This window comes from Lactuca serriola, chromosome 9 (assembly GCF_051521515.1).
Source record: "Lactuca serriola cultivar US96UC23 chromosome 9, Lser_US96UC23_V15, whole genome shotgun sequence".
NCBI classification, from domain to species: Eukaryota; Viridiplantae; Streptophyta; class Magnoliopsida; order Asterales; family Asteraceae; genus Lactuca; species Lactuca serriola.
The window spans coordinates 195,270,092-195,342,180 of NC_136416.1; the positions used below are offsets into that span (position 1 = coordinate 195,270,092).

Below are 72,089 nucleotides of genomic sequence, written 5' to 3' on the forward strand. Positions count from 1 at the left end.
CATTCTAACACTCCTATGGTGTACATGCAACCCTATAAACCTTGGATCTATGTTTTCTCTATTATACATGCAAATAAGAACTTTCCAAGGCTTTAATCCTAACTAGCATATTATGAAGTTCTTATACTACAAATTTCTAGTTAGATGACATACCTTTTGATGTAGCTTGATGTCTTCAAGCTTTAAGAGCTTAGCCCCAATAGTGTGGAAGCCTCAAGTGGAATCACAAATCACCAAGACACCTTGGAAGACTTTAGAGAATATGAATACTTGGTTCTATCTAGTGAAATCGGCTATCCCTTCATAGTGTACTACACTAGTGCCAATTTCACCAACTAATGACATCTTTATATAGTATGGAGACTAGGGTTAAACCCATGACATTTCATTTCATATGATCCATGGGTTAAACACTCCATGGACTATCCATGAAAGCTTAGCCCAACCTAAATGAACTTGGCCCATTCCATATATATATAAGAGTCCATATTTAATTAGTTCATTTTGATCACTTAATTAATTATAAATTAATTCTTGATCAATACTAATTAAATAATATGATTCCGTATTAATATATTAGAACTTATAATATATTAATATTAATCATAAATATACTATTCTCAAAAGACTATCCATATTAATTGTGTCGGTGAAGTGCAACCCAAATGGACCATGCCGGGTCGGGTCAAGTACATACCAAATATAGTTATGGACTTAGACATTAATCCAACAGTCTCCCACTTGATAAGACTAAAACTATTATTGAGTATGACTTCAAAACCTAACTGGCAATCGTAGCTCTTAAAGCCGATGTCGAACTCTGATCTTGTCAACGAACTTGTCCATTAGATAAGGGATCATATATTCCTCCATTCTAGATATCATATAGACTGAGACATGGATTATAATCATTCTCTCTGTCCATTTGTTGTTTCCCGATTTCCGATTCATGACGACTTACTGATTGAACAAATCAAATCAGTCCTGGCTTGGCCAAGCACTCTCATGTATCATCATTAAATCATCGAGGGGCCCACAGATATCGCTTTTATCCCGAAGGTAAAAGGAATGGATAAACTTCGACTCATATGGCTTGTTCTACTACTTGTTGAATCATACACAAAGGCACGTTTTATAACACCGAGTTACCAAATGCGTTTTCGTGCAATCAATGTACAACCAACTCATAGTAACAACTCATATCTCTAGGTTTGAAGAATATAAGATATTATCGTCTCATGATCACTCGTGATAAAATCCATGAAGTGATTCCAATGAGCGCGCGTTTAATCCAATACTCAGAACTTATGAGCACTCATGAGTGTTGTAGCCCTTTGTCCAACATCTTAGACCTCTACAAGCCAACCCATGACAGTCTTGATTCATATCTACTTCCAACATATGACCGGCTGTGGATGGTTTGAATAACTTAGTCATTCCGGAAGAATAACCTAGTTTATTCTGGAAGTCAAAACATGCAAAGTGAAACACAAGAATAGATGAATCAAATATGGTATCAAACCCTATGAATATAAATAAACACTTTTATTTATCACCATACTAATTACTCATTATTCATTGTTTCGGTTTTATCAACTTTATACTTGAATTTAAAACAATAGTTGTCCCATGCTCCAAGCATGTACACTATGTTTTCTAAACACTAGTCATGCCATACACTAAGTATGCATACTATGTTTGTCTATGATCTTTACTTCGTGAAATAGATCAATTGAGCATAACTACAATGATCATCTTTTCACAGTCCCAAACCCTTACTGCAAATGCAAGAATTCCAAATTCATGCCATTTACTGAAATCTGTTAGATTCTAAACTTATATGCATTGATCCTCTTGTAATGATTATGCACAAATTCACTTGGCAACAATCATTACAGAGTATTCCAAAGGAGATCAACTCCTTGGAAACATCCTCCTTGCATTAAGTTTCTTAATCTTACACAGATTTATTGAACAACTTCCACTTATGGGATCATTTCCATATTCCCCTTTTGACTATCACTTCTGAACAAGAGTTGCCTCTTTCCAGAATATGTCAATATGGTCCTTCCAACAATTAACACTATACTTCCAACTGTCCTTGAGCAACCAATCTTTGGTAAACCTTAGATTGTCCTCGACAATTGCTTAATCATTTTAGTCATATCCAATTGTAGACCTTTTCCCTTCTTAATGCCCCAGGCATTTGGAAAATTTTAGAAAGGATAAATATAGCACATGTAATCGATCTTATATCCGAAGCATATGGGACACGATCCATGATGTCTCACATAAAGACTAAACCAGTCTTTTGCTATAATATTTCCATTTCTATTTGCCAAGTTCTCATAATTCAGATTATGAAAAGGGATGTCATAATCATAATCGAATTTTAGAACGCAAATAATGAACCCATATATAGAATTTCCTTATGTTGAGCCATTCCAACATGAAATTCATATATATTCTTGACTAAATACGATTAAGACCTCAATCTAAGCTTTTAGATTTGAGATGAAGTATAATATCCTCTCCCTTAATTATAGAAAAACAACTTTTTCCCAATTGAGACCTTTTGTTTTTCTATAATTAACATTGCTAACTTGCAACCTTTATCATAATTATCATGCTCCCACTAACATGATGATTAATAGCATAACACTTATGCTCCCACTAGCTTTGACATGTACCCAGAAATCAACTGGACTTCTAGAAATTAATACTTTATTGACTTTCTTACCAAAGTTCAGATTTCTAACACTAGATTGCCTTGATAAGACTTTATCAAAATCATACACCTCTCTTAGATAGCTCACAAGTGTGTCTAAACAATTTCATAACTATGAAAAGGGATGTCGTAATCATAGTCTCAATTGTTTAGACCTTTTGCCATTTCTCATAAGTCAATGTTAGTGTGCCGGTTAACCATGCACGCTCCACTAACGACTTTGAGAACTGCAAAAGTCACAATTGCTATCTACTTAAGATCTACTTAGTAAAAGAGTTTCCTTACCATCATTTTCATGAATCGAAGAGAAACCTTATGACACTTAGATTTTATGGTGTAAGTGTTCCTATCCATGTGAATTTGTCAAAACCATAATCACAAGACTAGGTTAGTGACAAATCCTAACTCATATGGATTGAACTTGTGCAATCTTAACTTCTTGCCACCTGGCAGCTCAAGGGCCTGCCATTGCTTCCAAGTAGCTATACAAACAATTGAGAACATGTAGAACTCAAATGTATATCCAACTTAACTGGAATTTGCACTGAAATGTCAACACGATAGGTTATAAACCTCTAGTTGTGTGCTAGTGATGAAATACAGGTTTTTTTTGTTCTTGATTACTTCTTGAAACCCTTTCAGGATCTTTTAGACTCCCACTGTCTCCTTGAACTATAAGACTTTCTTGCCAAATATTCAAGAGATAGTATGGATTCTAACCAAGACAGACACTTAACACAATTAACCTTAGTTGGTCTTTGTTTTATCCAAAACTTCACAACTTACCAATTTCAAATGTACAAGAGTAGAAAACTTTTACTCTTACATTTGACAAGTGTTTTAAACCTTCTTTAAGACATGTCACTCAAGTTACAATCTTAGAGTATAACTCTATGAATTGTTTTGGAATGAAGTATGAATCATCTTCTTGATTTAACCACTTCAACAATTCATAACTCCTCTTCTAAACTATCAGAATGTACTTAGATGATGAATTGTGATAAGGTCTCAAAATCATTAAGATGATCTTAAAACATGATACTAAAGTACTCTCCCATCTTTTCAGATTTGAGAAACTTTTATCCTTCTGCCTAATTTGATTCTTCTTATTCGTTCTGTCATACATTGAAAATTTTCCAATGCTTCAGAATTATACTTAAGCTTGTAAGTATAATCATATTTACTCGTAAATCATGACGAAAAGTCTTATCCATCCTTTGTGGTGGACTTTGACAAGTGCACAAGAAAGTGTACTTGATCCCCTAGTCCTTCTCTTGACTCACACATCCATGTGAACAAGCAGTTAGTCTTAATTTTCCAATGCTCGAAAGTTCTCATTCATCATACTATACAACTTGCATGATTCCAAGTTTCTATCCAACTGAAACTTGTGTGATGAGAATCTTTCCTTATTTGGTAAATTTAGACACTACCACAAATGAAAGAATCAAATTCATATTTCCAATATTGATATCAATGGAATCATATAAGCAACATCTTTTCCTTTTTCTACAAATGCCATTGTAAGGATATTTTAAAATAAATAAAATTAAAAACTTTTCTTTTATTTTAAAACTTTGCAGAAAAACTAATCCTTACAATGCAAATGTATATGAAAACTTGTTGTCATCTATTCCTAAGCAATCTATCATAACTCTTAAGCACATGTTCAAAATTATGATCACCGAACCATGCGATTGAAATCCATCTTCGCGATCAGAATCAACATATACTTCCTTTAAGTTTCTTTACTTTTCTTTGATTCTTAAACCATCAACATGTGACCCAGCCACATCATGTAATAAGAATCTCCAAGTAGGAACTTAATTGAGTTAGAAACTGGAATTTACCTGAAATAAAGTCAAACTTATTGACTTTACCATCAGTAGGTAAGTTTGGCAGCTTCGTAATCAAAGCCCCTTCCTTTGGCAATAGAAACATATGGACCCTTAGGTAATAGTACATGGGACTATCTCAGACTTAGCCTTTCTCTTTACCATTTGGTCAACTAAATTGACTATGGTCAATCCCTTTCCATTGGGAAGAGAATGCATTTCTGGATTTCCTATGTCACTATTGTCCCTGTCCATAAAGTTTTGGGAAGTTGATCTCCTAATCAAATTTGCTTTACTAGTACACCAAATCATTTCTGATTTAGCAGCACCAAGAAAATAGATAAGATCATTAAGGGTCTTGTCATAGTCTATTTCATAGGAGTCCCAAAGGAACTCACTATATGACTTAGAAAGTGATTGAACCACTAACTTTCTCAAGACTTTGACACCCAACTCTCCCGGCTTGTCAGCATGTGACTTCATCTCTAAGATGTGATCACACCTAGACCTTGCCTTGCCAATAGGGCTTGAGTGACCTTGAACTTGTGGGTTAGGGAGAATAATTGGAGGAGGTGGAGGAAGTGAAGTTCCAAGATATTTGGGAAGATCATAGATGTCTGACCTTGACATCTCTTGGGAGATATTCAAGATAGTTGATTTAAAGTCCTTAATATAACACCCAATATGAAATATTAAGGCTAGGACCCAACAAACTATTTCATAACTTGGAAGAGGGATGCCATAATCCAAGCTATAGAATATTTGAAGGTAGGTGAATGAAGATTCACCAATTTCAACCAAGATAAACGAAATGTATTATTAGGTTTTAATTGGTTTTGAAACTCCTAGATCTTTTGAGATTCATTGAACTGTTCAATGGCATCTTTCAATCTCGAGTGTGCCCTTCAGGTTTTGTGACTGGGATGTCGAGGATCACAAAACAAGGTGTGAAGTAACCATGCAAATTACTTGGTACCCTTAAATGTTTACCCCTCAATCGATGTGCCGGTTAACCACACACGCTCCATCGATACTATGATAAACATTAAGTTACCCTTTGTCTACCTTGTTAAATACGAGTTAGTGTGCCGGTTAACCACACACGCTCTACTAACCGACTTAAACAAAGTGCAAAGTGTAATTTCATGGATTAGCACCTTATTCACATTTTCCTAAGTAACTAAGATTGGGTATTATTAAGAGTTTAGTTACTTAGTATTTATCATTAATACTTTTAAAGAAAGGGAGAATTATAGTCCTGTCAAACCCGTTCGGCTAACGACCCTCCACCAGTCAAGGAAGCGGTGGGTGAGAGTGGACACCCATTAAACTGCCATTTTATAGGCAGTAACCTTATACCCCCCTTATAGATCGGCTTCGTGAATGAAGCCTACTAACGATAAGACTGACTTTACTCTTATATATATATATATATATATATATATATATATATATATATATATATATATATATATATATTATTAACTTATAATATTATAAAGTATAAGGGTTGAATTTTAACTTTTAAAATTCTAAGGGCTAACTTGGAATTAAAGTATTAATAAGTGAAAACTTTTCAAATTCCAAAACTTGAGGGCAAGTTTTGAAACTATTCAAAACTAATTAATTCCATAACTTATGTGTTTAAAGTAGTTTTAATCCAAAAACTCTTCAAGTTCCATAACTTGAGGACAAGTTATGGAAGACTTTAAATTATTAAAGAATGTAACTTTTCCTTTATTTTGTAACTTATGGAATTAATTAAGGTTACATATTTTATTACATAATGAAGTGACTCTTGAACCTCCATAACTTAAGGACAAGACTCTTCATCTTTTGTAACCATTGCCAACTTTTATGAGTTTTATGAAACTTAAGTGTGACTTTTCATATAACTTGAGGACAAGTTACAAAAACACATTTTAGAATCAACTCTTAGATTAATTTGGATTGAAAACAATAATTTTACATAAGTTTCTATTAATCTAAGCAACTCATAAGAACAAGATAATTCAAATCAAAATTTTCATGTAATTAGCCTAATCACTAAACTAATTCAAAACATGAATCTATTGACAATTATCTTTGAAATTGGATTAGCATGAACATTACCACATCAAAAACAAGTTTATAAGTTCAAAAACAACTTAGGGTAATGTTCCTAGTCCATTTCTAGCCAAAAACCTCGAAAATATGTTGTCTAGGGCTCCTACTCGTCGAGTGCATGAACCTACTCGGCGAGTAGGATGATTTTACTCATGGACTCGGCGAGTTCATCAGTGGACTCGGCGAGTCCAGTGCCCAGAAAGCCAGAAAATCGAGTTTTTCAGCATTTTTCAGCAATTTGCATCAAGTATAATTGAAAACAAGCCTAGGCTCTGATACCACTGTTGGGTTTTGAGCATTCTAACACTCCTATGGTGTACATGCAACCCTATAAACCTTGGATCTATGTTTTCTCTATTATACATGCAAATAAGAACTTTCCAAGGCTTTAATCCTAACTAGCATATTATAAAGTTCTTATACTACAAAGTTCTAGTTAAATGACATACCTTTTGATGTAGCTTGATGTCTTCAAGCTTTAAGAGCTTAGCCCCAATAGTGTGGAAGCCTCAAGTGGAATCACAAATCACCAAGACACCTTGGAAGACTTTAGAGAATATGAATACTTGGTTCTATCTAGTGAAATCGGCTAGCCCTTCATAGTGTACCACACTAATGCCAATTTCACCAACCAATGACATCTTTATATAGTATGGAGACTAGGGTTAAACCCATGACATTTCATTTCATATGATCCATGGGTTAAACACTCCATGGATTATCCATGAAAGCTTAGCCCAACCTAAATGAACTTGGCCCATTCCATATATATATATATATATATATATATATATATATATATATATATAAGAGTCCATATTTAATTAGTTCATTTTGATCACTTAATTAATTATAAATTAATTCTTGATCAATACTAATTAAATAATATGATTCCGTATTAATATATTAGAACTTATAATATATTAATATTAATCATAAATATACTATTCTCAAAAGACTATCCATATTAATTGTGCCGGTGAAGTGCAACCCAAATGGACCATGCCGGGTCGGGTCAAGTACATACCAAATATAGTTATGGACTTAGACATTAATCCAACAGTAAATTTTCAAAATAATTTTTCATTTTTAAAACATTCATTCATTCATAACATAATGTCAAACACATTGTATCAAATGTTATTGTCACAAAACATCTTCCCAGAATCTCTACAAAAACTCTAATGCGTGTGTGTACGAACCATGTCGGCGCCTTCCCACGCTCATCACTAGTACCTGAAACACATAACACAACAACTTTAAGCATAAATTCTTAGTGAGTTCCCCAAAATACCACATCACATACGCCACTCGAGGCTATAATACGACCCTCCGGTCAATGCGTCTCAACGGGACCCTCCAGTCCCGTAGCTCGTTGGACACTTTGGTCTGGTCATAGCTTGTTGGACCCTCCGGTCCGGTCTATATCATCATACAACATACAAATATCACATAACACATAATCACATACATAACACATAAGACCCTCTGTTCATCGCATAGTACCACTCTAGGTAACGTATAGTGAGAAGACTCACCTCGATGTCTCGGTAAATATCTGACTCGGAAGAAGTGTGATCTAGCCTCCGCCTAATCACATAAAGTAATACTCTCATAAATATAACTGTACTCAACCCTAAAAGTCAACAAGGTCAACAGTCAAACTTTGACCCGACTCGGCGAGTGCACTAGGGCGACTCGGCGAGTCTACACGTGTCCACTGACTCTCTTAGACCCTCTCTTGGCACGTCGAGTACTTCCCTGACTCGACGAGTTCCACCTGGCATGAATCGCGGGGCCACCCCGACTCAACTCACCGAGTCTCAAGAACAACTCGGTGAGTTCCAACTTGAACTTAGTCCCCCTGACTCTCCCTGACTCACCGAGTCATTCCCCCAACTCGACAAGTCCACTCACTGAGTGATTAACGGGCAACCTTCATACTACTCGCCGAGTCTGTTCTTCGGACTCGGCGAGTTCATGCCATGCACAAACTCAATACAACTTCTGAGGTCAGATCTGTTCCATACAATCATAGATCTGGCCTCCCCATGCATGATAATCACGTAAAGTTTGGACCTTGACACACATATCACATCTAAGTGGCCCAAAATGGTGATTTAGCCCCAAAAATGACATTCCTAGCCCATGGCTCCCAAAAGGACTCATAAAGCTCTAAGTGTTAAGGCCTTTGGACCTCTTTGGGTCTAGATCCAGAACACAAACTCGAGAAGGGACCAAATCATCTACTTAATCCACCTCTAAAAGGGTTAGAAAACCCTAACACAAAGGATCAACATTAAAACTGAAGAAGGTCCGAGAATAACACCTCAATACAATCTCTATGAGCTCAAAAATCACCAAAATCGTACCTCCTCCAGCCTCCTCTTGCCTTGAACACTTCCTTCTTGCAAAAACACCCACAAAAGTTCAAGATTGGCCTCTCCTTCCTCACAAACGCTCTAGATCTCTTTAGGGTTTCTCTCTGGGGGTTGGTGGCCGCAAATGACAGCCATAAGGCCCTTTAAATAGGTCTCAAACCCTGGAAATTAGGGTTTCATTAAACAGCGTGGACTCGTCGAGTCCACTCGAGAACTTACCGAGTCCAGCTGTGAACTCGCATACAAATCCGCGACCATACTCGGCGAGTTTAGATTCCAACTCGCCGAGTCCCCCCATAATATCCAAAAATAAAAGAAGAAAATATAATACATGGGAACCCGAATGTTACAGTCGAAGGCACCAATGTCGTCCCATTAGATTGTATGATGTATCCTGATATATATGATGTTGCCATGTTGTAGTGTTCTGTTAGACTGGTAGATTTGCATGAGTATCTTTTTGCTAATTATATGTTTATCTGTTGCATATGTCGACATAGTGCGGTTGGGTTAAGGCAATATTGCTCTGTGCGAAAGCCAACAAAACTAGGAGCAATACAGACATAAGTTGAGGGCCGGGAAGGCAAGTTAGACTTATGTTGTGGGCTCGGGAATAATCCAGAGATATGTTGTGGCCCGGGAGGGCGATCCAAACTTATGTTGTGAACTCAGGGATAATCCAATCTGATTGTTGTGGACCCAGTATGCATGATATTATATGTTTGTGTCATGGCGTTTTGGGAGAACGTACTAAGCTTTGACTTACAGTTTGATTTTATGGTTTCATGTACATTTAAGGATAGGGGCAATGCGAAGGGTTGATTGTGCACATTATTCTCGATATTTATTTGATCTATGATTTTGTGATACTCTTATTATGATTATGACTTTTAGAAACTATGTTTTGAATGATTTATGGATTTTGATATGGTTTTTAAAAAGGAAAATTTTGTCATTATTTTGGGTTGTTACATTTCTCAAATGTCAATTTCTTCCCTTCATTTTCTAATTTTTCATGTTTAACCTTAGTAGTTTATATAATATGATTTTCCCATACCATCATAAACTTTGTCAAATGTCATTTTGACTTCCTCGACTTTGAATTTTGTAAAATATCATTTTTATCCCATCGACTTTCTAAACTTTTGTGTTTAATCCATCTACCAACAATTTTGTTAATGATATCGACCTTATATATTTATCTATCAAAAAGTATAATAACACATAATTTTTATCAATACAATCATTAAAAATCAATTTACAAAACATATTTACGACACCATATAAAACATCTCAATTTCACTCTCTCCCTCGGACAAAATACTAGCTTTTATAAAGATATGTGTGAAAATAATGATTATTAAATCAATTTACAAAACATATTTACGACACCATATAAAACATCTCAATTTCACTCTCTCCCTCGGACAAAATACTAGCTTTCATAAAGATATGTGTGAAAATAATGATTATTTATGTATTATACTTTATTTTTATTTTATTTTTGGAACCAAATTATATAGTTAACCGATTTATCTAAAATAATTAATTAAATATATTTAAATAATAGCTAATGTTTTTGAAAGCAACACGTGTAACATAAAGTGAAATGTATCGATTAAATATATATATCAATATGTCATTGTACTCTATTGTCCTGGCTTGGATAAGATGGCAGGGATATTAGAATCCCCACAGGGACCACCTTCACCACCACCAACATCATCACCATATAAAACATCTCTCTTTCACTCTCTCTCTCTTTTTAGAAAATCAATATCAAGAAAGAGACTTTACAAGAAGGGAAACTTCAATTTAGCCTTCTTATAATCAACTATTTCTTGTTAGTTTTTTTTTCTTCCCCAATTTTAAATTCCTTTCATTTTCAGTAAATAAACGGGGTTTTATTGGAGTTATAATCAAGCCCATGTTGATTTACGCTGATTCACACATATACACATACTGAAGCATTCCAGAGTTTTTGTCTGTTTATGATCATTTGTCATTTACTTTGCTTCTGTATTGACATCAGTCTCGACACTTGTGCCTGCCATTTTTAGTTTTGGATTCTTCTTGCCCTTTAAATTCTTGCTTTAAAAACCTCTCAGAAAAAAGTTCAATTGTCAACATACACCGTTCGAAATCGAGACTAAAGTTACAAAATACATCAACATTTAGCATTAGGGTTTGTCATCCGTTGCTGCTGATAATTGGGTATGGGCCTTTACTCTAAAAGTTTGTTCCTTTTTTATGTTTTGAGCAGAAATGAAACCTTTTGATCTCTTCTTTTTAGCTTAGGGTTGTTTATCTGTTGCTGTAGCTTATTGGGTATGGATCTTTACTGTAAAAATCTGATTTTTTTCTTCTTCTGAATTTAGGCTTGTTTTTGGGTATACTTCTTCAGTATGCTGGATCTTGAAAGTTGGTTGAACTAATTTTCGTTTATTTAAGCTTAGGGTTGTTTATCTGTTGCTTCTGCTTAGTGGGTATGGATCTTTATTGTAAAAAACATGTTCTTTTGTGGGGATTTAAGCTGAAATTGAAGATTTTTCCTTCTGGCTTTTAGCTTTGAGTTTTTAATTTATTGCTGGTGCTTGTTGTGTATGGATCTTCACAGTAAAAAGTTTGTCATTTTGTGGGATTTCGAGTAAAATTTCAACTTTTTAATCTGTTTTTAGCTTAGATTTGATTTTATTTGGGTGCTGCTTAAGTGCTTAGTGGGTGTGGATCTTTACCATATAAAAGGAATCTTCTGTTCAAGAAATTAACCTTTTTTCTCTCTGCTGCTGCATAAAGCCACTATTTTGCAAAAGTAGATTGATAGTAGAGTCACTATGACAAAATAATTGGGATAAATATAAAAATGATTTTGAAAAATCACTTCTGAACACTCTTTTAGCTAACCCTTAGATTTAGCTAAGGGTAATAAATCTTTGCTGTAAAAATGAATTTTTTTTTATTAAGGTTTCTTCAACTTCCATATAGCTTTCTTGACATTATGTTCTTTTTGTACTTAAAACTTTTCCTTTTTAGATCCTTTTTGGGATCCTTTTAGTTCCTTTTTATATGCTCATATTACATGATAAGTGAAGACTTGAACTTGAAATCGCAAACACACCCACCTTAAAAAGTTAGAATTAGGGTGTGTTTGGATGCGCATTTATGCTTTATTAATGTCACTGAGTGTTTGGGTAAAAGTGATTATGACTGATTGTTTAGGGTCAAAATAATCACACAAAAGGGAGTGTCATTGACTGTCTCTAGATCCTCTCGTATGTGAGATCCTCTCGTATGTGAAAAGACGGGAATACCCTCTTCATAAAAAATTGCCCTAGAAAAGCTTGTCCATTTCATATTCAACAATTTTTAATTTTCAAGAATAGTCATAGTTTTCGCCATTTTCTCAGTTATTTAGTTTTAATCGCCATCTTTCATTTGACATTTATTTCTTTTTCTAACATAAAGCAGGTTCTATCTTACTGATTGTGATATGGGCTTTCCCAACTCCTCTCAAGCAATCGTATATTCCGGCTCTTAAGCATGGAGGTTCATCGTTTCGACAACACCATGGAGACTCAGACTCGTTACGAGAACGGAATCGGAATCGGAAACGGACATTACAGTCCGAGACACAACTCTTACCATTCGACCCCAAAACATTCTCTATCTTGGCTCGATTTAAGAGTTTGCTACATTCGAATCAGCAAATGTGATATCAACAATGAATCAACCCCCGAACATCTAACACTTAACCATGTCCCACTTAACCGTGACACTTTACTTGAAGTCAATGGTGTAAGAACTAGCATCTACTCCGATTGCGTTTCAACCCTTTTAAGGCGAGATCGATTGGACAAAAAGTCCGAGGAAGTTACATTTGTTAGTACGGATAGTTTTAGGACAACAGGAAGTGTGAAGTTTGAGGTTTTTGATAAGGATGTTCTTCTGGTTTCCGGGGTTCTTGATTTGTGTCATGGGAATGGAATTCATGGGGAGTCGGCTTCAGATGGTTGTGTTTCTAAATGGAGAATGGAATGTGAGACGGATATGGTGGCGGGAAACGGGTTTCTGAAAGGGGTGGAATTGGAGACACCTGTGATTGAGGTTTGTTTGGCTGGTAGTTTTGGTGGGAATCCCATAATTTTGACGAAAAGTTTACAAGTTCTTTATAGAAAGAAACAAACAAGGAAAGGGGTGCTTCAAGCTATACCTGAAAATGAAGCAATTGTGAATCAAGGAGAGGGTTCTTCTGGTCTTTCTGTGAAGGTATGTCTTTTGGTTTTTTTATTAATTATGTCTTTGAATAAAACAGACTTGTGTTAATGATCACATTGTGTGACTCTTTGTTCTCTTTTCAGATTTTTTATATTTTAATTTTACCCATAACTGGATAAAAAAGTCACTTGACCCCATTTATACTTTAATATATTACTATATTATTATAACAACCTTATCCTCAGAAGGGCTCAGGATAGCATCGCTGTTGGCACTTTTTTCTATGTTGCGCACACTACAATGATGCACTTCTTCTTCTATGATGCGCACACTACAATGGCTGTTGTTTTCTTTATGCCATTTTGCTTGGTGACATTGTAGGCTGCGGATTACCCAAACTACAAGCAGGAACACGAGTACCATAGTCTTTACTCCGGAATGGAATATGTGGAAGGTGAAGACGGGGAACTATCGTGGTTTAATGCCGGTGTGAGAGTGGGTGTCGGAATTGGATTGAGTGTTTGCCTTGGAATCGGAATTGGTGTCGGATTACTAGCAAGGACTTACCATGGTACAACTAGAAACTTCAGAAGACGACTTCTTTGATTTGGGTGTTTACCATCTATTCCAAAACAACACATCAAAATAAGAAGGTTTTGTATGAAAGTGGAGGACTCTTGAAGCACATTTCATGAGGTTGGTTGATTTTGTAGGTATTAGTTTAGTTGCTGACAGGGATGATGTCGTTGTCATGTAAATAACTATGATCCGATGTGGTTCCTAGTTGTTTGTGTGTATGTTTTTGGTCATTCTCTTTGTTTTGATTTTTGTCAACAAAAGGTTGTTGATAGGAATAACTAATAAGCATGTTTTGTATTTGTCGAGCAATAGAGTTGAATCTTGATGGAGTAATGATTAATAAAGTAATAACCTTGATCATATGATATTTTTTTGAGCTATTGACCAAATATGGGATATGTATATGTCAAGACCATTTTTTTTTATTTCATAAAACAAAATGACCGCACGATGTGTAGTTACACCTCACGTCTCGAGATATAAAATGTCATTTTCCATTACATTCGAACTCTTTATCGCCTTAGCACCCCATGAAGCTTTGGTTCTTATTCCTACGAGTAAATGACATTGACATTCTCACCTAGAAATGATATAGTAAATGACATTGACATGGATGACTTAACCTTATATTTTTCTAAGTTAGGGTTTAAGGCTTTCAATTCTAAAAGGTCACCTATTTTTCAAATTTAACCCAATATTAATATATCTCAAATTTCAATTAGTCCTTTACTAATTGTCCGATAGACATCACAGTGCGCAATCTTGATTCTTGAAGACGAAATGCATGCAACACATCAGTGCGATCTTGAAACTTGAAACATCGTATTTATCTTCTATTCTTCTATCTCAATTCTTAACATTCAACTCCTCAACGCCAAACAATATGATTTCACTTTTTTTTTTTTTTTTTTCTTCAGTTCTCCATTATCTATTTGGGTTAGCCGATTAAGGCTAATTATTTTCATTTATCCATTGATTATAGAATATACATTTTCAATTGTCAAGTTTTGAATACTTTTTGTATGGATTTTGCCTTTGGAAATTTCGAATTTGGGTTGAAACGAATTCAAAGAAACAGTGAGCGAGTCAAGGCTGTCAAGCAGCATGTATTTCCATTAATACATTATCTCTGGTATTCTATTTGTTCGTTTGTAAATGTCTTGGTGATTCAAGAAAAGAATAAGTGTTTATAACGTTAAGTATAGTAAATGTCAAATGACCATATATTTTTTGTTCGCTTAGTCCCCCAAATTGGTTGAGCCGTCCATAGACATGGATCAACGTAAGTAATTCTTAATGCTTCTAAGTCAAGCACATATAAAAAATCAATGATGGTTTGATTGCCATTTTTTGTGGTTTGTGAATAACCTCGTGAAGTGGATGTTGGTGTTTTTGGTCATTTAATTACTACACGTTTTTTTAGTACTATAAGCTTACATTCACGTTATAGTATGTTATAATGGGACAAGGTTTAGAAAACTATGTTTCGTGAATAAAAGACATTACGAATTTTTTTCAAATTACTCGAGAAATATCGTATGTATACAATATTGTTTTCCTAAATATAGAATAAGGATATGTTTTCAATGTCGGCAAGTGAATGAATTATAGCTTAAAAAACATTGCTTTGCATACAGTATAAGTCGTTAAAACATGTTTTTTGGGTCCGGGTCCGGACTGGATGAGACTTATCAGGTCCGGGTCCAGGTCCGATTTTTCCGAGTCTTGGACACTGTTGGACTGGTACAACTTTACATGCATACAATATAAGTTGTTAAAACACGTTTTTTGGGTTTGATACAACTCGTTAAAATGGATATGTTATTGGGTTTGATACGTTACAACTCGTTAAAATGAATACATTTTTTGATTTGATACGATACAACTCGTAAAACTGAATACGTTTCCATTTCTTGTACACGTTAGACCGGTTAAACTTTGATTGTTTATACCATTTGTTTGAACTTTGAATCAAATAAGTTAAAGACTTTATCATATTTCATGCATAACGAATCTAACTTTATCTATAATATTATAACTTGCAAAATTAATTTTCCAAATAAAAGCACCTAACATATAAATCAAGTTCACCAACAAAAGTTAACAATCTTAATACAAACATATAAAAGTAATTACGGTAACACCAAAAATCATAGTTTAAAATTTAAAACCAATCAAACTAACAAACATCATAATCTAATCTTTTCCAATGGTCTCTTCCCCATATCATTGTCGTCTAAATCTATTATGTTTAAAGCTTTTGCAATCTCACATAAATAACATACTTCAAAAAAATGTAATTAGTCGATCTTTTGTCAAAAATTACATGTTTTATAATTTTAGTAAAATTACTAACAATAATACACATCAAAATTATTAAATCTTGCAAATAAACTAAAATATAAGTTTAAGTATAAATCTATTGTGATGCCTTGTTGAATTAGTTTGTTTGAGTTGTGTATGTAAAATACAAGAAATAGAAACATACTTTCTTGTTACATGAATGTGTGTGGCTTTGATTTTGGTGCCCAAAGGAACAAACCGGGTTCTTATTTTCATGTTTCGTAACAATTTTGATCCTTACAAAAGATAAATCTAGAAACTAAGAAGTTTATTTTTTTTCAAATCACTATTTTACCCTTGGAAAAACAACAAAGCATAAATACCAGTATTTTGATTTTCTCATATTTTTCGGCTAACGCTTATAAGAAGAAGGTTTTATTTTCATATAAATTCAAATTACTATTTTACCATTGTATATATTAATTTAATCAATCATTATAAACTTACAGACAACATATCTATCTTTGTAAATTAATATTTATCTTTTGTAAATTTTTTATTAATCATTATGGTTTAGAATTATCAATGATGTTTTTCTTTCTTAACCATAGTTTCCATAGATAAAAATCTAGTTATGTTATAGAAGTGTTATGACAAGGTTTCAAATACTTTAAGTCCATTCAAACGATGAAATTTATTTAGGTTGGTCATTTTGAAATGCTTGAACATGCAATGGTTAGAATTTATTTCTATTTCTATGTCTGTTATCTTTTGAGATATTCTTTGTCGTATATTTTTTAACAACGTACTTTAACTTCAAATGTTAAATTATCTGGGACTTCTTTATTTACTAAAATATATTTTATTATAAAAGAGTTATTAACTAGCTATTTTATCTTTCTAGAAGTACGGGAATAGTAAGATTAATGAATATACAAAAAGTTATACGATGGCGAAGACAATGGAAGAAACACTTGATGCTATGTTTTTAAAGGGCCTAAGGGTTGTTTCTTGGTCTTCAAAGCAACATTAATCGGTCTTTTCGTGTACCACAAAAGCATAGTTTATACACCAGCTTCAAGTGCATGTGGTTAGAAAGAATTGTGAAGAATATAGGCCAATCACAAAGCAATCCAACAATTGTGCATCGTGATAATATTCCAGCAATCAAACTCGTGAAGAACCTTGTAATGCATGATCGCAACAAATACATAGATGTAAGGTTTCGTTTTCTTTTGAGATCTTGCCAAGGATGGAATATCGGAGCTAATTCAATGTTCTACACAAGAATGGGTTGCACATCATAATCAATCTAGTAAGCCATGATGTGTTCTCGAAGATGTGAGGCTTGTTAGGTGTAGGTGAGTGTCCTAGATGTCGATACAATTCACTAGCTGATTGATTGTTCTACATAAGAATGTGTTGCATACATCATAATCAATCTAGTAAGCCATGATGTGTTCTTGAAGATGTGAGGTTTGTTAGGTGTATGTGAGTGTCCTAGATGTCGATACAATTCACTAAAAGGGAGGATGTTGAAGTTGTTCTCGACCGTTAGATTAGGAATTTCTTGTTTTTAGATTCTCATCCTAGATATGAATCCCCTCTCTCCTCCTAAATGATGGTATGTTTGGCAAAACTAACTAGTAGTTGGTAATTGAAAGTTGTTCTTGACCGTTAGGTTATGATTTTCTTGTTTTTTTCTTAAAAACTAAAAGCTCTCAAAAGTTCATTGCTACACACACCCTAAGTCACATTTCTCCCGTGGAACAATTCTTTTCAGTAATTTTCATATTTAACTCTACAATTAAAGGACGATATTCATAGGTTTGCTATTACCCTTTATATTTGTTATTTTGTTACGCTAATTTATAAGCCATCTCAACATTGTGCCATTGTGTATCAAATTATATATATATATATATATATATATATATATATATATATATATATATATATATATATCTTTATACCTTAATAAGCATTTAGCCTCAAATGCTGAATTTTAAGAGGTATAACCCTTAATGCATCACGTACAACTATGTATGCATTTCAGAAAAATGAAATCTTATCCTGCCAACAATTGATTTAGTCAAAATTAAACAAACATTCCCTAAAATTCAGCCAACTGAATTGGTCAAAACTAATTGAATTTGTTAGATCAACGTTATATAACATCTCAGCCAATTGAATTGGTCATCCCCAGCTTCCATCGCCACCTTCACAGCCGGAAATCATCATAATAAACCACAATGGCCTTCTCTAACTACCTCTCACAATTCAGGTTAAGGCTCCCCCCTTTCTGACCTCTATTTCTTTTCGATGTATAGACTGATGGTCATCTTTCTGGCGTCTTTCTATTGAAGTTCTCCATTGCCTTCCTTCATCTCTACACTTTTTCATCACTTTACTCCATCTAAGTGCCTCTTTCTAACAGAAACCCAAAGGCTGCCATCAACGACATGCCCCTTTCAACTACTTGCTTCACTATACTCCTTTGGTAAACATCTTAGTTTTCATCTTTATTATAATTTTTAATTTTTAGTGTATGCGATTTTGTCATTTTTACTCACCAACTCTCTCTCTCTCTCTCTCTCTAATGAAACAGAAGAGAAACGATTTTATGGTTTTCAACGAACATGAACGATATTGGGGTTTTCTAGCAAGAAGTTTGTTATGATTGTGTCTCTTTATTGTGTTTTTTTCATATGTACATCCATGGGAACTCAAACTCACACTATGTAGATTTTATTGAAGAGTTCAAAGATTTATTTGTACGATAGAAGAATCAGATTAGGCACTTGATGGAAAACCCCTCGCTGAGATATGATGGAGACGACTCACAAATGGAAACCAAGATCTGATTTGGGAACTTAGATTTTATTCTTTCCAGGTAAACCATTACACAACATCACACCACACCACGACCAATGTAACTGTAACGACCCGATTTTCAAAAGAAATTTTTTATTTTTAAATAATCACAACATTTCCAATAAACCACAAAATCTCAAGAATAGTTGTTTTCAAATTCATAACATCAACAATTTTAATTCAAATATCAGAGTGTCCCATAAAATGCCTAAGAGAGTGTATGTCGCGCCATCAAGCCTTGTCCTTGCCTTTAGACTCAGAAGTACCTGAAACAAACCAACAAACTGTAAGCTAATGCTTAGTGATTTCCCCAGGGCATACCCCACACAATCCACATAATTACATAATCCATATTAGCTATAAAAGCTACATAACCATATAAGCCATGTATACAACATATAGGGATGCCGTGGGCTCTCCTAATGGTCTTACTCTAGGATGTCAATGGTTTTACTCCAGGATGCCATGGGATCCCCACATGGTCTTACACCTAAGTGTCATGGGCTCCCCCATGGTCTTTAATAGGAAAGCCATGGGCTCTCCACATGGTCTTACATCCAGGTGCCATGGGCTCTCCCATGGTCTTTAACAGGAAAATCGTGGGCTCTCCACACGGTCTTACATCCAAGTATCATGGGCTCTCCTAGGGCTATTAATCAGGTTAACCCGATTGGGTTTCAGGTTAAACGGGTCAGGTTAGTCGGTTTTTTCTAGGAAAAATATTCACCAGAAACCCGACCCTAGTAAGGTACGGGTTAGTCGGGTTCAGGTTAATCGAGTTTCGGCTTAGTAGGGTCGGGTTAATTGGGTTAGTCGGGTTGACGTTCAAATGTAAGATGAATTTATGTAGTGCCAATTTAATACATAATCCATTGTCTTTAATAGGAAAGCCATGGGCTCTCCACATGGTCTTACATCCAGGTGTCATGGGCTCTCCCATGGTCTTTAACATGAAAGTCATGGGCTCTCCACATGGTCTTACATCCAAGTATCATAGGCTCTCCTAGGGCTGTTAATCAGGTTTCGGGTTAAACGGGTCGGGTTAGTCGGTTTTTTCTAGAAAAAATATTCACCCAAAACCCGACCCTAGTAAGGTACGGGTTAGTCGGGTTTCAGGTTAGTAGGGTCGGGTTAATCGGGTTAGTCAAGTTGACGTTGAACTATAAGATGAATTTATGTAGTGCCATTTTAATACATAATCTACATGTGTAGGGACTTAAAATATAAAGTTGGTATACGATATGAATTTTTGGAGTTTCTTTTACCATATTAGTAATGAAAACAGTGAAAAAAATTGGTAAAATTTTTACAACACAATCGTACTGCATTAAGAGGAGAGGAAAGTTATACCATTTTATACATCTCTATACATAGTAATTTTACTCTGTGGTTTGTTCAAATAAGAAATATATATTAGTTGTAAAATCTCATGGGATCTTGAATTTATGTCATTCAACGCAGTAAAAAAAAGTTTTGGTAATAAATTCTTAATCGGGTTGACCCGAAACCCGAATTGTTTTGAAAAAACCAACCCTAATAACAATTCGGTTTAGTCAGGTTAACCCGAATAACCCGGTTAAGAGTTCTGACCCTATTAAACCCGACCCTAATTACCTTATTTGGGTTCGGGTCGAGTCGGGTTAATCGGGTTTGGGTTTTTTTGACACCCCTAGGCTCTCCCATGGTCTTCCATACAAGTATACCACATATATAACTAGCATACCTCCTAACACATAACCAACTAACATGCCACATAACACTAGATCAACTAGTGTACCATATATCATAAAATGAGTCAGCCTTGGTGCCTTCGACCCATTGGTATGGTGATGAAACTCACCTCTATCTGCTGAATCTGAAAGCTGCTCTCCTAACAGTCTGTGAACACCCATGCTGAACAATAACCATTACCCTAGGTTAGGGCTGAACATAATCCACTTGAAGAACCCAAACCCCAAGTCCTTTCGCAATGGCCCAAAAAGTATTCCTTTGCTAATGGGCCCAAAGTCCATGTCTAAAATCATTAATGGGCCTCATGGCCTAATACAACCCAACCATAGTAACCATGGCCCAAAACAGATAAGTTGCCCCACTAACTCAAAACGTGACCAGACCCAAAGGGCTTACAAGCCCAAAACAAGTCCAAGCCCATCTGAGGTGTATACGTCTTGCGTACCACCCTTATACGCGTAGCGTACTAAGTCCCTAAGTTGTACGCGCTGCGTACGCTAATCTACGCCCAACGTACAAACATATTAAGCACATCTTCCATTAAGTGCTTAATACTCAATGTTCTAACGTCCAATATTTAGATCTGAGTCCATTAAGACGTCCTAAGCCATAAATTTGGCAACTTTATGCCTTTGCATGTTCCATATGTTCCCAACAACCCATTAAGACCTTTCCAAGAGTCTTAATCCATACATGAGGTCAAAACACCCATCAAGACACCATTTTTATGGCATGAATTAGTCAAAGGACCTTAGATCTACTCTTCCTAAGCTCTGGAGTTGCTCCAACTCTCTAGAGATGATCCATGAACACAAAAAGGGACAATATAGAAACCCTAACTTGATCTAATGAATAAGATAGCAAGATCAAGACTTTATACCTCCAGAAGCTCTTTGAGGTGAACTAGATGCAGATTCTTGAAGCTCAATGCCATTCCAAGCTTGCTTAGCAATTCCTTCTTCTTGAATGAACTCTAAAATGGCCACAAATACACTCTTTAAGCTCAAAAACACTCTCACAAGGGATCTCCGGTGTAAAAGGGAGAAATGGGGCTATTGAGGCTTATTAGGATTTGATCCAAGAGGCTTAAGGGTGTTTAAATAGGTGTCAAGTCCGAGAATTAGGGTTTTGGCTCTCTGTCGTGTACGCTCTGCGTACGCAGCCACCATCCGTGTTCATGCATCCTTAGTACACTAAGCGTACTCCTGGAGTACGCCCCATGTACTAAGGGACCTTTTATGCCATCTTTTCCATTTCAAGGGTCTAAAGAGTAATACATGATTTGGAGTGTTACAGTAACACCGTACCATGACCAATGCACCACCACCACCTTACCACTTAATCTTCTTTGTCTTTCTCTCGAACACCACCGCACCACCTCAATTTAGGGTTTTATTTTTTCTGGTTTGGAACCCTCAGCGACATCAACTTCTCTGCTACTCACAACCATGAGGTCCATGACCATATATATGGTATATCCCTTTTTGTATACTCTATCTCTCTTTGTAAACTTTCATTGTTGATATTTGAATCCTAGGTAGGTGCCCTATGATTTTACGGTATTTGTTTTTTTACCTTTTTGTTGTTTGAATTATGTAACGATTAATTTTTAGCTTAAGCTTGAAACTACTGGTTTCACTGGTTGGTTTTTTGCATCTAATTTAGAAATTTCGTTTCACATGTTCAAACTATTAATTACTTATTTTAATCTTTTTGTGGATGATTGAAGCTTGATGGATATGTTGAATGGCGAATGGCTTATTCCATTATGTACATGGCTATTGCAAGGTTAAAAGAAAAGAAGAAAACCTATATCTTGCAATAGGATTAACTTTAACCAAGCAGGGTATGACCGAGCTCTTTCCCATTTTAATCGCATTTTTTTATTATTGTATAGGCTACTGAAATTCAATTCCTTATCAAGAAATGGAAGTGTCTTTCTTTTGATTTTTATTCATCTTTGACAAGTTTGAAAATTGCAAAAGCTCTTATCTTTGTCTCTTTGTTTTGCAGTTCGATGCATGGTGGTTACTATTGCTTTGTTTTGTTTTGAGCAAAAGATGTCATATGCTTTCTCTTTTCCCCTATTTTATCTTAGGAACTCCACATAGTGTCAATTAAGGAAATAATGGGTTAGATTCATTTTTAGTGAAAGAAGATGAAAAGAGAAGAGGCTATCAACTATGTAGTGAAAGAAGTGGATGTAGATTCAGGAATTGTATAATGGTGCTGCTATGATGTTGCTATTTTGGTACTCTTGCTGGTCTTCAAACTCTCCTAATGAAGACTATAATGGTATTATATTTATCCCTCTTTTTTTAGAAAAACTTATTAGCAGACATGATTTTTTCAACAAACACTCCTCATTTTAATAGAAATTCAAATGAAATTTAAGGAATTTTCTATATATTTGATATCTTTTACCGAGTGATGCACATATGGTTGAGTTCACGTCATCTTCTCATTACAGGTAAGGTTCAACTCCATTTTAGTTTTGTTTACTAATCATTTTGAAAAAAATGATAGATTAGTGGAGTGATGTCGGAGCTTATCGAACATTTTTCGATATTAATAGATTTCGTGCCCACTGATTCATAAGATTTCAACCACCTACTGCTTGTATCCCAATTTCTATCAGCAAGATGATTCAGGCAAATAAGATTTCTATGGTATTTTGTATACATTATGTTCTCAAGAAACAAATAAGAATGTGATTTTACTTTGTATTAACTTATATATATATATATATATATATATATATATATATATATATATATATTCTATGTCATTTTCTATGAGTATCATATTGGGCAGTAAATGTTTGAATATCAACAAATATGAGGATGGTTATATTTGGATCCATATTCCTGTTGGAGGTTGGTACTTTCTTTTTCTAAAACATTGAATTTCTCTTTGCATTTTCTTCCAAATGGCTGGCTTTAGGTGTGTTTGATGTTTGTATTTTATTTCTGAAAGGTGTTCTACTAATACTGGTTGGTTGTGGGTTTAAGAGTAGTGGAGTTTATATCCAATGATAGGTATTGGGTGGATGGAAAAATTACAATGACATTTTAAGTGTTAACACTGGTGCATGATTTTTAAGTTCAAAAGGTTCTAATGATGCATTGCTGTCAACGATAAAATGGTCTTTTGTGTGGTATTTGGTGTACTAAAAAATCAAAGGAGATACTACAACAAAGCATTATTCTTTTAAGGTCAATTAGTTGAGCAAATGAAGGTCAATTCATGTGGGGATCATGAAAAAGGCTAATCATCCTTTACAATTTACGTATTTGTTGAACAAAGTTTATAGAAATTAAATTTGACATTAAAGTTTATAGAAATTAAATTTGACATTGATAGTATGTATTAAAACAAGGGATTATATGTATTACTCTAATAGTATATTCAATGGTCAATAAATAATAACAAAATAAAATACACTCCAATAAATTGGGTTTGTAGGTCATTTTCATAGGATGAGTTATAATAATAGATTGTTAGATCTTTTTTTTTTGGATCGTATTTTTAAACTCAGATGCATAAACCGATGCCCTAAATCATAAACCCTTAAACTCTTCATTAAATACCCATTTATCTTTAACTCACCGAATATCAAATAAAAAATTGATCAATGAATATCAAATAATAAATTGATTAAGTTCACCAAAATAAATTGATTTTTTTTCAAAAACAATTGAATTCAGTATTTGATTTATTATGTAATCTAATAAGTATTTAAAAAAATTTATAGTAACTTGTGATATACGAAAAGATAGAAAATTTGTATTTCTAAATTTCTATTATCAAATTAAAGTATTTATGCGCAATAAAGATCTAAAAGTGAAATATCTTTAAACAATTTAAATTATAAAAATTATAATCTAATTAGAAGTGTACATCTTTTTACACGATGATAAAAAGAGTCTCATGCTCCTAAAGTTTTGTTTCTAATCCTCATCTTTTAAATGTTACATTATTTTTAACTCAAAAGAACGATATATGTTTATTTCCAATCCAAGACAACAATGTACATTTATATGTTCAATTCTTATTGATTTTGATTATGTTATCTTTTATTGATAATTGTTTATATGTTCAATTCTTATTGATTTTGATTATGTTATCTTTTATTGATAATTGTTTAGATGTATATTATTTATGTAAAAAAACTAATTGCTTTTGGAAATTAATTACTAAAAAAAATTATTTGCAGCCGTCGAGATTAACGTAAGTATTAAGGGTTATTTTATGCATCGTGATCTGCTTTCATCAATGAAAATAACAAAATTATAAGAAGAAAAAAAAATGTATTATAGAAAGGGAAAAATATCAATGCATCATTTGTAATGTGAAACTATATTAGAAGTTATATCTAAAGTTATAGATTCCTCGCCGATGCTTCTCTTCATTGTTAATACCTTTGACGTCTGACTTTAGCAGCCACTATATTCGAATAACAAGGAGCTCTTACTCCCCCAAAAGATCGTCATACATCTCTATAAAGAAAACGCAAGAAAATCACTTCGAATGGTTTATCAAGAAGATGCAACAAAGACGCTTCACATCGTAGATTAATTGCTAGAGATGTATATTAACTTTATGTTTACCAGTATGTTGATACGTTCCCAACTTTATAGAAAGATTTAGGATATATTTGACAAAACTTGTTGTCGTAAAGTGTTTTAAGATTTTGAAATGTGTAAAATAAGATAAAGTGATAAAATTTAAAGCTCTCAAAGACTAATTGAAGTGATTTATGGATTTGAATGTTTTTGTTTTAAAATTTAAAATAAAAACTTCAAACTCATACTCCCAAGAAACTTTTTTTTATCAATTGGAGATGTATCTCAAAGCTAAAAGCCAAAAGCTCGTTAACCCGTACCTATGTAGTGACACTAAATCCGGAAATATCTTGAATCCTATCCAGCTTAATCATTAGATGCAATGAAATAAGTCTTAACCCTAATAGAGAACATGTTCTTTAGATGTAGAATTACAATGTAATCACAACTATCCATAACAATTACTCCAAGATTTACAAAACTTTTCAAGACGATTAAACTCGCAATAAAAAGTCATATGCATAAATATATACAAGTAGAAAGTTTATATGCTAAAATTGATGAAACCTTCCACACAATCAAACACACTCAAGAAAGTGGGTGCTGATCACCTGGTAATTGTCGATTTGCACGGCGAAACCACGTGGTGAATGCTGAAACTAAATGAGGGCAATCCTCAACATTTCGAGTTGAAAAACTGAGACATTGCTGCAACAATTCTTGAGCTTCGGACATAGGCAATGTTGATATGATTTTCAAGAATGTTTCTTCCAATTCCAGGTAGAGTGATTTATGATTTGTCAACATTGGTGTGACATTGTCTTTGCATACAATCAATACAGGAAGCCAATCTTTCACCATTTTCATCCTAACCTGAAACATAAGAGAATAGGAAACACTGAATCCTAGAACAATATGAAAAGAATGGGGATTTAAAAGCTTACCTGTCTAGAGGCCAAAATAACACCAGAAGCAACAGCATTGGCAAGCTTGCAGGTACACCTAAGAACCACAGCAGGAAGACCAGGAACAATATTCCTCCATGCATCATCCCTAAATGCCCTCTGCAAATCGGCAGTAAAAGAAGCCTGTTCACTCCATTCCTTCACAGCAGTATCAGCTACTCTTAACTCAATCATCCGCTCAATCAACCACAATAAATGCCTCCCATTTGTCATTGCAGTGTGCAAATTCAACCTCTGAATTGCTTCAGTCTCGTTATGATCACCACGAAAGTCTGGACTGGAATACTCCTCCAAGGACTCTTTTACCACCTTCAAACTGGTCTCAAAAGATTTATCCAAAACTCTTCTTGCGGATTCCCTGGATGAAAAGTCCCTTAAGAGTTTTGCAACAAACGCTTTTGCAAACGCCATGTTTGGATGATTATGAATCGCTGTTAATATCAATCCGTGAAGCATTTCCTCTGATAAATCCGACTTTGGAGGTGAAACCCTAGCTAAAAGTTCCACTGACTCCTCATCTCGTAAAAGGGGGATTATACTTAACACGATTATTTCTTCCTCCTCTGTCCACGGTACAGCTTCAAGGTATCGGACGCAGGCCGTTACACAGTCCTCAAACAGTAATTCCAAGGCAATTGGAAGTAACTCTAGCGCTTTAGATGCTGTATCAATAGTGCTTGATATTTCATTGGTATACAGAAGTTGAAGAACAGTGACATGATTGTTGATCGAACCTGCAGTCACGGCTAAATTAAACCTGTAATAATCAACTTCCCCTGAGTCCTTCTTCCATCGATCAGATAAAAGTGCGGAGAAGTACTTCGATCGGCGGAGGACAGAAGAATGGAGATAGATCTCGAATTCCGATGTGGAATCAACAGCCACTGCCGTTTCTGAATCGTCTGAATCAAAAGGTGATGACTGATCGAGGTAGAGACGGAGGATGACATCAGCGGTGTTAGGGTCATTGAATCCATTGGGGACGGAGGATGCAATAGGGAGGAAAGAATGACGTGAATTTGATCGGCGGATGGATGATGTTGGTAAGGGTTTGTGAGAGCCTTCGGTTAGGGTTCCGTCCAGACGAGAGGAATCGATCACCGCCGCGGTGGATGATAAACGGCTGTTGCTTCCGACACGGTGGCGTTTCTTGGATCCGCCGTTACCGCCATTGCCACCACCGATCATGGCGTTTGGAAAGATTGTGAAAGGAACAGGGAAATGAAATTAGTTATAGAGGAATGGTAACCGCAAAGGTTTTAATATTAAGGATTAAGGGCTTATCGGTAGAGACAGCGGTTTAAATAGTCAATAGTGTATGAACCATGTAACGGGTTATGATAGATTCTAACCGTTGGATAGGTATTTGCTTCATATGATCTTCACGTGGCGGTCAATGGTTGGTCAATAGTCGAGACCGCACAATAATTCCGATGGAGGCGAGTTCAGTGACTCAAAGCCCGAGTTTCAGTCCAAGTGGATAAGATCACAACATAGTGTCTACATTCTGAGTAATCGAAAAAAACAGAGTTTTTAAAAAAATATTTATTGAGCAGACGTAGTTTTAGAAAGGGTTAATATTATAAAAACCCTCATTTTCCCAGGATATTGTCGGTTTTACTTAAAGTTGGATATTATATTTGTTTTTACCCTTATATTTTCCAAAAAAATGTTTGGTTTTACCCTTTTATCGGTGATAACAGGTTTCTAGATTACCATTATATTAACTTCGCAAAAAACCCTTAAATTTATAGTTTTTTACGTTTTTACCATTAAGTATATAATTTTTTTACACTTTTACCCAAAATATTTTTTTTCATAATATACGTATTCATACAAAAAAAAATCATGTTTATATACGAAAAAAATGTTTAATTAAATGTTGTATTTATAGTTTTTTAATATTATATATAAACACATTTATGATTGAACAAGTTTTGTTAGTGATATGTATATTATTAAATACATAAAAGTATGTATTTGTAGTTCTAAAAACATATTAATTTGTTTTTTATTACATTTTAAACGGTTTATCCAGGGAAAAAGGACCTATATATATATATATATATATATATATATATATATATATATATATATATATATATATATACACACACACACATATAAATATATAACATTTAAAAAAATGTAAATACAATATTTAATTAAACTTTTTTTCATATAGAAATACGATTTTTTCTGCATTAATACGTATAATATGAAGAAAAAAATATACTTAGGATAAAAGTATAAAAAAAATTATAAACTCAAAGGTAAAAACGTAAATAAAATAAAAAATAAAAAAAATAAAATAAAAAAAAAACTGTAAATTTAAGGGTTTTTTTTTTTTTGCGAAGATAATATAATGGTAACCTGAAAAACCTGTTATAACCGGTAAAATGGTAAGACCGAACATTTTTTGGAAAATGTGAGGGTAAAGCCGGACATAAAATTCAAATTTGGACAAAACCGACAAAACTCTATAAACTTGATGATTTTTATGACATTAACCCTTTTAAAAATATTTATAAAATAGGTGTAGTTTTAAATTTTATAATTTTTCATAAAATTTTAATTTTTTTAATCATTTTGTTGTTTTTTTAGCATACTGTTTTACTTTCATTTTCACTTTTTGCTATAAAAAATATGTTTTGTATTATTGGTTGAAGAAAAAAAAGAATTTTTTTCTTGTTGCATCTAAACTCTAGATATACCAAAAAAACATTATGTATTTTTTTCTTAGGACATGTATGTATTTAAAACTAATATAAACCAAATCAATTTTAATTAAATAGTTTAATTTTAGAATTGTTTCCACCAATGTTCCGGTTTATTAATATATTAATTATTTTGATGGTTTTTACTTAAGATGATATTTATTGGTTTATATTGAAAAAAAAATTGTTTGTTAGTTTTTATAAGTCCTTATTGGTTTAGATTAAAAAAATTATTGATATAATGTTTTAAGTATAAAACCAACCATCCTTTCTAACAAATACAAAACAAAATAAAAAAAAATGGAAATAGCTTGTTTCAATAACCATTATTTTAAAAAAATGACATAAAGTCCAATGAACCAAACAAAATAAATGAAGACATACTCAATATCTTTTTGTTTGATTCATTCGACTCTATGTTTTATTCTTTTAACTTTTTTTTTTCTTTCAGATAGTGGTTTTCGAAATAAGCTATTTCGATGTTATTTATTTTGCAAGAAGCAATTGTTAGATTTGTGCTTAAAACATTATGTCAACAATTTTTTAAATATAAACCAACAAGGACTTCTTATAAACACTAACATATATTAAGTCTTAATTCCATTTCTCACATCGTGACTTCCAAGTGTCCTAACAGAAACGAGACTGGTCCGCTTCTCACGTCATGGGATCAAATCTCACGTCATGAGCGTTGTTTGAGGCTAAAAATCACCATTTTAAGTCATTAATCCATTAAGTCTTTGATTCCATTTCTTCTAGAAGCTAAAGGGGACCCCTAAGGTCCATAAAAATGTTTCCTTTATAGCCATGCATGCACCAAACATGATCATCCATTTCTAGGTCAAAAAGGGAAGAAATGAGCTTTAAATTTTCATGCATGCCTCAAATCTACACCAACTCCCATATATGAACACTATAATGCTCTTGGGACTCATAGAATCCATAAAGTTACCAACTTTATGGATCTACTCCACTCAATCATGAAATAACATCAATAAAATGGACACAGCTCAAGATCTATCTATGACATCCCCATTTTCACGGCCAGAAAATACCGATTTTGTTTATGCTTTATAAAAATCAGAGTACCTCTTTTTAATAAAAATGTGCGGAATTTGTTCCCAGTGAAACATGATAAATTCGTTATCAAAGCATTTCCGAAGAAATATATTTTTATTCATTTAAAACATTGGGATGTCATCGTCAATACAGAAACATAAACATAAACAGAACTTACATTCGTTATCACTAGTGATATATATCTCCTTAATCTCTCAGTGTAATGTGACTTCATATTGAAACATGTGATATAAATAAACTGAGTGGGTCAGGTTGGGAAACCTGGTGAGTACATAGGGTTTTCAACCCACAATAATATAATTATTATGTTTAATCATCAAACAGTTAACCCAATTACCCAACCCCATTATCTTCTTTAATCTTAAGGATCTACCCTAAGAATCAACTATTTCTCGTTCATTCATTCCTAAGGATTTTCCTAAGGAATAGGTACGAAGTCCATCGTTGTCAATGACACAGCTGTCAAGCACAGCTGCTAGTTCTATCACTTAGGCGCAGCTGCCATAGTTGTGACATTCTATATGAGGCGTTTCTGCCGGTATTGTCCCTTAGACGCTACTGTCAAGGTTATAATGTTCTCTATTAGGCACAGCTGCTGATATTATCCTTCGAGCGCAGCTGCTAAGATGTTTATTGTAGATCAACAACATCTACAGGTTGTGGCGCAGCTGCCAGTGCTTATCTATAGGGTACTAGGTCCATTGCTGCTAATGTTCAACTATAGGGCATTAGGTCCATACCACTAATATTCCTCTATTTCAGCTTTCACCCCTCGTCCTTCATCTACCCATGTTTTACCCAACATATTTTATAGATATAAAAATACTTATACAGTTTAAAACATTTAAAACATGTATAAAAATCTCTCACCCAACATAGACAGCAAGTATTCAGACAATATGCACATATAGCACGTAATTTATATTAAATACTTCATATCTATGTGTAAGATGAGAGTAACTATGCACTCACCTGGTAAGGTGGTGAGTTGGCACTCGGACAGCACTTCGTTACTCTTAAAACAATTATCCCTTGACGAAACCTAGTATCATTACCACTAGAGTTTAGTCTAACATTTAACAAAACTAATTTAATAGTCTAGCCATTATTACTATTATATAAGCGTTAAACAATACTTATATAACCCATAATAATAGCCCAAATACTCCTTATAAGATCCTAATAACATTACTATATTAAAACATAAGCTATACTAAAGATAGGGTAGGCATAGCTCACTTACAACGAGTTTTCTTGAAAACTGGGCTTCGCTGGAGCAGCGTTCCCGAGCCGAAAGGCTCTTCTTCTTGGAGCCGTCGGGCGCTCCGGGCTTCCTCCTCGTGCTAGGGAGGTTCCCTAGGCTTTTTGGGAGGTTTTAGGGCTTAGAGAGATTTTCTAGAGAGAGAAAGAAGTGGGGAAAGGAGTGACAAAAAGAGGCATCCCCGAGCCTCTATTTATAGGCCTCCAGGGGCGTCACCACGTTGTGGTGTTGCGTATGCTCCAAGTTTTCACCTGGTGCTGACACGTGGCATCGCACGCAGGGTGAAAATCAGCTGATTTTTCAAGAATTCATAAATTTCGCATACAAGCTCCGTTTTCATTTTGACTCTGTCGGCTAATTCTCGGTCGATCTTAAATTTAACAGTAGGAGGAGTTTACACTATTAAATGACCGCGAAGAATTCGTAACTTCTACATACGGACTCTGTTTTCATCTATGTTTTTACCGTTGAGTTCCTATTAATGAGATCTTCAACTCTCATTAAGGTTGCATAATCCAAAAACCGCTCGAACTAAAATTCGAGTTTTGGGTCGTGCACTGCTAAGTCGAATCTTAGAAAAATCATAACTTCCTCATACGAAGTCAGATTTGGGCGTTCTTTTTATGGACGTTCTCGGTTTAACGTATACTACAACTTTGGTTTAGATCACTAAGGCTAAAAAGTTCTCCATCGTAAATTCACTATTTACGTCTCCCGGTGCCGTGCCGATTTTGTCGTAAAACTTCGACGGGCCATAACTTCTTCGTTATAACTCGGATTTCGGCGCTCTTTATATGTATGGAACCCTTGAGACATATTCTACAACTTTGTTAAGATTATTTATTCTAAATAATCTTTTGTCGAAAACTGGTTTTCGACCCCTATTCTCTCTAAATTGACTAGCCCGGATCTACGGGCGTTACACTATCCATGATGAGCAATAAAGTTGGATCCTTTGATACTTACAAGGGTCCAAAAGCAAGAAATGATGATAATGATGTTGATTATTTTCCCACACCAACAATAGAGTACTTCATTCTTTTTCTTTTCTTCTTCCCATAAGCTAGAAATGCACCTAAAAGACAAGGGATCTTAAGGAGAGGCAATATTAGGATTTCTGGAGGCTTAGAGAGTGATAGAGGCTGAGGGTGAGAAACCCTAGCCCTCTTATTCCCTTAAATACCGAAAACTTAGGGTTTTTGGTCGTCAACCGCCTTCACATTGTGAGCACTATACTGCTCACCTCGTGGACTTTTAAATGATGCACGAGTCCGGATCAATCCTCACGATATGAAAAGGCATTCTTCATGTCATGAGCAGACTGAAACTCTTAACTTCTAAATAAAAAGATAATGCATACCTAATCCGGGTGTTACAACTCTTCTTCACTTGAATCAGAATTCGTCCTCGAAATCAACTGGTGCGAACAAATCTGGGTAATGCTCCCGCATCTCACCTTCTAGATCCTAGGTCCCCTTGAATCCCCTCCGATGTTGCCACTATACCTTTACCAAAGGTCAATCCTTTTTGTGTAGGATCTTCATCTTCCTCTCCAAAATAACTATCGACCTCTCAACATAGTTTAGGCGCTCATCGAGCTGAATATCATCCAAGGAAACCACCGAATCCTCATCCAACACACACTTTCGCAGCTACGAAACATGGAAAGTGCTATGAATCTGACTGAGCTCCTTTGGAAGATCCAATATGCAAGCAACCTTGCCAACCCTAACAATTACCTATGACATCCCCAAATTTCTCGGCCAGAAAAGACCGATTTATTTTATGCTTTTAAAATAAAATCAGAGTAATCTTTCAAAAGGTGTTGCGGAATTTGTCCTCATAACAAAATATGATAAAAATTTATCAAAGAATTTCTTAAAGAAATGTATTTTTCATTTCATTACAAAACTCGGGATGTCCACATCGATACAGACCAAAAGCATAAACAGTACAATATAGGCCTTACAACAGTTATTTATATCTATTGGCCTATAATCTAAAATCTCTCGTCATCGTCCAACTACGCTCTTGTTCCACTACCTGTAATATAGAAAACTGAGTGGGTCAGGCTTAGGAGCCTGGTGAGCATATAGGGTTTTCAACCCACAATAAATAAATTTATTATGTTTAAACATCAAACAATCAACTCAATTTCCCATCCTCATTATCTTCTTTATTCTTAAAAATTTTAAGAATCATTTGTCCTTTATTCATTCATTCCTAAGGGTTATCCTAAGGAATAGGCACGAAGTCCATCGCTGCCATGGTTCTTAAATTACAATTGGTGAACACGTAGTTTAAAACATCTGGTAAGCACTCAGTTTAAAAATACTTAATGAACACCTAGTTCAAAAACACCTAGTGAACACTTAGTTCAAAAATACCTAATGAACACGATAACCTAACGAACACATAGTTCAAAAACACCTAATAAACACATAGTTCAAAACATCTGTTAAACACATAGTTCAAAACATCTAGAAAACATTCAATTCAAAACATCAGGTAAGCAATTAGTTCAAAACATATGGTAAACACTCAATTCAAAAATACCTGATGAACACATAAGTTAAAGAACGTCGAATAAACACATTGTTCAAAAATACCTACAGATTACGAGTCTGTTAACGTTCCACTGGATTGTATAGAAAAGTATGTGGTCATCATCTATATTCCACTAGATGTGCAACACCCGGTCCATGGTACGTATTTAAATTCAAGTATTTTTACTGTTTTGCCCTGGGACTCGGCGAGTTGGAGGCCCAACTCGTCAGTGGCCTACTCGACGAGTTGGGGGACCGACTTGACGACTAGGAGTTGTCTGGAGGAAACCCTAATGTTAGGGTTTGCACCCTATTTAAATGTCTTATTCTACCTCAACCCAGCCCCCATCGTCCCTCCCAACCCAGAGAAACCCTAAATCAAAACCCTAAGCCCCTTTTGAGTGTTCTTGAGCTTTTTGGTGACTTTTATGTACATTTGAAGTTGGAAGAGAAGAAGAAAGCTTGGGAGTTCAAGTGGAAGCTAGTAGATCTAGAGGTTTTGCTTCATTCTCAGTTCATTAAAGGTAAAAAAAAACTTGAACCTTGACCATCTATCTCCTAGATCTTGTTTTGGGGCTATTTTCTACCTTTTCTAAGCTTTTTATTTGGAGTTTCACTTCAGATCTGGAACCACTGAGGGTTCCCATGGCGTAAAGATGCCAACTTTATGGCCTTAGGAGACACATGCAACATATAAACCCCTTTTATGGATTTTTGAGCCAAAGGCCCCATACATGGACATCAAGTTTGTAGCTTTACGTATAAAATGGACCCTAGGAGGCCAGATCTAAGGTTTTGATGCATTAAGACCCATTATAATTGACCGAATAGTTTTGAACAAAGAGGGACTCGGCGAGTTGAGTCACATTTTCCCTAAATGCCTTTTGGAAATGGTCTTTGGTTGAGTGGAAGGAACACTCAACATGTTAGGGGTTGTTATCGACTTGAAGATCGAAGGACTCAACAAGTTCAAGGAGGAACTCGGCGAGTTCAAGGCAATGTCCCAACCACATGAAGACGGACTTGACGAGTTCAAGGATGAACTCGGTGAGTCGTAGACTGAACACCTTCATATGGATGAAGATGAACTCGACGAGTTCAAAGAAGAACTCGGCGAGTTGGTTGAAGATAGTATGATGTGTTGTTGAAGTCGAACTCGTCGAGCTCTTGCTAGACTCGACGAGTATGGACGGGATTATGACATTTTGTGGTCATGGGGACTCGGCGAGTTGGTGGACCAAATCGGCGAGTCGAGTCAACCAGATGTTGACTTTGACCAAGGTTTTTACCTTGCCTTTGACTGGGATTTGAGTGACCCTTGTAAGGGTTATGAGTATGAATTGATAACTTAGAAAATTGTCGTATAGGGACCGAGGAGTCGAGAAGAGTTGATTTCCGTACCGAGGACGGTGCAGACACTACACGATATTGAGGTGAGTTACCTTCTAGTAAAAGTGGGTCTAAGGCACCAAGGCCGAGCCACTAGTAGTTGATTACAGTAGAGATGATTTTTTATGTGATAATTGTACGGTTGCTATTATTAGATGTATTCTACATGCTAGTATGATATGTTATATGTGCTAGTGGTAGTAGGAAGGGGAATAGTCCCCGATTCGGTCGTTAGGACCGAAGGATAGATCAGACACCCCAGATATGTCTGACAGCATGATATATGTATATATATATATATATATATATATTATGTGATAGTAGTAGGGGTGAAGTAGTCCTCGTGGCCGGGTGAGATAGACCGGAGGGTAAGCAGGCACCCTAGAATGGCCTAACACGGGTAGGTCAGCACCCCACAATGGCTTGACATGGGTAGGTCAGCATCCCAGAATGGCTTGACACGGGTAGGTCAGGCACCCCAGAACTGCCTGACATTATGTATGGTTGTATGGTATATGGTATGATAGGGGAACTCACTAAGCTTCGTGCTTACCATTTTTAGTTTTGGTTTCAGGTACCTCTTCAACTAAGGGGAAGGATCCGACAGGGTAGCAGCGCATCACACACATATGATTTCCGCTTTGAGAACCCTGGGATTGTACTCTGACATTTTACTATTTGATGTATCGTTTTCGAGACTTGTGATTTGTGACTTGATGTTTTGAAATGATAGTGATGAGTTAAAAACTAACTTGAAGATCGATTAGATCTTTATAACAGGTAAAATAATAAATACGAAAACAGCAAATAACACAAGAATGGATCAAAGTGTGTCGAATGATTAATCAACAATCCTCAGCAGAGCTCGATAAAGAACTTCCGCTGTAGAGGATTTAGGGTTACAAGAACGATAAAGAAAAAAATGCTCTGATCTATCGTGATAATCTTGTCTATCGTTATCAAATCATTTACATAATATGCATGCAAGCATATCAATTTATACTAAACCCTATCAAGCTCTCGGTTGGACAGGCCCAAACCGGAGTTTACAAAACTGGACTAATAAGCGAACCCAATAGACGCAATACATCAAACCGCTACCCAACAATCTCCCCCTTTGTGTCAAATTGGAGCGAGATTACTTCGTCTTCTTGCTTGGGCCAGCAACGGGAACCTTCTTCTTGACAGTATCAAACAGACGTGAGATAAGCGCAAGGATTGTCTGTCTGAACCGAATGTACCATTGTATCATGTCGTCAAAATACTTGATATCATCCGCTGTATTTTCCTTGCATCTGTGGATGATCCCCAACACATGCTCTAGGCAAGCAGTGGTATAAAGATGTTTATCAGCTAAGGCAAAAAGACATTTCTGTCCTTCATTCCTAGTGAACATGACTGAGTTTCGCCTCGGGTCAATTTTGCCCATCTTCATCTGGTTTAGATCACTGGCCGAGCCAACAGGAGATATCGTTGGTTTCTTCTTGAAGACGTTTGCAATCTCCTGATCCATCAGTGCAACCTCCATGATGTAGCACACCAACATCCTCTTGAGATGGTCGATGATCGGACCATATTCAGCTTCGTTTGTTAGAAGGATGTTGTGCAGGATGATCCAATCATGGGGATTGAGGTTCAGTAGATCTGCTAAAGAAATGGCATGTTCGGTCTTGGCAGATCCCCTAAGCACCTTGAACCGAACGTTAATGAACTTCCCTTCAGTGTACGGTTTCAAGACCCGAACATTGATAATCTTCTGAGCGCTCCAGGTTTGATATTGAGGTTGAGCAGCCTTCAGATAGAATTCAATCAAGTCCTGATCAACCTGCGGATGAGGATGAGGGAACTCGGCAACGTTGGAGAAGGCGTGAAAGATGAACGCCTTTCGGGTCAGTGGCATGTCGAACTGAGAGTCGACAGAATTGAAACAATCAAATGAGATAACTGGTTCCAGCCACAAGATGCTCGGAGTGTCGATTGCCTCCTTTATCATCCTCTCAAGAGTCCAAGCAGGAAAAAGAGTTTTCCTACTCTCGAGAAGGTCGTGGGCTTCTTTCTGTTTGTGTTCAGCTTCTTCAGCTTCTTTTGCCACACGAGCACTATCATCTGCATCATTGCGTCGACTTTTGCGTTTCAACAAGTCGGCAATGGTTTCTTGATCATCTTCCTCTTCATCCTCAGCAATCTTCTTGCCTTTGTCTTTCACACCCGAACCGGAGGCTTGGCCTACAGGAGGAGGTTCGGTTGTGTGAGTTGCCTTTGAGGAATGAGGTGGTTGAGATACAGACTCCTTTTTTCCCCCTTGTTTCGGAATGGACACGAAATCGGGTAGCCCTTCAATTTTGCTTAACAGGTCTAGGGCAGGAGCGAGCTTCTCTGCAAGGGTACGCCTCACAGAATGATTAAGTATAGGATCATGTGCTTCGAGGATGTTGGAGATGGCTGAGTGGACATCCGAAACACACGTCTTGATGACCTCCCATTCGGACCGAAGAGTGTCAATTTGTTGTTGAGAATGGGAGAGTTGAGCACTCTTGACCTTCAGGGCAGTGGTCTTCCTTGCCAAAACATCCATCAACGAGTTCTCTGCAGCCAAATCTTCTTGGATCTTTGAGAGACGCTCGTCAATAGAAGCACGGAAGGCTGAGTTGTCGTCTGTGAGCGATTGACGAAGTGAAGCAAAGGACTTCAACTCAGTAGAGACAAACGTGGCCAACTGTTGAACAATTGGTTCCAACGTAGTCTTGGTGGCATCAGCACTCTCCTGTAAAGACTTTAACAAGGCAGAGGCATCAGAAAATAGTTTATCGACTTTTTCGGTCGCAGCCTGACAGGCTTTCGTTGAGGCATCGATGGCGGTGGTTGCAGAAGCGATAGAATCTTGCTGAGCCCTTGAGAAAGCATCAGCAAGCTTCTGAATGGCAGCTTCAGAGAGTGATGATTGAGACGTAGAGGAAGAGGCAATGAGCAAGTCGACCTTGTCATGGAGCTCCTTAAGATGTTTCTTTGTGACCGGAGCGTCATCATCATCGCTTTGGACTTGAAACGGACTGTAGTAGACCGAATCAAACGTCATGTTTTCCCCGCCAAGGAAAGGGTCATCTCCGTCAGAGGCGTGACCGGGAGATGGTGGTGGTGGTGAAGCGGGTGGTACAGTTGTATGGGTAGGTTCGGGTTGGGTTGTTTCGGGTGTAGATGTAGGGGTAGGTTCGGGTGCTTTTTGGGTTTCGGTTGTGTTTATGGTTTCGGGTGCTAGTGGAGGTTCGGTTGCATCAGTATGAACCCCCGTATCAGATACGTTGGCTCTAACATTTGCAGTGGTTGTTGTATTGGCGTCGGTGAATATTGGTGGTGGCATTGGGATTGAAGTGTTTGGAATGTGGGTAAAGGGGTTTGTGGTGGGAATGGAAGTAGGAATAGTTTGAGTAGGAGAGGGAATTGGAGAAGGAGGGATTTGCATTTCAGGGGTAGGAGATCTGGGTGGTGTGTTGCCTCGTGGAGAGCCGTCAGAATCCGAACTCTCACCCTCTGACTCACTGGATGACGAAGCGATTACCAGCTTTCTCCTGGGTTGAGTTTTTCGCCTCTTTTGCTGCGGAGACTGAGCAGCTTTTGTGGGTTTCCTCTTCTTAGGAGAAGGGCCTTAGCCCCGTTCGCCACCTGTTTCCCTTTGTCAGCCTTCTTGCCTCTTGGAGCAGGCTTGTCGGCGTCATGGATCGACTTCAACATCTCCGGTGTGAGATCCCTCGGACCAGAACGCTTGAATTCTTTGTAGGTTCTGATAATCCGGCTGTCAGCTAGAATGCCAACATACATAGATTCCGGAATGGAACCATTGAAGGGAAATTTGGAAGCATCTGAGACGATGATCTTCGTGGTATGAAATGTACCAATCGAAGACATCGGTGCACCGGCGACAGTGGGGACGTTGTACTTGTCCATTACCCACTTCGTAACCAAGGTCCAAAACCTAGCATAAGACACCTCTGAATGCCGTGAAGAAGAGGAGAGACTCTGGATGAGTTGTTTCCAAAGAACAAACCCATAATCGACATTGATGCCATTGTAGACACCATATAAGATGGACAGAAACACCCCTATAGCCTTGAATAAATTACTAGAAGTGATCTAAGGGCTTGAAACTTCACAAAACTCAAGGAATGAGAGTTTACGGCCATAAACTCCCTTAGGAGTTGTCCCTAGGCCGTAAACTCCAATATGATGCCCTTAGAAGCCTTAAACCCACTCATGCCTTTTTGGAAATGTACTTAGAAAAATCCCATGAACAAGCTAGAAGCCTTAAACACACTAGATCCCCTCACCATGAGTTTACGGCCATAAACTCATGGTGAGTAGTCCCTGGGCCGTAAACATGGTATTAAGGGTTTACTCTTGGAGAGTAAACTCCATTCCTAAGCCATACGCACCTTTAGACGCTACCCGGGACACCCAAACACTTATCTAAAGTGTTTTCCGCTCCTTTGAGTGTGTATACTTGTTTAATTGGTATATAATATACTAATTGTATGTGAACATATGTTATCATATGTTAAATAGGTCATTGTGTGTGTTCGAGTCCTTACGTGACACCGAACGCCCAAACGGCACCTTCGTCGGACCTACATACACCAGGTGAGTTCATACCCCTGAATGAACCTTTTAAATGTTTTAACATGTTTTATAGGGGGGAATACAAGTTAAACATGCCAGTTATCATATCAATCACATGTGATTGATAACCCGCATGCACAAGATTTTACCACTGTACACTGTTTTACCGAGTAGGACACTATAACGGTTTTCAATTGTTTCAAAACTCTTACTTATACTGTTTTACCTAAATTTATTCTAAACTGGTTTATGAAAGATTTTCAAAGGTTTTCAAACATATTTTACAAAAGAATACAAATTGTGATTTTCTCCGAGTATAATGGTTTTTCATCAAAGTTTCCCTATCACGACGTATACTTTTACTTGTTAGTTACTGCTGCTTCGCGTATACTTATTTTATACTCCTACTTAGTAACGCCTTCACTTCTTGAAGCGCTTATACCGGATTTTGTCTCTATATCGCTTATACTTGTAGTCGCTTATACTTGATAGACGCTCTTACTTCACTTATCATCGTTTCTACTTCGTGATACACTTACACTTGGTACACTTATACTTCACGATTCGATTATCCCACTCTATACGCTTATACTTCACGACTCGGATGTTCCACTGTACACTTATACTTCACGACTCGGATATCTCACTGTACACTTATACTTCACAAGTCGGTTATTCCACACTATACACTTATACTTCACGATATGATTCCACTTGATACACACTCAAGCGTAGTTAGATGTATATCTGTGCTTGTATAGGTGCATATAAATAATGATTGAAGGACTTAGGAAGGCTTGTCTGCCCTATTTCCTTTTCTTCGTTGAGATGTGGTCTGGTGGGATCGGATGTCCATCCGAAGGTCGTTTGATTCATTAGTTATATATTATGTACACAAGCATAGACATATGGGTTACTTCAGTCAGTTTAGTTATGAGTCTCTACCTCTAGTTCAGCACTTACATTAGAAACCCACTAGTTAGAAGTCTCTACCCACTATTTGGGATGCATCTTCAGGACACGGCCTTCTCCGTCGTCTAGTTGGTAACCAGAGTCTCCTGTAGGGAGAGCGGACATTATGTGTATAGATCTATACGGGATTGACAACCCCGCACCCAGACTGCTAGCTACAGTCCCGGCCTACCAAGCCAACGGGTGACAAATGTCACATTTTAGACGCTTGTAGGGCGTCTGGTACTCTAGTCACTATGGTTACGAGTATCCCGAGTTACCTTATAATTCTTTGGCCTTAAGGTAACGGTATTTCACCGGCAATTTACACTGTATGCTGGTAATTCATTTTCAGAGTCACACTGTTTTGACCTTACAAGACGTATCTTTCATTTGATACTGTCTGGGGTCTGCTATCTCTGTTTTGACCTTACAAGACGTATCTTTCATTTGATACTGTCTGGGGTCTGTTATCTCTGTTTTTTACCATACAAGACGTATCTTTCATTTGATACTGTCTGGGGTCTGTCTTTCACTGTTTTAGACCTTACCAGCTGTACTTTTCATTTGGTACCTTCTAGGGTCTGAGTCTCTACTTGTTAGACTGAACCAGGCGTGTCGTTAGTTTGATACTCTCATATAGTCTATGATTCCTTGCCTTAGTCAGCAGTCCTCACTGCTGAGGCATATGTATTTCCCTGATGTCACTTGCTCCCTTAATAATAAAAATTCAGTATTTTGATAATGATAGAAATTTAGGGAAAACTACTTTTTACCACATAACACTGACCAGTCTTGGTAGAAGGCTGCTTTATTAAAGAAAATATAGGATTTTCTGGAAAGAACTCTAATACATAGTAAACACTTAAACTATTACTTTATAAAGTTATTTGGATAAATGTCACTAAATACTTATGAACTCACCAGCATTGTAAAAATGCTAATACTCGCTTTTCAAATAACTTGTATTCTCAGGTTAGCATTAGACAGGTACACCCCCGGAGCTGTGGATGAAGATAGCTTAGTACCACACTGAATTTATTCTATTACTTGTATTACTTTGTTGTCTTGTAATATGAATCATGTAAAACTATTACTATTAATGCAATGTTTTGTTGTACTTTGATTACTATAATCCATGTGTTGTGATACTTGACATGACGTCATCCACCCCAGAACGTTTCCGCCGTTCCGGTTTTGGGGTGTGACACTAAAGTTCGGGGCGCGAACCCAAAGTTGTCTCAGAGTTCACGACGTGAATACAGTGTTCACGACGTGTACTCAATATTAATGACTTTTGGAGCCTGACAGACGCAAGTTGCGATGACGCACCTGATGACTACTAAACTCACAACGTGAATATTTGAGATTCACGACGTGAATCCAGAAAAATGGCCCTATAAATAGAAATCGAAGGGCAGCCGGCCATGGTTGCTATTTCCCTTACTCTCTCACTCGAGATATCCTCTCTAGCCCTCTTAAAGCACCCTCGAAACCCCGGTATCATCCTGAGACCCGAAGCGAATCCCGAAGCACCGAAGATCCCGAGAAGAAATGAGTTTCGAGCCGAAGCTTTGCCCGCGAGAAGCCCGGTGTGTGAAGATATCACAGTTTCACCGAAGAATACTACACTTAGAGCCATAGTGTTGTCCAATAAACATCTTATCAAGTGAGCGTATAGTCCATTTCATAAATACGATTTTAATACAAGTATTGTTGAATGTATTAAGTATATGTTTTGGGTGAGTGTGTAGTCACTCTCTTCTAACACATAAATATGAAGTATTTGCTATGAAATATGTGATATGTATTTATATATTGTTGTTTATTTAAGATGAGTGCGGAATGGATGTTTTATATAGTTTTACATGAGTTAAACTGTATATGTATTTTATATCTACAAATATGTTGGGTAGAACATGGGTAGATGAGATAGTTGGTGTGTGATAAAAAATAAGTTGGATAATGAGATCAAGAGGTTAGTTTTAGATCCAGGAGTATGGATAAGGTAAAGAGATAAAATTTTCATTCGTCCGGGATTATGGATTAAGACTAAGTTAATTGTCCCTAATTCGGGAGTATGGATTGGGCACAGTTATTGATCCGGGAGTATGGATCAGATCAGGAGATTAGTTTTAGATCTGGGAGTATGGATCAGGTGAAGAGATTAGTTTTAGATCCGTGAGTAGAGATCTGGTAAAAAGGAAGGTTCTATATACGAGAGTTTAGATCGTGTCGTTGTGAGGATCGATGAGATAGGATAACAGTTGCTTTTATATGGTGAAATTATATAAGTTTGTGAGTTCTTATATATATATATATATATATATATATATATATATATATATATATATATATATATATATATATATAACATTGTGGGATGAAAACCCTATATGCTCACCAAGCTCCCAAGTCTGACCCACTCAGTTTTCTTTGTATTATAGGCTATGGCACGAGAGCATAAGTTGGCTGACATAACGAGAGATTTTGGATTATAGGCCAGTACTTATGAATAACTGTTGTAAGGTCTATTTTGTTCTGTTTATGCTTTTGGTATGTATTGAACATGACATCCCGAGATTTTGTTACATAATGAAAATACATTTATTTAAAGAAATATTTTAATAAATTCTTATCATATTTTGTTTTGGGAACAAATTCCGTAACTGTTTTCTGTAAAAGATTACTCTGATTTTAAAAACAAAGCATAAACAAATCGGTCTTTTCTGGCCGTAAAATTGGGGATGTCACAAAAAATGGTTTCACTTGATGTGTGTTAAAAATCACAAAAATATGTCCAAGAATATGTTAAAACATTTTTGGTTATGAAGGCTTGAAAAATGGTAAATTTTTTAATATATAAATTCTTACCACAAACACTTGTAAAAATGGGTTATTTATGATAATTGTGGTAAAATGGGTGATTTATGATAATTGTGGTAAAAGTGGGTTATTTATGACAATTATAGTAAAAATGGGCAAATTCATTTTTTTCCCATAAAATTTGTATAAATATATAAAATAAAAATAAATTTTAAGTTTATTATGTATTGTGGAAAAATCAAGACATGTAAAAATTATTATTATTATGGTGTAAAACCTAAGGTAATATGTTATTTTTACACAAAATGTTATGAATATATTAGTTCAATATTGAGTATTTATACAAAGAGTTTATAAATAATATTATCAAAATGGTGAACTAAATAGACTTTATGACACAAAAGTTGTGTGTCATAAGCTGCCTGTCATAAAGGCTTTTAAACACTTATAAAGCTGTGTAAATTTAACGACAGTAATTATTGCGTGTCATAAAACGGCAGTCGTAAATATACACTAGACGCATTATTTATAATATTCAATAATGGAATTCTATTTTTGCGTAAATTATGTTAAGGCTCTTGTGAGACACTCCTTCGCCGTACCTATCTAGTGTACACTGTAAATCCTGTAGTTATAACCAGAGTCTTCTGGAGGGAGAGCGGAATATTGTATATAGATTTATACGGGATTGACGCCCCCACACATGAGTTGTTCGCTACAGCTAAACATGTCAGTCTAGGGTGACAAATATCTTATTAGAAACTGATGCCTGAAGAACTTCAAGACAAACATTTTAGTCACATTAGTATGGTAGTAACGACTCACATAGAGGATAACAATATTATTTTCAAATTTACGCGGAATATACACTCTACTCATTTTATAAAGTACAAAACTATGTGTCGTCTATTTTGTAACTAATTTCACAACTCTGGTCTTAGCGTTTTAAGACCACAACTTTTCATATAACAAAAAACATAGGATTTTTCTGGGAACACTCTCTATATAATTTCAAGCAAGGAAAAACAAAGAACATGCATGCAATTATACAAGATTTGGAAAGAGACTCACAAACCATTTCTACATAAAATATTGGATTTTCTGGAGTTTTACAAACTATTACAAAGTTTTCTGATAATTATGCTTATGAACTCACCAACATTCTATGTTGACGCTTTTCAAAACGACTTGTATGCTCGGGTACTCAGTAACCAAGTTTGCAGCCATGGATTTTGGATAATTGTTGTATTTTTGAAATATCATACATTGTGTTATTTTTGGGATGTAACTTCATGAACAAATACAAAGTTGTAAACAATGCATGTTGGTATCTGTAATGTATGATGTTTGGTTGCTATGTCTTATTTATAATCAACTGTTATGATATTACAAGATGAAGTCACCCGCCCCACGACGTTTCCGTCGTCCCGGTTCGGGGGTGTGACAATCTCCAACCATGGAAGCTCTATCCATCTATTCAACATTTTTTTTAAATTAGTTATACACCAAAAACTAAATAAAAAGCTCTTATTTTGATCCCACGAGCTAACCCAAGAATAAATCCTACAACTTTTTTCTAGTAAGTTTCCACCGTCATGGCGTTCTCCAGGAGCTATATGATTACATACTTCCTACTGGTCTTGATCCATTATGCAACTTCATTTACCTATATTTACCAGATATCGATCCAAGCGATCAGATCATTAACATAGTAACGGAAAGTGATCGAGCTTATATCTCCAACAGTGGAATCCAGGTAACCTCAGATGAAAATGGTGTTGATCGGAGAAAGTAGGCCGAACCATATACTTTATACCGTTTCATGTTTGGGACAACAAATTGAATGAGCTCGCAAGAATCTCTACAAAAATTTCACTTACATTCTTGATTCAAAAGAGAATTAAGATTATGCCGATGACCTCACATTCTTCCTCGCTCAAACTAATTTTGTCACAAGTCTCGATGGTGCTATGGGGATTCCAACCAACGTTGTCACATAAGTCCCGATGAGACTTGAGATTTAGGTTAGGGGAGACACCGATAGTTACCAACGAGAGGAATAGGCATGAAGGCTTGATAAATCGGTCTGTCCCGTCATCGTTACCCCTTAGTCTTCTCTAGTAGCTCAGTCGTTCGTCACACCCATTCTCGATACCGACATTCATCATCTGCATTGCTGCCATCGGCGTTTGTCGCCCCTCCACGTTTTCATTTTTTTGATTTGTCGCTTTCTTCTTTTCAGGTTGCGTTTTGAGCCCAAAAAAAAAACTAAACGGCCATAACAACTAGTCCTAAATTGATGCCCCATTCCAAAATGATGCCATGGGCAGGCCCGGTGGTGCTTTGAAGGGTAATATGCCATATTTGGGTGAAGAAACTAAGATTTATGTTTTTTACACGAGGATAAGAATATTGTAGACTTTTGAAAGCCAACACACTTTTTAAGGGAAAAAAGGGTTAACACGTATTACCCCGTCAATTTGTCCAGAGTGACTAATTCACAAAAAACACTTTGTTCCTTCAAATGGTTCGAAAATAACTTTAGGGGCCAAATGGGTAAAGTCATAATACATAGTGGGACTAATGTGTTATTTCCCCTTATCATTATTAATTACATTTATACACGTTAGATTACTTAGATTACTCAGTTTTCCTATATTATTTCAATTTTTGTATCGGTTGTTGGATAGCTTAAACATGTTAAAGAAAAGTTCAAGTTGCTTAGTTGAAACAACAATGAAAAGTGGTTACTTTTAATGGCATTATCCCAACTAATATATAATTCTTAATTGGAGGCATAATTCTTCATAGCTTGTTTAAACTCCGTAATATTCTTGCATTGATTTCTATGGGTGTGTATAGAACGATTTAGTTCGGTTATTGGTTAAAACCGAACCATAACCATTATGATTGGTTAATGCATTTTGATAGTCATTAGGTATTGTTAATATTGGTTATGGTTAATGATTTTTATCGGTTAACAGTTTTTGTTAATGGTTACTATTGGTTAACCACAATGTTCAAAATAATATAAATGGTGAAAGTATATTGGCATAAAAATGAAAATAGAATACCAAAAAGTCATTGATGCCAATGTTTGTAACCTAGCCTATAGTAACATAATAAAATATGTACCTTTAATATTTAGAGTGAGATAACATATAGTCATATTCAAAATAAAAAACATTCAATAAAAATATAAAACATTAACAAAATTGACATTAATAATTTCATGTATTGATAATTGATAATAATATTAAAATAAAACCAAACATTTATACACATTCAATGTGATTAAATCAAAAACTATAAAATAAAAGAGCAAACATTCATATTGTGTGTTATTTGGATAAAAAAAGTTAGTCACTCATATGCATTTAATGTGATTAAATCAAAAACAATATATAAAAAAAGCCAAAAAATTAAAAAAAAAAAAAATACATTCTTAATATATCACAGAGTCAAGAAGAACCAAAAAATTAATTTACCTAGAATTCTTGATTATAAAGTCAAAAAATCCTTCAAATAGTACTATAAAGTTAAAACAATCTTTGATTATGATTAACGGTGTTAGAAGCCTTCAATTAGGATTATGAATATAAAGATTAAACTAACTGTGAATAATGTTTACAGATTGTAGAATTAACCGATTAAGAATTACAACATTAATCAATAATCTAACTCAATGTATGATTGAAAGATTGTGTGTGTCTGCGTGATCAATATTTGATAGTTTGATTGCTCGTTCGTCTCCGGATAAATAATGATTAATGGATTATATTTTGAAATTTTAATGGATCTTAAATAAGTTTGACTATATTACTATATATATAATCTATAATTTTTATATATTAAAATATAAGGTTTGCGGTTTGGTTAATAATGGTTCGGTTAACCTAGAAAACCGTAACCGAACCGTTAGTTATCGGTTAACAAAAATTAGAAACCGAACCAACGGTTTTTTAAAATGGTTCGGTTATATCGGTTAATTTGATTTTGGTTCGATTTTTCGGTTATTATGCTCACCCCTATTAATTTCGAAGTTTTTTTAAATTTTTTGTAATCTAAATCGCAAAAGTTCAAACTAGAAATCAATACTTTAAATTTTAAAATGATTGCGGTGATTAGAGAAGATTATGCATTGGTATAAAATCAATACAAATGCAAACCAAATTGTTTTGTATATAAATTTTAATTCTTAATTGAATTATTGGTGTATCAAAAAAGATGTTTAATCCAAACTAAGGTTTATGTTCTGGTAAAAACCACATTTCGTGTTTTGTTCAAAATTTTCAAAAAAAAAAATAATAAATAATAATTGAGGTAAACAAAACCGAAAAATCCATTATTTTTAAGGTTATGCAATTTGATTGTTTTTAGAGTGATGGTATATTTTATTGATATTTGAAAGAACATTTGATGAAGATTAAAATTTAGCAAATTAGTGTTTTTATTATCTAATGCGTTTGCTAAATACTTTTAAAAAATGATTTGGACGTTTTAGAAATTAAATATAATTTGTATAATACAAGAAAAAATATTTTACCAACAAGCAAATCAACAATCCATTGTCGTCCAGCGGTTAGGATATCTGGCTTTCACCCAGGAGACCCGGGTTCGATTCCCGGCAATGGAACTTTTTGATTTTAATACCTTCCCCTTCTTGCTAGTTACGATCACTTGTAATATGGTTCGATTGTATAATTAAAATCTGAGTCAATTGAACAACCATAACTGAATCATGAATATATCATTCTGCACATGATTTTTTCTATTGTTGATTATGTATATGTTCTTCAAAAATGGTACAAATTCGATGAAAGACTTTGAAATCTGATTGATCTTAACGCTCAAAGCAAATCATTCAACTAACCCAACACACGAGGAGACCCACCACCTGTTTGATCTAATGCCGGAAAGAAAACCATGCTAGTTCTCACAACAAGATCATGTACATCGTGTTGAGTGTATGTCTATTCACGAGAGATACATAATGAGAGATAAGTTTGTCAGTCGCTCTACAAATTCTGCATTTAGCCTCCTCAATTTTACTATTGCATATTCTTTGATTTTGCTCATTCCCCTTTTCTCCTTCTGCTTTGATTCATTTTGTAACCTCAGTTTAGGATTCTTGGCCTGTGGTTGAATATTTCTTGTACAAATCGACTTCTGAACCCCCTGCACTTGACATTCCACTTTTGCCTCCCTCGTTTAGGTCATCCAATGATGCATCACCTTCTAATGCACGCACAACCTGTTGATGATTCTTATGTTACACATAGGGCTCTGATCTAACAGTGTATGTACATGTAACATACCTGACTCATTTTAGGGCGTCTTCTTGCAGAATACCGAAGACAAGCTGATGCACACACCACCATCCGATACATCTCATCTCGGTCAAACTTATTTTCCAAACGTGGGTCCACTATCTCTTCGTAGCTTCCACCCTCGGTTGCTTGTGTTAATATAGGCCTACACTGTGTATATATGATTTTTTTTAATACAAATATATGGAATTAAGAAAATAAATATAGCGTACTGATATTATTACCCAATCGATTAAGCCATCATCATCAACATTTGCCTCTGAGGGTCGTCTACCAGTAATCAGTTCCAACAACACAACTCCAAAGGAAAACACGTCAGACTTCTCTGTAAGCTTACCACTGGATGCATACTCGGGTGCTAGGTACCTTCATTCACATATATCATCATTACATTTCTTAATGTGAAGATAGACCATATATGGTAGTAGAATCTTGATTATCAAGTATGAAAGTAAATGATGATAATTGTTACATACCCAAATGTTCCCATAACGCGTGTTGACACGTGAGTGTTAGTGTCTGATGAAAGCTTTGCGAGTCCAAAATCTGCTACCTGATCCATGAAAGAGTATCTTTAGCTCCATTAGAGTGAGCTTTGTTTTTAGGGTTATGTAGAAAGATTAGTACCTTGGCCTCATAGTGTTCATCAAGGAGTATATTTGCTGCCTTAATGTCTCTATGGATGATGCGTGGCTGGCCTACATATCATAATACTTAGACTATTGTTTATATATATGCATATATGAATCTGTGTATGTATGTGTATGTGTGTGTGTGTGTGTGTTTATATACACACATACACACAAGTGAGGAAAATAGGAGGGTTAGGGTTGCTTACAATCTTCATGAAGATAAGCAAAACCTTTGGCTGCCCCCAATGCAATTTTTAACCTTGTTGAGGAATTCATAATTGGGGCAACTTGTCCTATGAATAAAACATGGCAACTTATTAGTGATATATATCAACTAAAGGCCTAAATGCAAGAAATAGCAAGTAACTTTCATTTATTAGTGTATTATATCATCCTATTTTCCTGTTGTGTGCTAGATCTTTTTTTTTTTTACTTATTAAGACATTGTAATTTGAAAAATCAACTCAATTATATTGTTTCAATATCTTTTTTCTTGTTAAGAAATTGTACTTTGAAAAAGTTGTATCAGATTATAGTATTGTACTTTCATTATACTTTGGAAAATCTAGTGATTGATAGCAACGAAAATTACTTTGTATTTAGATGACTTTGCTATAATAGGGTACATTTTTTCAAAATACAATAAAGTAAAATGAAAGTAGGATTATATAATGAACAAACCAATGAAAGTATTTTGCTATTTCTTTCATTTGATAGAGACTAAAATGGGCAACAAATCATACCGTAAAGGTGATAGTCAAGACTATTGTTGGGTATATATTCATAAACCAACAACCTTCGTGGTCCAGCAATACAATATCCAACAAGAGATACAAGGTAACGGTGATGCACACGACTAATGATCTCCACCTCCGCCTGAAACTCACGTTCCCCTTGTCCGCTAGTGGATTTAAGGCTTTTGACAGCTATCTCTTTTCCACTTGGTAAAACTCCTTTATGAACATACCCAAACCCACCTTCCCCTAAAAGCAAAGACCTATTGAACCCTCGAGTGGCTTCCGCCAGCTCATCATAGGTAAAAGTGCTCTTATTGAAACCAAGGACTACACCCGGATGTGGAGGTGGCAACGGGGCTTGGTAGGGCCCGGAGAAAGTGGCTGAGCTGAATTCAGTGTTACCCGACATCGGTGGCGGTGGAGGTGGTGGTACCGCTATCCAATCGTACTCAGAACTCACCGGACCACTGCCGGGTGGTGGTGGCATCTTTAAATGAATGTCGTTTGGTGGTTCAGACTGGTTCAAAGTGTTTTTTTGAGAGCTATGATAATTATTATTATCTGCAATCACAAAGTTACATCATTATTACACTTAAAATCGCTACATTTTATAAGGTAAAGGTCGAATAGTCTTACACATGAGGGTAGACTAGACTGTAGAGAGTCTGCTTTGAAACATAATTTGAAACGAATTCAACTATATATTGGTAAGTTAATACCTGTTTGTTGACCATTGTCTTTATAATAATACATCTCGTCACGCCGGCTTCTCTTTCGTTTCTTGAGACATGCCATAACACATAATATCATGAGGAAAAACAATAATCCTGCCGCTAGTACTGCTCCTACCACAATCAGTATGTCATTACCGCCGTCATTAACATGGGAATTAGAATGATGATGTGGAGGAGCGAACTTTGGACGTGAGGGTGGCAGCGGCGGTGGTGGTGTCCATGGTGGTGGTGGAGGAGGCGGTGGTGGTGGCGGTGGCGGCGGTGGTGGAGATTTACGATTCCTATTGTTGTTATTATTGTCGTTGTTGTTTTTGTTGTTGTTGTCGTTATAGTCGTTGATGTTGTTATTGTTGTTGTTGTTGTTGTTGTTGCCGTTGTTGTTGTTATTATCGTTGTTGCCGTTGTTGTTGTTGTTGTTGTTGTTGTTGTCGTTGTTGTTGTTGTTATCGTTGTTGCCGTTGTTGTTGTTGTTATTATCGTTGTTGTTGTTGTTGTCGTTGTTGTTGTTGTTGTTATCGTTATTGTTGTTGTTGTTGTTGTCAGAATAATCGTAGTCAGAGGGCATTTTGAAATCAGCGTGTTTGGAATCTTGGTTTACGCTCAATTGGTAGAGAAATCCGCACGGCTCCTCCTAAATGCAACCGTGATCATAAAAGAAAACGGCATATCGATATATATGAGGAAAACGAAGGCTTGATATATCAATCTTCAAGACTTATGCATATGATTTTGATAGAAAAGGGAGTATATACGATGAAAAGTTTAAATCTTGATGGAAATATTTTATGTTTTTGGTTTATAAGGTTTTAAGGTGTTATTGTTTTGCAGTGGGGGAGAAAAATATTCCGGTAGTAAGGATTCTGAAAGGAAGAAGGGGAAAAAAATGTTGCATGGTGCCTGTTGAATAAAGAAAACGGCCGACTTGTTTCCATCCTCATATACCTCCTACAAGTAAGCCTCCTAGATTTCTGTTTTTCTTTTCCGTACTTTATTATTATTTTTTTTTTTCTTATTATCGTTTTCACGTAAACTTTACATGATGGTTACCATTTAAATTAATCCGTTTACAACCCACGTAACCTTGCCTGGATGTTATTAATCCACTTGTCCACGTCATTTCATTTTGCTCCTTTTAAATATGTCACAATAGAGTTAGTCATTCATGTATTATCAACAAAATCTTAGATGGCAAAACCTTAAGAGTTAAGAATTAAGATCGGTGATTAGTTTAAACTTTAAAACAAGAAAAAGCATGTGGAATTTAAAAAGTGGAAACAAGAAGCAGGATGACACCATGTAAACTATATACGTTCTAGAAAACCTTAGAGATAAAAACATATTGTAAGTAATTAGAAAATCATGTTATTTATATATGGAAAAAAGGAATATGTGGTTATATATACAAGCATAGGTGTGAAATCTCTACGTGATGTCATTTTGAGGAAAATAAACTATCAACCTGATCACGCTTTGATTCGTTCCTTCTACATCCTCGCTTTCTTCCTCTATTTTCGTTGGTTTCTGTTAACTGAAAACAAAATTGATCCTATTCCATTCTTAAACGATTGCTTCCGACCTTTCGTTCTTCTCCCATAATTCTTCTTCTACCAAAATTCGATTAAAAGTTTTTTAATTACAAAATTAGCAGCTATTTAATGAGTGAATTGGCAGCAGGTAGATCAAAATTCGATAATGTTATTTAATTACGGAATTTGTAGCTACTTAACAAATAATTCGACAATAGGGTTTATCAAAACTAGATTGGTTGTGTGACTTGTGTCGATCTACCTTGAAACTAGTAAAGTTCTCTTACTTGAGGATTTTTCCCTGCGTTGCGATGATTAGGAGCCTTCTTCTTTAGTCTACGATTCTCAAAAAATAAGAAAAAGAAAAGCGGTTGGGCGAGAACAAGAAGGAGTCGTCATCCGACGGCCATATGCTAAGTGAAGATGAGAAAAAACGTTATACATATGTAAGAACCGGATGCAAACCAATGCTTCACATTTCAAAACATAAAGATGGGAAATAATGTGTAGACAAGTTTAATGACATACACAATCACAAATTGAGCATTACACCAACGAAGGTACTGAAGCATCTCATGGGAAGTTCTATATTTCAATGGAGTGTAAATCTCTAATGGTGGAACTTGGTCAGGTTTGAAGCATTAATGTCAGATTAAAATGGCTATTAATACAATGAAAATTTCAAATGAAACTGAATTTATAGCAATATGCTAATGTCTTATCTCAACAACAAAAACTCTATAGAAGAAAGGAGTTGTATGGACATTTAACGGGTATCCTAGAAATATTTTTTGGGTTGATGAAGATCAAGAGACGCTTATACTAAATTCATAGTTATGTTTGATGTCACATATATGACAAACAAATTCAAGATGTCATTTGCTCTCTTTATTATGGTGAGTCATCAAAGAAAGTGTTTACAAACACTAGGCATCGTTTTTGTGCATGGCATATTAAGAAACATGAGTTGGAACACCTTCGACCATTTGTTGCCTTTTATAGTGATTTCCAAAAATCATATAGAGAATGGGTAAAGAGTGCCAAAGTTGAATATTTTGAGACCTAGTGGGAAATTATATAGGGTAAGTATTAACTGGAAAGTCATTGTTGGATAAATGAAATGTATAACCAAACGATACATTAGGATAAAGTTATATTGAATGACATTTTCTTGGTTGGTATGAGAGCAAGTGAACGAAGTGAAAGTATTCATTCATTTTTTATGGGTTCGTTAATTCAAAAATCATATTGAATGATTTGTATTGCAATATGAAAAAGTAGTGGGGTCACGAAGTGCCGCCAAAGAAAATAAAGACTTTATGACTATGAACTCAAGGTCGGTTCTTCGTTTTGTGCATTAATCGAACCAAAAGTAGGCAAGTGTTATACTAGAAAGGTTTTTTTTATCTTTTCATAAAAGAATGAACATAAGTTGCTAACAATTTCACTCCTGATACTTCAAGCAAAAGTACAAAAGAAATCAAATATTTAGTTGGGTAATTGAATGTTTATAAAAACATATTAGCGAATTGTTAGCCTTTGTTCCTTGGATCAGATGACAGATGTATGTCACATGTTGAGCAAAGTATCAGACATAGGATTTTATGGAACAATAGACTATATGTGATGAAGAAGAGGAATGTTGAAACACTTTTGAGTCCCTATATCTTACATCGGTGGACTGTTAATGTTAGGTACAAAGTGGGTAATTGTAGTAAGCTTGAAAAAATGGATAATAAACATTTAAATTTCTATTTGTAAGTTCACGATCCTTGTCTAAAATTAACAATTTTAATAATTCTTTACTTTTGAACTCTAGATAAAAACAACATACAACAGTAAGAGTGTGAAAAAAGATTCTCTAAGAAACAAACCAACATTTGATAATCATTGTCCTTTACTCTTGTTAATTTTCATTACAAAACATAAGACCAATTGAAATTGTCTTCATTAAAATTTGAAGTATTTTTTTCCAGACGGAGTTAAAGACATTTTTAAAATAAAGATCCAGTTTCAAATATATATATATATATATATATATATATATATATATATATATATATATATATATATATCCTAATAAATGAAAATGTTATTGCCACTTGTCATTCTCTCATTTATTTGGCCACATGTCATTTTGTCATAATTTTGAAATATATTTATTTTCCACTTGTCAATTACTTCATTATTCATTTCCACTATATCATTAATTTAGTTTCCATAAATTAAACCTACTATAATAACTATTAATTTCAAATTTCAAATTTCAAATTTCAAATTTCAAATTTCAAATTTCAAATTTCAATTTCAATTTCAATTTCAATTTCAATTTCAAATAAATTTACACTTTAAACATTTGTATTTAACATTTTATTATAATAAATCGTTTAGTACACGGGTCTAACAATTAAACACATAATTTTAATTAATTTATTTTTTGCATGTTTTTTTTTTCATAATTTTCACTTATTTCATATTTCAAATTCAAATAACTTTTCATTTAATCGCTTCTGTTTAACATTATGTTTTAATTAACCCGTATAATATACGGGTTTCACAACTAGTATATATATGTTTTAGAAAGAGTTAAAAGACATTTTTATAATAAAGATATAGTCTCTAATATTTTTTCCATATAAAAAATATATATATTAATGTTTTCCAAGTTTAGGTCGTATGAATTTAAACGTTATTTAAAAAATAAATCTAACCTAATAAATGAAAACCAAATTTGTCAAATGTCATGTTCTCATTAAATTTGACACATGTCATTTTCTAAGAGTTTTTGAATTACTTTTTGTCCACTTGTCATTTTATTGTATTTTGTATTTTCTTAAATTTAAAGTCCACATTTTAGTGAGGTTTATATATGTAAAGTAGATCATTTTATTAAATCATAATAAATGCCCTACAACCTTTCAAATATCTTACATTATATATTAAATTAGTTACTTTATTTATTATAGTTTTTATATTTATGTAAAATTATTACTTAAAAATATATGTAATAGGTTATAATTTTATATTAAATTTTTTTTTATAAACCCGTGTAATACACGGATTTCACACCTAGTAGATAATAATACATATTGTAATCATTAACAATATAAGTTAAAAGAAATGTTTATAAATAGATAAAGTGAACAATACTACTTTCTATATATTCATTTGAAATCTTCCATAGAATTTGAAATAATTTATTTTTTCTGAAAGTTAAAAGACATTTTTATAATAAAAATATGGTCTCCAATATTTTTTTCCCATATAAAATATATATATTTATGTTTTTCAGGTTTAGCTTGTATGAATTGTGTAAGTCTCTAATTTGCCTGTGTATTAGTCAGATCCGTTTGATGGTGCGGAATCTCAATCAAACGGATGATGTAAGATCAAAAATAGAAGAGAAGGAGAAGAAGAATTAATATGAATCTTGTATGTATTGATATGAATTATAATCCGGATACAAAAGATTCACACACACGATTTCTCTCTCTGGCCGTAAACTACTTCGTGTTCATCAATATTTACTCCTCACCCTAACACCTCTATTTATACATGTTGGATATGGGCCGGAAACAAATGGGCCGTAAATGAGTTTACGGCCGTAAGGTGTTTACGGCCGTAAACTAGACCGAAAATTCATAAATATTACAGAGAAATACAATTGCTTAGAAAAGTAAAGTATAAACCATATTGTGACCCAACAATCTCCCCCTTGGTTTATAGCTTTCTTTTCTTAATGACCCAACAAGCTCCCCTAAAAAGTAGCTGGCTTTCTTGATAATCTTCATTGGGAACTTGGCTTCAGCATTAATCTTCAAATTCTTCACAGCATCAGGATGAACATATGAATCTTCAATGAATGACTTCATCTTGAGCAGTTGGGTTTTTCTTCAGAGTTTGGCTTTGAACGCACATTGGGTGAGGAGGCTTCACGTACTGATTCTTGAAAGATAGCGCTTTCAGCTTGAAAATCTTCAGAGAGAACATTATAGAGAACTAAATCTTCTAGATCACTTCAGCAGGTACAACGATAGCAGCAGACTGATTGAGGAGGCTTCAATGCAATCTGTCACATAATCTTCAATTTCAGCTTCACCTTGCTTCTGGGGTTGAAAGATTGAATTTGAAAGAATAATCTTCATTTCTTGCTCCTTCGAATGCGAATTCTTCGATGCTCACGGACGAGGCTTTGGCTCAGAAATCTTCAACACAAACTTCATGAGTCTTATCTATACCTGAAAACACTTTTCAAGACAAAACTAAACTAAAAGAAAACTTAGCACACAAATTAAAATAGAAACAAAAATATTTTTGGATTTTTTTTTTCTTTGATTTTTGAATTTTGAATTTTTTTTATTTTCATTATTTTTAATTTTTAGTTCTCCCCTAATATTTAAATTAGAAGAAACTATGACAAATTTAACAAAAATAAAAATGATATCTAACTTTAAGAGAGATTTGGGATCAAAGTTTTTAGACAGCCTTTATCCACTTGTCGGTACCTTCCATATTCACATCTTTGTCTGGTCGATAGTCGGTATTGTGGTCCACTTAAACACGAAAAATTTGTGACAGATTTAGGACATACTATTTGTTACAATACATGATGAACTTAAAAACCTAAAATTTATATATGATCCTAATTTCTTAGATACTATATCTTAAGGTCCATTCATCTGACGACGACCAGGGATATTGTTGTCCACCTAAATTGAGCAGCGAGATCTATAGCCAATCTGTATGTGTTCAATTTTAAGTGTACTGGAACGTGTTTCCCGCTTCCTGATATGCCCCAGCCATCAAGAACTTCCAGAGTACTTCTTACACCGGGTGAGCAGACAACCATTCAGAGAGAGAAGAGATTCAGAATTCTATTGCTAACTACTTCAGAGGGGTTGAGAAGAAGAAGGTTGCATATGTTGTGTACCAGGTCGGATTAGAAGTCGCGCAAAGGAGACAGCATATGGCTAACAGATAAGAACTATTTCACACATTTATATATAGCCTGCAGAGAAATAGAGTTGCATATGTTGTGTACCAGGTCGGATTAGAAGTCACGCAAAGGAGACAACATATGACTAACAGACAGAAAGAAAGAAAATGATATTCTACAGACCTAATTTATCGGAATTTACCAGTCGCCCCATCCAACCGGAATTAAGTACAGAATCCGCACATCGAGGAAAAGTTAAGCCACGGTTCCAAGTACGGGTTCAATTAGTGTGACGAGTAGATTCCCATATATATCTCCCTGCTCAACCTATCCGAGCGTCGTATTGTCAGGCTGAACGTATCTAACTAGGTCAAGATTTGTGAAGTCTATAAATTTCCTAAGTTCAACTCTCCCTAGTCAAGTCCATTTAAAATTTTTCGTGCCTATCGACGCATCAAGTCAGAGCATAGACCCTTCAACTTCGGGTACGTTACGCAGACTCAGGTTGCCTGTTATCACTTGATAATATCACTTCCCAAAACATCTCCTGCAAGCACATTTTATAACCAACATATTTTTTATTGATTTTTTTATTTTCTAATGTTTTTGTATTTTTTAATTTTTTAATTTTTTTTAATTTTCTAATTTTTGTTTTGTTTTTATTTCTCCCCCTAAATTTGTGCATAGGAGAGAAACGAAAGTAAATGCGCAAATTTAAACTATCCTAAAACAAAAATTAGTCTTTAAAGCGAATCAGGTTAAGAAAAACTCAGGAGTATAGAGAAGAAAATGCAAACTGTAAGTCACCGATTGAATTTGCATCCAGAAGGTCTGAGAACAGCACACGTAATCTCTGAACAAATCCGAAAATTCTTCATGTCGTTAAGCACTAACCCCGTTTGATCCCATCTTTTCTTCCTTTCCCGCAAAGGACACATACTCTCAAATAATGTTCTGAGTGTTGTACAGTTGAGAGATGTTCCCAATCATATGCCAGGAGCAGCCACTACCAACAAACCGAAGTATGATGATATGCCTCCATGGCTGCTCCGACACAGAGCGGGATCAGTTGGTCTTTGGAACCCAATCCATTTTGAAACTGGGTCGACCTTTGTCATCCTTGCACGGTACTCTCTCCCATGACATGTCCTGCTTATCACAAACAGAAGACATAGAAATATTAGAATCGTTAGTTGATTTGGGAGATTGAGCCTTCGGAACCCATTTGTAGTTGGGTTTAACCCATTTCTTTTTCGATCCTATGGGTGGCTCAGTACTTGATTTGGCACTTGAAGCCGATCTTCGAGATGACTTTGATTTTGGCTTCACGAGAGCATCTCTTGGATTTGACTTTTTGGCCGACATTCCCTTCTTGCCCTTGGGATTCGGATTCTTGGCCTTGGGAGTTGAATTCTTGGCTTTCTGCGCGTTCCAGTCATCATTGTCTGAACGTGACCTGGAAGGGTTTCTTTTGAAGTATCTCCCACTTGGCGCGTTTTTCCATCCTTGTGCGCAGTAGGGCACGTATGCGCGATTTGGACAGTTTCTGGCAATGTGTCCAGGTGTTCCACAGTGAAAACAAGTCTTTTTCTTCACTGTGAAGTTATCTCTTCCTGCCCCTGGTGGTGTATCCTTGTCTTGTCTCTTGTTGTTCCCATATGCACACTTACAACAGACACTTTGTTGCGCTGGAATTGGTGGCCTGTATTTACCAACGACAGGTTGATTAGAAGAAACAGATTTAGAGTTCAAAGGGTCGTTTGTTTGTTCAGAAGAACTCCCCTTGTTCTCATCCTCTGCTACTTTACCTACACATGTAACAAAAGCCTCGGTATTTTCAACATTAATAACTCCTCCTGACACAAATCCAGCTGGTTTTCCGTATTTAAGATGTGTCTCCCTGTCAATTTCTTCTTGTTTCATAGGGATGGATGTGTAGTTATGATTGTAAGGAGGAGGTACACTATCATACCCTAGACCCTTGCTTTGATTTTCTTTGAATTTTAATTGGGTTTCATATAAGGACTAGACTGTCTGACTTGATGCAGTATAATTTTTGAAACTGACATCAGTTTTTCCACACTTAATTTTTAAAGCGTCAAGTTCTTCAGTTACAGCAGCAAGTTGACTCTTAACATAATCATAATTTTCACACTTGTTGCTATACTTTTCCTGAAGTTTCCTAAAGTCCTTGGTTTTTGCTTCTAACTCAGCCTTCAGGGGTTTCTGTCCTTTCCTGAGTTGATATCCTTCATATCTCAGGTCCTCAACTTCTCTTTTAAATATATCAATTTGTTTCTGAAGAAATTTAATCGTATCTTCACATGATTGAGAACATGAAACTTCACATGAATGAGAACATGACACTTCATTGACCGGAAGGTTTACAGAACTCTTTAAAGCGTCAAGCTCTTCAATTACTTCAGCAATACTAAGACGATTGAGATCTTTTGTCTTCTTGATGACAGCTACATTCATATCCCACGATTTTGGAAGTGAATTCAATAACTTTTTGTTTATCTCGGACTTAGTCAAGAAGATCCCGACTATATTCATCTCAGTAGTGAGTGTAGTAAACCGCTGCAATTGAGTTTCAAGCGTTTCTCCAGGGACATAATCGAAAAAGTTGAAATTTTGTCTTAACATATCCTGACGACTCTCTTTCATGTTTTCAACTCCCTCGTAGACCTTAAAATTAATTTTTTTTAAAAAAACAACTAGAAGCAAACGTCAAATTTAAAATGCCTTTTTATTTATTTATTTAATTATTTATTTTTAAAAACAACCTTAAAAGTCAAATTTAAAAAAAAAATCAAACTCAAAAGTCAAACCGAAAAGCTAAATTTGAAAATTTAAAAATTAAACGAAAAAGGCAAAGTTTAAAATCAAAGGTCAAACGTGAAAGTCAAAATCAAAATTTTAAAATAAAAAGTCAAAAATAAAAGTCAAAAATTAAAAATTAAAATTTTTTGTTGAAAAAAATATTTTAAAAAGGAAAGAAATTGATTTTTGGGGTTAAAAGTGTCAAATTTTGAAATTAGGGTGCGGCTGGAAGTGTTTAAGTTTAAAATTTTGAAGGGAAATCACAAGGGTTCGGTTGGTTGAGTTGGATAAGGCGCTGAGGATATGAACTTGAGTTCCGGGTTCGATTCCCGGCACCCTCACTTTCGTTCCTCTCCTTTTTAATTAAGGCGCTGAGGCTTGCTGTAGCTTAGCCGGCTTCCCTAGCCGCGAACCCGAGCCGAAATCCGAGCCGAGCCGCAAACTCCGGAAACCCTAGCCGTAAACACTAACTCCGCCGCCGGCCGTGAATAGTTTCCGGCCGTGAACTGTTTCCGGCATTAAGCTCCGGCCGAAAACCCTTCAAGATTACGTGAAAAACAACGAATTTTCGACTTTGAAGCTCTAAAACTCGATCAAAAACCCCTTTTTAAGAAAAACACAAAGAACAAACCCCCCTTATTTTTGCAAGATCTATCCAAAAGCGCAAAAATATTTCGAAAATAAGATCAAATATTGCTCCAAATAGAGTTTACGGCCCAAGAACTCGGTGTTTACGGCCGTAAGCTAGGACCGTAAACACAGAATATTCAATATTTGGATGAAACAATAAATCCTTTTGACTGATATAACTTGGCTCTGATACCAATTATAAGTCCCTAATTTGCATGTGTATCGGTCAGATCCGTTTGATGGTGCGGAATCCCAATCAAACGGATGATGTAAGATCAAAAATAGAAGAGAAGGAGAAGAAGAATTAATATGAATCTTGTATGTATTGATATGAATTATAATCCGGATAGAAAAGATTCACACACACGATTTCTCTCTCTGGTCGTAAACTACTTCGTGTTCATCAATCTTTACTCCTCACCCTAACACCTTTATTTATACATGTCGGATATGGGCCGGAAACAAATGGGCCGTAAATGAGTTTACGGCCATAAGGTGTTTACGGTCGTAAACTCAGCCGTAAACTAGACCGAAAATTCATAAATATTACAGAGAAATACAATTGCTTAGAAAAGTAAAGTATAAACCATATTTTGACCCAACAAATTGAACATTATATATATATATATATATATATATATATATATATATATAAAGAGAGAAAGAGAGAGAGAGAGAGAGCTAGGTTATTTTGTTTTTTATATTTATTGTGTGCTAGAATGCACCAATAGAAATTTAGTAAATTAAATAATTATTTAATTAAATAAATATATATATTAAATGATATCCATAATTATAATTCTCTTTTTATGGAAACTAATTAAATCCGTCATTAATGTCAACAATAACATTCTTTCAGAATGAATTTGCATCTAGGTTTTTATATATGAGTTCGTATTTTGTTTCGGGACTCGCTTACTTAAAATACAATAAAGTTGCATAGAATATGAAGAACGAGAGTGTATTCTACTATAATACACTTTCATTCTGCTGGATTACACTCTCATTCTTCTAGATATGAATTCATTCTGAAAGAATGTTATTGTTGACATTAATTACGAATTTAATTGGTTTCCATAAAAACAAGTTATAAATATGAATAGCATTTAATGAGTAAAGTCGAAAACTTTACCGTCCTAGATGTGTATTCGACTCAGATCTGGAATATGGGACTTAGATTCGAAGAATAATGGCTTAATACATTAAGAAAGCTTAGCATACTGAAGAACTTGACAAGTTGGGTCGAAATGTCTCGATTCTGTAAAAGCAACGACTCGACGAGTTCAAGGACGGACTTGACGAGCTGAGTTTGTGTAACACCCATAAAAATCATGTCATTTTAAACTTTTAAAAATATTTCAATTACTAAAAGTTATTACAAAAAGGTTTCCAAATAGTTTCATATCAGAGTATCCCAGAAATCCAAATCAAAATATGAGGGAGTGTACGGTCACGCCTTCGCCTTCTCGCGGTCATCCGATGTACCTAAAACAATAATCGACAAATGTAAGCTCGAAGGCTTAGTGAGTTACCCCCAAAATACCAATCTCATACAACCATAAACATATCATATAACAAACACAGAACAACCATGCATCTCGAGTCTACAGTGTGACTGGTCCGCCCGCACCGGGCCTTCAGTCCACCTGGTCTACTCTCTGAGTCTACAGTATGACTGGACCGCCCGCACCAGGCCTTCAGTCTATCTGGCCCACTCTTCGAGCCTCGACACATCTGGACCGCTCTCTCGAGGCCTTCAGCCTATCTAGACCGCTCGTCGGGCCTTCGGCCTGACTACGTGCCCTCCTAGTCCTACAGTCTATCTGATCCACCTAGGTATGTTGGCCTACAGCATGAAGCAGGACCCGCCTCAACCCAACCCCCATACCAATCAAACAATCATGTGCACATAAATATCATCCGGTAGCATGTATATAACAGATAATCATACCGATCTAACAGATCACTAACACAGCAACCATCCTATTACAGGATACCGACCTAACCGGTCACTAACATAACATCATCCTATATACCAGGATACCAACCTAAACCATGTCACTAACATAATACCATCCTAACTACTAGGATGCAGATCTAGCAAATCAATAAACATATCAAGCAAATACCCGGATACAAATCCTATGAAGGGTCGGCCTTGGTGCTTTAGACCCTGTTGATATAGTGAGGATAACTCACCTCGCAATGTCGGTCTGAACTGAAGTGTCGACTCCTGAAGTGTTGTCTCACCGAAAATCCCGTACTATCCAAAATAACGAATGTTGAGTCAACATATGGGATATCAATCCTAACTAAGGGTCCATATAGTCCATTTTTTCTTTTCTCTAATTTAGGCCAAGGTCCAATACCAAAACAAAACCCAACACTAGGTATGCTTTCCAAGCCCACTAGTGGCCCGTTAATGGCCCAATTTTGCTAAATTGGGCCCAATCCCCCTAATGGGCCTTACCCTAAGCCCAAATATCTTCGTGGCCCACATTATCTGACTTCTGATGGCCCACAAAGGCCCAAATAACCAAAATCCCCTACATGGCCCAAACCGAGGCCCAAAACTCATAAGGCCCATATCTGATGAGTATGTTGGGCGTACTAGCTAAATGGTGAGTACGTTGGGTGTAATTGCATGTACGCTCAACGTACTCCCCTGTTGAGTCACTTTCCCATTAAGTGCTTAATACTCCAATCCAGAAGCTACAATCACAAATCCAAGTTCTTTTCAACGCCTTAATCCATAAAGTCACTGACTTGGTGACTTTACATGACCCTAATAAGCCCAAACACCAAAATAGCATTCCATTCTCATAGAAATGATCTTAACTCATGCATGAATCCAATAAGACATTCAAGATGGCAATTTTCTGCCTTAGGGACTCATTTTGAACTGATAGGGGCAACTCTAAGTCCAGTTTCGGATTTGAACCATAAAGTTTTTTACTTGGGACCAAAATGACTTCAAAACCACACTACACTAGATCTAAGCATTCTTGAGGAAAGTTATGATGTTTATACCTCCAAAGAGTCTCAAATGATGATGTTATTCCAGATCTATGAGCTCAAACTTCCCAAGTCCTTCCTTGCCAATTTCTTCTTTCCTCTTCCAAGCTTAAAAATCACCAAGATGGGCTTCTCAAGATTAAAATCACACAAGAATGAAGGGATGAGACATTCTAGGGTTTTTCTGAGGTTGGGGAGGCTGATAAGGGGCTAGGTTTCAAGTCCTCATGCTCTTTATATAGTGTTTGACCCTAAAATTAGGTTTTAGTGTCGCTGGGCATACGCCTCCAACACCCGTGACCATTTAACCTTCTACGTCGGGCGTATTCACCCAGCTGCCACCTTTGCCTTGCATGGTCCTTTCTTGCCACTTCCTTCCAGCCAAGAGCCAAAAATGACATAATAAAAATCCGAAGGATGAATTTGAAGCTACTTGAAAAATGGGATGTTACAATTGGGAAGCCCTGATTATGTTGATAGGAGGAACTCGACAAGTTTGTGAAATAACTTGACGAGTTGGACAGCGATTTCAGGGTTTTATGATTTATGGAACTCGGCGAGTTGATGGGCCAACTCGGCGAGTTGAGTCACCCCAGAGTGTTGACTTTGACCAGAATGTTGACTTTGACCAGGGTGTTGACTTTGACTTTGACTTTGACCAAAGTTGATCCCTTAAGGGGTTATGAGTATAAAAAGGGTAATTAAAGGGAATATTTTATGTGTAGGAGTTTGAGTGTGGTTGAATTCAGAGCCAAGACCGTTCAACTACTTTACAGCATTTAAGGTGAGTTACCTTCCAGTAGAAGTGGGTCGAAGGCACCAATGTCGGCTTACTAGTAGCTGATTACATTAGAGATGATTGTCTTTGTGATAAATGTATGGGATGCCACTATATGTTATGCTTTATGTGCTAGTATGTTATGATATTATGTGATAGTGGTAAGAAGGGTGAAGTAGTCCTCGGAACCGGTTAAAATAAACCAGAGGACAGGTCGGGCACCCAGATATGCCTAGCAGGGTAAGTCGAGCAGTCAGATATGCTTAACATGGTAGGTCGGGCACTCAAATATGTCTGACAGGATAGGTCGGGCACCCAGATATGCCTAGAAGTATGTGATTATGTGGTATGATGGGGGAACTCACTAAGCTTTATACTTACGGTTTTCAATTTTGGGTTTCAGTTACTTCTTCTTCGAAAGGAAAGGAGTCGGCATGATTGCAAGGCATCACACCATGATTTCGTACATGAGATCTTTGGGAGTTATACTCTGATGTTGTTTTATCATGACATGTTTTGACTATTGATACATTGGTTTTGAAATAACTTGATTCTATGACGTTTTCAGACAAATGGTTTTATAATTATTAAGTTAAAAATGAAATTTTTGGTCTTGAATTTTGAGACGTTACAATTTATATATGTTTAATTGCGTCTTATTTCCTGTTTATGTCTTTTTGTGTCATTATATACATTGTTGGTGGACACGTGTTGTTCCTCTTTTCTTCGTCCTTTGTTCTATCTCTCCCCAGATATCCCCAATTTCACCTCCAATTCATTTCCGACTGGAACCTTCGTCCGATTTTTTTCTGCTTCTCCCCCATCGCCATCGAAAGACCAGTGCACCACCACTCTTTCTTTCCCATCACACAACATCGACAACAATACAAACTTAGCAATGTGTTGATGCAGTTTCACCTCTTTTGTGCTTTCTTGTCCAATAGAATTTTATTTTCGAGATGTTGATTGCCATTTTTTTTAGTGATCATGGCTTCATGAAAACCATCGCTCCCACTAGATTTGGTATAAGGAAAAAATGGCCATGTGTTGGGGAGGAACAGTCGTGGGGTATGGAAGGTCTATTTTGCCTTACCTTCTTAATTTTCTCCGAAGCCAGCATGATTCTTCCAATTTGGGCTTAATTAGCATCCAATTTATTTTCCTTATGTGAAGTAGGGTTAATGGTTTTTTCCGTTTTTTGCAAATGATTTTCGATTTGTGTGTTGTGCGTTGTAGATAGCGGTCTGAGGCAATTGAGGTCGCCGAATTGTGGCCGGAGTTAACACAAACATAATTATTTTTCTTCTACATCAGGTTTTCTACAACATCTTCTTTTACAAAAAAAAGGGCTAGGGTTTAGATAAGAGTCATTTTCAGAGAATGGAGGATATCAAATGAGGCGGTCCTAGGAGTTGGTGTTTTTAAATAAGGCATTAAACTCGAAATCTAAGGTTTTGCATTTATCTCGTCACCAAGGCGTGGCCATTGCATGACCACATCATGGCGATTTAAATGATGCGCATACCTAAAGATGGATGTCACGGCTACACGTCGTGGCCAACTTAAAACATCAAAATGAAATCATGGAATTAATACCTGGAAAACTGTTGCCTAAAGATTTCGTCAAGTTGATGTGTTTATACTTAGAGAACCAAAAATTACTCAATGACAACAACCTCTTTAAACTAAACTAGCCAGGGCGTAGTCATATAGGTGCAAGAGTGAGCAGTGGTGCACCTACATAAATTTGAGATTATATATATATATATATATATATATATATATATATATATATATATATATATATATATATGTGTGTGTGTGTGTGTGTGTGTGCGCGCGCGCACGCACGCAATATATATTTTTGTTAAAGAAAAGGAATTATAAAAAGAATTAGAAATTTTGAAATTTAGTAGAAGATAATAAATTGTTGCATATGTTGATTAGACTCCATTTTAAATTATTTTAATCAAGTAAGACAACACCATGTACAACTTAATTAACAACTTAGTTTAGAATACATATATAATTACATTTTGTTATCGTTTGGAAAATTTTGCCACTTATTCGTATTTATAAATTATTTTGTCTATCCTAAAACAAAATCTTGATTATGCCCTGAAACTAGCATTCCAATTTTATCTTTGATGTAGTGTTGAATTCATGTGATTGTAACCTATTAGCACCAACAGCACTACATTGTTTTAACTTAAAATTTGAAGCTTTATCCCAAGACCATGCGAGTTATAAAAGTCTTCCTCACACGATGATTAAAGAACCCAGCATATGGTAACCCGGTTTGACTAAACACCAACTTATCTTCCGCAACTTTCATATCTCTAAATATTATTAAAAGAGAACCCTTAATTCATCAATGAAGCAATCAATGCCCTTGATTGTATTTCAATCATATGATTTTCACCATTAGATCAAATTGATGACATCATCTTCTCAAAATAGAATTCAAACATATAATTATAGAATCTTTAAATTTACCAATTACATTTGAAACACAATTACATTAAATTATAGAATCTTTAATTATAGAATCTATTCATATTTTCGAAAATATATTTCACAATTCGGGCATAATTATATTTAATTATAGAATCTTTAAAATCAGCAATTATGTTATCAATTAAAGCATATCATTCTATTTATATATGAGACATCGGTTTCTCCATAAATCTGGCTAAAAACATGAATAACCGCCCCCATCTTTCTCCTCTATTTTTTCTTTTAAACCAGAATTCCTTAATCCTCTTCTTCCTCGTGTCAATGGTTGTGCTTCAATTGATGCTTTGTGTGTTCATAACAGAATGTAGCACCATAAGGTGGTTCCTTTTTCTCATGTATTCTTAGAATTTACATATTGTCTCTTCCTTGCATCTCCAATTATCACACCTCTGTTTTGGCTTCACACAAATCTCTACAAACTGAAGCAAATATCTCCTTCAAGACATCTTTTGACAATCTATGTCATCATTAACCCTAATTAATATTGTTCATAATTTAATTCCATTATTTATAGTTTTTGGCTTCAAAATTTAAACCTGATTTGTTTTTTTCTTTTTTAAAAAAACTCATTAAATAAGCATATCAATAATTATGTTATCCTTAATATATTAAAACAAAAATCTTATGATATCATCTGAAACAATCTGGGTCATTGATTGCATTTCAATTTTATGTTTTCCACCCTTAGATTAAATTGGTGACATCATCTTCCCCAAATGGAATGTATTTAATTTCAATAAAAGTTTTCCAACTGTCAAACAAAATTAACATAAATCCATTGAAATAGAATGTATTTAATTTTAATAAATCACCCCTTATTTTAAATCTTGAATTTCCGGTTATAAAAGTTTTAAAATAGTCAACTTTAAAAATATATTACTGAAAACCATTTCAATCAAGACATTAAATATCAACCATTAATATAAATCCATTTATATTAGCAAACCATTAATATAAAATCCATTTTTATTAGGAAACCATTAATACCAAAAAATCAAATTCAAATTATCAAATACATATACGATTCATCTTGAATTTGCGGCTCACACTTATTTTCGATCGTTGGTTTTCTTCAAACCTTCTCCTACAACATCATTCTTATTGTTTATCACTTCCATCATCATTATCTGCTTCAAACCTTCATTGTTGTGCACTAGAAGGTCAGTACCTTCTTTCGCTTTTTTATATTTTTTTCGATTATTTTTTGTTCCCGTATCAAATATACGTATTCATATATATGTTGATATTCTTTGTCACAACTTACATGAAATCGATTAACATCATTCAGTCTAGATTAAGTTAAACAAAACAAAATTGTATAATTTTTCATATTAAATTCTTAACCTATTAACTTGGACTCGATACTCAACAACCTCTACAAACTGCAATAGCTATGTGATTTTTTTACAATTTATAGCAACATACTTACCATGAAAAAAGAACTTTTAATTTAAACTACAACTTAGTTTTTTATTGGTAACAACAATATACAACACTTAATATCAACATCATTCCTACCGGTTTCTCTAAATATTAATACCTGAACCGTATCAAAAGTAGGCTAAGAAGTTAGAATCTAAACTAGGAATAATCTTATTTCCTTGAATATCATATTTACGGTATTATAGAAAAATTTTATTTGATTGTAGAATTAAATTGCATAATTACAATTAATATTTTTTTATTAAACTTTGTATGGAGGTATGAAACAACAATAAGAATATTTTTGAATGAACATTATTCAAAATAATTTGTATAATCTAGTACATGTTAATTTAGTTCATTTATATACTTTCTTGTAACATTGGATTTTTTTGTCATGTTATATTCAAAATATGGGTTATTAGAACAGACACCTTAAGTGTTTGACGAAATGTCTCAAAGAATATGACACAAGTTCTCTACACTCACCTCACAACCATGTATAAATTTTGTTTTTTTTTTCTAGATTTTTAGCGTCATGTGTTTTTTATGTTTGCAACTTTGTAGTGTTACATTTTTTTGTCTCATCCTCAGGTTTTTCTATCTCTGATAGGGCTTCATTTTTTTATATTTATTGTAACTATCAATTCAATCTATGTTACTTTGTTATGACTTTTATCAGCATGATAAGATTCTAATAAATTGTCCATTTCTTGATCTTTTAGAAAAAGATGTTCTAACTGAACTATCATCTACGACCGTGGTATTCTATTTTGTTGATGAAGCGATCTATGATTTGGCCATGATGGTTTTTACGGATTAAAGGATTTTTTTCAAACTAATACCATCATTTAACTTTAAAGGATTTTTTTTCAACTTTGATGGCATGTAACAGAGTTTTGGCTGAAATTTTCAATTTTGTCGGCATATAACAGGTTATGACTTAAATAATGATATTAGATATTTAGGTAATCAGGTTTTCTTCGGTTCTTAAATTATTTTGCAGAAAGTGGTCCAATTTAGTATTATTAATCTCACAAAAGGCAAGTCTCATGTCTCTTTTAGCATATCCATTGAGTTTAATAGTTTATTGTTCATATTTGTTTTTTAAAAAAAAATGTTAAATCTTGTTTTAGTGAATGCAAGTCAGTAAGGAAGTAAAGGCTCAAGAAGAGAAAAATACTAAATATGGGATGATCATGGTTATTTCATGCCAAAATAAAATTCTAAAGTAAAAAATGCTAAATTTAAAAGATAAACACTTGCAATGCAGAATACATATTATACTTCCCAAATAAGTAACCAAAAACTAACCTCTTCCCTAAATAAATTACATATTAACTAACATCAATAAATTATGATTATAGTGTCTTGATTTTTAATTATACATTATAGAGAGTCGGTTAATATGTAGTCATTATTTTTATATTCGTATCGGTTTTGAACTACAAAAACTATAAATAATAAAAATGAAATGTAACATATACGATGGTAATAATGCAAAAATAACCTTCAAATTTGGTTTGATACAAAAAAATAGTCTAAAACTTATTTCTAAAAGCAATAAGAAATAACAACGATCTTTCAAAAAGAAATGAGAAATTGCAACGAACTTTTAAAAACTATCAAGAATGTATAATATAGAATGATAATAATGCTTAAAAACACTGAGTTTGGTCTGATGCGAAAAAAGTAATTTTATATGAAAGTAGGATTGCAGTAACACTAAAAGAACCTATATGTTTTTTATCTGATGCAAAAGTGGTTGAAGCATACTTCTAAATTGGCAAGAAATAGCAATGAACTTTTAATTCATCTTGAATAACCATTTAACAGCTATATGTGAAAGATATGAATACTCAGCAGTTAAGACCATAGACCTTACTCAAACGTCCGCAAATGTCTTGAAGTAAGCATTCATTTTTCCATTATTTTATCATTGTCATAAAATAAAAATAAAAAAATCATCATCTGTTTAAATTGTTTAATTTGTCTCATAATAACAAGTAAGTTGTGTGTCAATTATGTATTTTGACATTTTCAATGAGTCATGGGCAATATCTAAATCGAGCAAGCATTTTTATATTTCTTTGTTAGAGTTTTTTTATATTTAATATTGTATGTGTGTGTGTGTGTGTGGGGGGGGGGGGGGGGGGGGTTACGTGGTTCATTTCAAATAAACATAAATAAGTTGCTATTTTTTAAAATAAACAATTCTATTTCGCAATATAACCATAAAATAACAATGTGTTTTGAAAGTACATTATCAAACGTTGGATTATACTTGCGTAGACCCGTTTTTGCGCATAGTTAACTATATGTAGCTGTTTCCGGTGTCACAAGTAAAAAATGTTTGAAAGTACTTTGTGGCGATGAAAGTCGTTCAACTAATAAAACAAAAAATGTTGTCTACAAAGAGGTTCAACTAATAAAACAAAAAATGTTATTTACAAAGAGGTCCTTCAACGACTATATATATTTACCAACCTCAGTGTATTTTATACACATTTTAATAATATCAATAACCCTGATTTTTTTATAATTATTCTGCAATATCTATATACATTTATATTTTATTTATGCGTTCCCCGCGTTTAACGCGGGTCATAATCTAGTCATAAATCAAAGTCAAATTTAAATTATTTATTTTGTAATATGTACAAAGGATGATAGGAATGCATTCGTTTTCTAAGGCAAGATTAATTATAAAACTAGAAGGTGCAATAAATAATATGAAAACAACAAAATCAATATCACAAAAAATAAATAATCATTACAAATCTATTTTAAGTTGATAAAAGATAAATTTATGAGACGAAATATTTTGTTTTAGCACACCAAAAATGTTTAGCCCAGACTTTATTTGCATTCACGAAAGAAATATCACCACTGAATTCTTAAACAAACGATTTAGTTCATCTTAGAAGAAGCTAACTCATGATCTTTTTGATTGTAGATCACATGAGAGTGATAAATTATAAGATTAGGTTTTGTATCAAAATTCCTTGTGAACCGATCTTTGTTATTATTTGATCGAGCTGAATCTTGAATAAGAACATCTTGAATCGCCTTTGGCATGGGTTCATCTTTCATTACACTTCTCCAGTATTCTTTAGGGCCTTCTCTTGCATCATGGAGACTTGCTAGCTAAACACCAAAAACCAGAAAAATAGTTACAGAAAATTGGAAAAATTCAAGAATTTTGAATAAAATTGCACTCTACATGAACATGAAAATGAATGAACTCTTACTAGAATAAGGGAGAAGAAAAACAAACCGGTCGAAAGAGATCTCATGTTTTTAGGTAGTTGAAGGTTTTAGCGAGTAAAATAAGTAATTATATATTGGCATTTATAGATGGTGTAA

At 35.0% G+C, this 72,089-nt stretch overlaps 4 protein-coding genes and 1 non-coding gene across 7 annotated transcripts; 2 read left to right on the top strand and 3 right to left on the bottom strand.

Moving 5' to 3' along the window:
* The first annotated feature begins 10,817 nt into the window (after positions 1–10,817).
* LOC145074072 (uncharacterized protein At1g01500-like) lies at positions 10,818–14,204 on the top strand. 2 transcript variants are annotated; one of them, XM_079020506.1, is made up of 3 exons: positions 10,818–11,264; positions 12,516–13,316; positions 13,647–14,204. In XM_079020506.1, exons 2-3 carry the CDS (start codon positions 12,591–12,593, stop codon positions 13,869–13,871), a joined length of 951 nt encoding a protein of 316 aa, XP_078876632.1. In that variant the 5' UTR covers positions 10,818–11,264; positions 12,516–12,590; the 3' UTR covers positions 13,872–14,204. The 2 variants fall into 2 exon arrangements, with proteins under 2 accessions (XP_078876632.1, XP_078876633.1); XM_079020507.1 differs by having other exon boundaries at positions 12,519–13,316.
* Positions 14,205–24,996: 10,792 nt separating this feature from the next.
* On the bottom strand, positions 24,997–27,543 carry LOC145073269 (BTB/POZ domain-containing protein At1g63850-like). 2 transcript variants are annotated; one of them, XM_079019822.1, is made up of 4 exons: positions 26,242–27,543; positions 25,909–26,170; positions 25,618–25,697; positions 24,997–25,231 (listed from the first exon to the last, which is right to left on the bottom strand). In XM_079019822.1, the coding sequence occupies exons 1-3, from the start codon at positions 27,448–27,450 to the stop codon at positions 25,618–25,620; spliced, it is 1,551 nt and encodes a 516-aa protein (XP_078875948.1). In that variant the 5' UTR covers positions 27,451–27,543; the 3' UTR covers positions 24,997–25,231. The 2 variants fall into 2 exon arrangements, with proteins under 2 accessions (XP_078875948.1, XP_078875949.1); XM_079019823.1 differs by lacking the exon at positions 25,618–25,697 and having other exon boundaries at positions 26,242–27,542.
* Positions 27,544–48,207: 20,664 nt separating this feature from the next.
* TRNAE-UUC (transfer RNA glutamic acid (anticodon UUC)) lies at positions 48,208–48,279 on the top strand. Its single transcript has one exon. It is a non-coding gene; the product is annotated as a tRNA-Glu (tRNA).
* A 127-nt stretch (positions 48,280–48,406) lies between these two features.
* On the bottom strand, positions 48,407–51,419 carry LOC145073307 (putative proline-rich receptor-like protein kinase PERK6). Its single transcript, XM_079019853.1, has 8 exons — positions 51,062–51,419; positions 50,349–50,903; positions 49,812–49,898; positions 49,601–49,671; positions 49,450–49,526; positions 49,198–49,339; positions 48,962–49,123; positions 48,407–48,897 (listed from the first exon to the last, which is right to left on the bottom strand). The coding sequence occupies exons 1-8, from the start codon at positions 51,150–51,152 to the stop codon at positions 48,766–48,768; spliced, it is 1,317 nt and encodes a 438-aa protein (XP_078875979.1). The 5' UTR covers positions 51,153–51,419; the 3' UTR covers positions 48,407–48,765.
* Positions 51,420–71,529: 20,110 nt separating this feature from the next.
* On the bottom strand, positions 71,530–72,038 carry LOC145074330 (uncharacterized). Its single transcript, XM_079020730.1, has 2 exons — positions 71,975–72,038; positions 71,530–71,870 (listed from the first exon to the last, which is right to left on the bottom strand). The coding sequence occupies exons 1-2, from the start codon at positions 72,017–72,019 to the stop codon at positions 71,634–71,636; spliced, it is 282 nt and encodes a 93-aa protein (XP_078876856.1). The 5' UTR covers positions 72,020–72,038; the 3' UTR covers positions 71,530–71,633.
* Positions 72,039–72,089: the final 51 nt, after the last annotated feature.

Coding starts and splice junctions, on each gene's coding strand:
- LOC145074072 (XM_079020506.1), top strand. CDS start 12,591: ATGGAGGTTCATCGTTTCGACAACACCATGGAGACTCAGACTCGTTAC. Junction 13,317..13,646: donor CTTCTGGTCTTTCTGTGAAG/GTATGTCTTTTG, acceptor GTGACATTGTAG/GCTGCGGATTACCCAAACTA.
- LOC145073269 (XM_079019822.1), bottom strand. CDS start 27,450: ATGATCGGTGGTGGCAATGGCGGTAACGGCGGATCCAAGAAACGCCAC. Junction 26,171..26,241: donor TTATTTTGGCCTCTAGACAG/GTAAGCTTTTAA, acceptor CTTATGTTTCAG/GTTAGGATGAAAATGGTGAA. Junction 25,698..25,908: donor TGCAAATCGACAATTACCAG/GTGATCAGCACC, acceptor GTTCTCTATTAG/GGTTAAGACTTATTTCATTG.
- LOC145074330 (XM_079020730.1), bottom strand. CDS start 72,019: ATGAGATCTCTTTCGACCGGTTTGTTTTTCTTCTCCCTTATTCTA. Junction 71,871..71,974: donor TTTTCTTCTCCCTTATTCTA/GTAAGAGTTCAT, acceptor TTTGGTGTTTAG/CTAGCAAGTCTCCATGATGC.
- LOC145073307 (XM_079019853.1), bottom strand. CDS start 51,152: ATGATATTATGTGTTATGGCATGTCTCAAGAAACGAAAGAGAAGCCGG. Junction 50,904..51,061: donor AGACAATGGTCAACAAACAG/GTATTAACTTAC, acceptor TTGTGATTGCAG/ATAATAATAATTATCATAGC. Junction 49,124..49,197: donor ATGATGGCTTAATCGATTGG/GTAATAATATCA, acceptor ATATATACACAG/TGTAGGCCTATATTAACACA.